Here is a 59,094-nt window from a genome sequence, read left to right as displayed (position 1 = left end):
AGAAATGATTGAGATGGCTCTGTTTTATATTGTGAGTTTCTTTCACAAAGCTTGATACCATAGGAATCCAGTGGTATTGGCCACCAAAGCCAGGAAAAGCACCAAGCCCAGCTTTGCTATCATGACCATTTCCTGCCCTGTTTCTCTTATCTTATTGTCCTTTCAGAGATAGATCAGAGAGCCAGGAAAAGGAATCCCTACATCATCACCAGAATATGGCACTGCAGCTGGAGATGATACTTTCGGAATTTTGGCAGGTGCCATGGAATTGCTGGCACGGAAAAACGTGACCCTTCACATCTAGCACCTCTCTACTTACTCATTAATAGAACTATTACCATACTGGCATCTTATAAAAGAAAATTACAAAGAAGGAGATTATATCCAAGGGTTCTTTTTGTTTTCAGAGGTAAATGTTACTGAGTTACAATGGACAGAAGTGTAGCTGGACAGGAAAATACAATCTTTATCCCTGAAAAAGAGGATATGACAGTTCAAACTAAAATATGCTCCCTTCCTCCCTCCCTCTTTCCCTTCCTTATTTCCTACTTTTCTTTTTTTTCAACAAACAAACAAACACCAAGTAATACTACCAACAAATATCTGTGAACTTGCCCTGGGCAGTCAGTCTGATTCCCAGGCCTTTAGCATCCTAATGGCGGCAGCCTCTATCAATAATGGGGCTGCTTATTTTTTTTTGCTCCTCTTATTAATAATTAATTCTCCAAATCATCTTGGTATTGGTTATTAACTCTAACAAGCATAAATATTAATAACTGCATTCAAGCCGCATGTGAACATTAGCTCTTAACTTATCTGTGCCTATTTGCACAAATTTGTCTTTATATCCTCTGGACTTTGTTATACATAATTATTTTGTAAAAGTGGAATTTGTAGCTCAATAAACTTGAGAAATTCCTTATTTTACCCTTCATTCTCCATGAAGACCATTCATTCTTACCTGTTTCATAGATAACTGAGGTCCAGACAGTTCAAGTGATTTTAGAACACAGTTCCCTTATTGGGTAAATTATGCTCCCATCCTCACCCCCTTCCATCATGAGAAGATTTCTCCATCTCACCTTTTAGAACAGTCTATACCAGCTGCTCAGTGCTGGTGGGAGAACCAGGATGATGTAATTGCTCTTAGAATACCACGGTGATGGATAGCTTAAAATCACCAATAAAAAAAAAATGGATTTCATTACCATTGCTTCTGAAATTATGTAGGGACAATTTCTAAGTAAGAGGCCCAAAGAATCTCAAGTTCAGAAAATATAATAATGAGGGAGTTTCATCTTTCAAGGAAACCAAACAGATAATAGAAAATTTACTTATAGAATAATATGAATAAGGTTCTAGCTTCCGCAACCAAAGAAAGACAACACTTTTTCATAACCCAAGATGAATTTTCACTGACACTGCAATAATAATTAGCAATGTGTTGGAACTCTCTTTCCTCCTGTGAGTAGGGCCAAGAAGCCACAGATCATCATTTGCCGTGCAGTAGATAAGCCATAGCTCAGCAAAGGGACTGAGACACATGCAGAGGAAAATGGTATTGGTAAATGTCCTCAAATCCTGTAATCTAGAATAACACAAAGTACAAATGGGGCGATTAAAGAATGAAAAATTAAACAGGAGGATTAGAGAATGAGATCAACTGAATCTCTGTCTTCCGGGAGTCCAGATCAGGTCATTTGTAATCTGGGTATTTTTTGCTCGTTGTTTGTTTTTTAATATTCCTTCCAAACAACAGCAACAAAGAAGACATAGTTTTTGAGAATTATTATGGAATTACAGTATGTAGAAAGAAAACACCCAGGAGAGTGAGGGAAATCTGGAAGACTCTGAGGAGGCCAAAGTTGCTGGTTGTCACAATTCACTTCCATGAATTTCCAGGAATTGTTTTTCACAGGAGAAATCACAGGGCAGAGAGATCCTTCCACAGAGGCAGAGACAGAAGCAGGCAGTCCAGACAGTGGAATCGGTAGAGCCCAGTTGGTCTCATTTTCTGGAGTAGAGTTAACATTGAAGTTCACACCGTCTCAACTTCTAGAGCCTTGATGATAAAAACAGCTCAAGACCAGAGGCAATAATGGCTCTATGAGCACTGATGGATGATCTCAGTGTTCAATAATGTATGGAAATTCCAGAAGAAGAGAAGCCTCTTGAAAAGAACCCCTGTCTGTTTTTCTGCCACCACTAAGTCCCCTTTCCCTGCAGGATTGCTTTCCTTGCCTCCTTTTTCCACCGTGGGGGCCCTGTACTTAGTGATTTGAGGGGTGCAGATAGTGGGGTGTGCCTAACATTTCAAAAATGTTAGAGAAAGAATAAATTCCTCTTAACGTCATGACAAAGTGAAGCACAGTTAAATGCTACTTCTCTTCAGTTCTCTCAAAGTTGGTACAAATCTCCCAATGCCAAACTTTCTCTTGGTTTTGGACATGTTCTTAAGAACTCAGGAACCAAGGTTAGGACAGTGAGAGGCAAAGGGTCAGTTGTCATGGAATTCAAGGAAGTCATAAAATGGCCACCGGACTTGGGAAAATAGCTGGCCCTCACTCTGCCACAGACTGACCTGTATGACCTGAGGTGAGTCATTCTACCTTTGGGACTCAGTTCCTCATCTACAAAATGAGAGACTAGGAATAGATATCTAAGTTATCGTCTAACTCTATGGTATTTATGACTCTTTCTTGGCCTGTAGGGAGTAGGATGCTAAACTCAGAGGTTTCCTCTAATTGAACTAATGTTAAATTCATAGAGAACCCAGACTTCACTAAGGTGGATAGAGACTCCTGGGCCCCAGCCCCTTCCCTCCCTTCCCGTCCACTGCTCCCCATTGCTCCTGCTGAGGTGGAAGAAAAAGACCAGACGCCTGTCCTGTTTGATTAAGAAAAGAAAAGAAACAGCCCCCCGGGATGATTTACCAATCTCCTGAGACGCCTCTGCATAGATTTTAAAAATTTTTTTATTTTTTTATTTTTTTTCTCCGCATCGATTATACTTCCACATGAAGGGGCCATTCGGCCTTGAGAGACCGCAAAAACATCCCATTCCCATCCCCCATCACCGTAACCATAAAAACTCACCCCTAACCCAGTCGGGTGCTCAGCCTTTGGGAAAGGATCCTGCTGAGCCTGCCAAATAAAGCTGCGTTTTCCCTGATTTCCGTGTGCCGCTTGAAATTCCTCGGTCACTTCAGATTTTCCGCAACATCATAGTTCAGACTCCCCACAACATCATAGTTCAGACTCCAGTTCCAGGTTCCTATGGGAATGGGGAAATGTACTGAATAACTTCTTTCCAGCATGGTGCTCTGCTGCAGCTGGACCCAATGGGCTCATCACCTCTAACACAGAAACCCTCATTATCTCCATAGAGCCAGACTGGAGCTTCCAAGGACATTCAGGCTGGCAAAGACTGATGGAGTCTCTCCAACAAGGCAAAACCTTGCTCTCTAACACAATTTCCTAATGTGGCAACCATAGGCATCACCTCTCTGATATCCTGAAGTTTGGACAAACTGGGCCGTCCCTGATCAGACTGAAGAGATCTTAAATGATAGCATGTTCCTTCTAGAAAGCAAAAGAGTGATTCCCCATTCCTCTAATCTATGGGTTGATACATGTGACAAAGATGCTGGGTAAAGGGATAGGGTGATTTTAAGTAGCTAAAACTGACCCTGCACAAAATTTTCTTTGGCTTTCCATCTCTTCCATAAGAACCTTTTCCTTTCTTCTGGCCCTTTTCCCTTTTCCAGCCACTTTCTCATGACCTATTCTGGCCTAGAGATGGCTACAATTGATTAGTCATAACTGATCGGCTAAAGGTGCCACGCTTTCCAAGAATATCTACAATGCAAAGGGAAATCCTTGAAGGAGAGAGGCAGGGAACAAACCACTTCTGGAAGATTGCCAATGCCTAGAAGAAGCCTCACTTTTCAAAAATGTTAGAGAAAGAATAAATTCCTCTGCAGACCTCACTGTCATGCCATTTGTCTCCTTCAGTCCTCTTTTTTGTCGTTAGCTTCTTTGTGATGAGCACTCTTTAGAGAGCCAAAGTAGTGTAGGGTAGGCAGAGGCTGGCATACTCCCAAATTTGGCAAGACCTGATCCCCAACAGCTGAAAGCCTTGATGTATGCAAAGAACCATCTGGTCATTCTGGTTCTTAATCCAAGACACTAGCTTGTAGATTAGACTCAAGTTATATAATGACTCAAACATTCATTGTATTTATACTATTTTCTGTGTAGTCTGCTAGAAACCAGGACTATAAAACCAAAAAAAAAATTTTTTTTTTTTCCCTGCACAGAAGCTCACAGACTAGTAGAGAACAGTCATATGCCCCATTCCGAAATACTGTGCATGAATAACAAATATTGGGTCCTCATGTGGGGGGGTAAGGGGTGCAGAGGGAACCAAGGAGAGATGAGTGGTGATAGTTCTTCAGTCTTTTGGAGCCTAAATTTATAAATTGTTCTTCCTCTCAAGCTCCACATGATGTGGGCAAATGCCTTATATTGACTCCGTGTCACCATGGTCAAGGGCTTTGGATACTCACAGTAAAAGCACTGCTTCTCTTGGGTACTTCTTCCCTCTCCCGCATTTTAGAAGTTTTCTAGATATTCATGGGAAGATGGCAGCATTAATTCATTTGTAAATACCACACATTCCCCGAGATAACCAAAATGAATAAGAGTAGTGAATTTATAAGAGAAAACTTCATCAAAATTGAAACTAGAGAATGGCTTTACTCTTACAGCATGAACTTTGAGTTATGCATGCCTATTTATTATACCCAACTTGGGGAAACATGGCAGGAGGAAAGATAAGGAATACACTTGTAGTCCATTGCCCATGCAAGGGTCAGCTAGCTGTCTGAGAGGCCAAAGATAGGCGACATGGCTGTGTCCTCCTAATGTGCCCCTTCTGACTCACCTAGCTTCCTAATTGGAGGAAGGAGGTTTGGAGGTGAGGGTGTATAAATGGAGAACAGAGCTGGTTTACAGAGAGGCTTAGAAATGCTTCATCTTTATCTCTGGGGAGATAAGGATGTCTGGTTTTTGACCCGCGGCCAAGATTACAGGAGTGGGATTTATGATGTGCTGTTTAAAGTCTGGAACTACTCTGGTAATCCCTAGGGTCAGTTTCTTTAATGATGGTTTCCAACTGGCCTAAGGATTGAGTAAATCCAGCTGATTACATGGCCAGCGAGGCATAAAAATCCTGGAAAATCCTGCTTTGAGCTTCCCAAAGTCAAGATTCCTCACACTGGCAGTTCAGGCAGGAGACAGTGGAGACAGAGTTGGCTGTATGAACAGATGAGAACCCTGCAGAGCGTAGTCATGAGCTCTCTCTTGGACCACCAATGTCTACGCTCTCCTTTTCTTGCTGCACTCTATCCTTGGCCTTTAAATAAAAGTGAGTGTACTCTGTGGAGTCTGGTGAGTCCTTTCAAATATAGGAACTTGGGAAATCTTTGCAGGGTGGTGTGCAAAGTGTATATGTATGTATGCATGTGTCTATAGATATTTAAGTATGGGTTTGTATACATATATGTGTATATATAAAAATTTATAAAATATAGCATTTTATACAGCATATTAGATGTACAAAGGGTATTAAATATAATATATAAAATATTATATGATATATAAGTATATGATATAAAAATTCTAGCAGTAAGTTTCACACCTGTAGAGAAAATTTATGTGCTACTTTCAAGGTACTTTGCTTAACCTGACTTCTTAACCAAAGTAGGACGTACCACGTATGACAGAGAAATAAGCCAGAACTCAAATGACACCTCCTCTCACAGACAGGAGACTGTTTGCTCCCATATTTGTGGGACTAGCCCTAAAAGCAAAAGTTTCAACCAATATAGAAGGAAAGTATCATCTACAAAATTCCCTGATTGTAATTTTCTACAGTCCCGACTTCCTAGAATCCAGGTAAAGAGCAATCAGTTAAAAGAGATTCTAACTATGCCATTTTGTGGCAATTATTTGACTCAGAGTGTTAAACTTTGTTGAAAAATGAGTACACAGAAACCTTAAAGAAAGGACCCATACAACAGGCATCCAATCACCTAGGCTTAGAAAACAGCTCACCTATAAAAGGAAGAAAAAATACACAAACACACATCCACACACAATAAAATAGCAGGGAAACATTAACTTCTTGCAACACTAAATGATAAAAAAGAGATTTCTGATAGTAAAAAAGGGTGACTCAAATATTTCCCAGACAAGATGCTATTTATGTTAAATGAGTATAGAAAGTAATAAAAAAATGTAATTCCTATTTGAGCAATGTGACTGGAAAAAGTGCTGTTAGTAAATAATTGCTAGATGCTAAAAGAAATAAACAACCCAAAACCTCAGGGAGTGTATCAGTCAAAAAGGCTTTTCAGAAGAGAAAAATCTATTTCGTGGCAGCTTCCAGCTGAGAGATAACTTAGCATTAAAAAGTTATGAATGAGGAAATTATGTCATGAACAAATTAAGCTTAATTAGCTGTGATAATTGGGAATACTATTAATTGTTGAAACAAAAGGTACAAAACAGCAACAAAAAAATTGAATGAACTTCCAAATTTCACCATGCCTATGACCTTAATTTCAAAAGGAATCAATCACTATTTTATGCCCCACAAGAGAACACACTGTCAATGAAACATATTACTTTTCATGACTTAGAATTTTTACTTTACATTTCTTTAAAGAGCTCTTAAAAACATATGTACCATTTTCTGGTTACATAAAAAGGGAAACTGTAACTTAAATAAATTAATTAAGCTATTTCTAAAACATCTTCCCATTTTGAGCCTAAAATCTTTTAGGTCACTTTCTGATGGAGAGCTACAGATGTTTGAGGTTTTCCGGAGTTCTCTGGGCCCTTGAGAGAACTGATGAAGACGTAGGATTTCTTCAGTTTCTCTGTCTCCAGAGTTTTCAAAAACTTCAAGCTATTGACACCCATTTTGTAAAATGTAATCCTGGCATGTTCCTGATCTTACCAGGAGGTCTCATTGGAAGATTTTTCAGACAACAACCAGGACTCTTATCCTCTCCTCAAATGGTTTGGCTTTTTTTTGCGGGGGGGGGGGGGAGGTGCAGAGGGAGAGAGAGAATCTTAATGAGCTCCACACCCAGCACAGAGCCCTACACCAGGCTTGCTCTCACAACACTGAGACCATGACCTTAATCAAAATCAAGTGTTGATACTAAACCGACTGAGCCACCCAGGCACCCCTCTCTTCAAATGGTTTTAAAATGACTTGTTGACTGAAACTTTGTCCAGTCACACCAAACACATGCAAGCAAAGACAATTTCATCATTAGGCCACAAGACAGTAGCTATTTTAACCTGACATTGCTTAAGGTATTCCAGTTATAGAGATGGTAATGCGAAAATATAGAGGAGTCTTAGAGTAGACAAAATACCATATAGCAGACTGGGATAAAATTCTCAAGTTTATTAGGAAAAACTGGGTGAAAGGAGTCAATGACTGTATTTTAATTTTTCCAAATTGATAAATTTATAAATAAGGTTCTAAATTTGCTTTTTTAAATGTAAAAGTAATTATTGGTGATGAAACAGATTAGAAAGGTAAGTAGAATAAGTGTCAAATATCACAAGGGACTTTCAGACTGGTTCAAAATTTCAAACCAATATCAATTTTCTCAAAAAAGTTATTGCATATTAAAGGACCAGCCAAACGACAAATTATGCAATAAAAATATGCAAACAACAGAAAGAATAAGATCTCATTTTCTAATCAGGTGTATGAAAAGCAGAAATTAACAAAAGTATGAATAAAAGCCTCAATATCACAGTCCTTGACTCAAAACAGATTATTTTAGAAAATAATGATACCATCATATTTTAAAGTCTTTGGGGATTGGCTTGACTCCAGGAAACATTTCTACTGGTTACAAAAATGTTCATTAACAAACAAGAAAGAAAACAAATGTATTTCAAGTACATAAGATGGAAAAAACATAAGACAAATCTTAGAAAAATGGAACACAAAAGGCCAATAAAATAAAAATCAGAAACTGCTTATTAACTTATTTTAAAAAGAACAATAGAGAAACCGTTCATACACAGCATTAAGAAAATACAATTATAGTAACAGAAGAAATTAAAAGAACTTTGAGAATGATTCAAAAATTCCTGTGCAAATAAATTTGAATATCTGAATGATTTTTTAGCAAAATAGAAGTGACAGAGAGGACCCAGAGGATGATGAGGAATAAGTAGAGAATGTTCTAGGGGGAAAAGGAGACTGAAAAAGTACCAAGCCTTGGTAATTTTATTGGAGAGTTCTTTCAGAACTTTAGGGAACACATAAAGCTGATGTTCTAAAAATCTTTCCCGGGCACCAAAGCCGATGGGAGTTGGCAGCTTGACCCACACCACATCCGTATGGGATCATCAGGGACGTGGGCTGATAAATCCCAGCAGGATTAAATGCATTACTAGCAATGTCAGCAAGTTTCAGTTATCTTGGCAGAGACAGGATGGTGCTTAAAGCACATAAACTAGCAAGTGAGGGCAAATGTTCTGCAGGTCTATTAAGGGATTTATTGTGATTTTATTTGAGCAAAACAACACATGCTCACTATATTCATATTTGAATCAGAAGTTAATTGCTTTTATAGCTGTATTTCTATTCTAATTTGCAAATGTGTTTTGGTTTTCATATAAAAACTATAAGCAAGGAAGCTTATACTTCATATTATGTTTGATGAGTTTAAATAACAGTGAAGGAGAAAAAGGCCAGCACTGAGATCTGTGAGGAAAACACTTTTTTTTTCCTCTTAAAGGAGGAATATATATAATTCCGTTTCATAAAGTCAGCTTTAAGTGTTAGAGAAGGAAAGCCACTGTCTTTCCTTTGAGTTTGGCTTTCTCTGTCTCTTCTCCACAGTGGAGTGGTGAGAGTTGGTGGGAAAAATCAGGACTTCCATGAAAGGGAAAGGAGCCAAGGAGGACCTGGATTGTGTCAGGTCAAGCCTGTTGGGCTGTTCGCAAAAGCGCAGGGATTCCCTGCAGCTCCACAGTCGACTCCAGCTAGATTAGACTGCAATGGGACTAACATGCAACAGAGCTTCCACAGGGGGATAGAGAGGCGAGCCTTAGAGCTGTAAACAAAGGAATCTGGCTGGGAGTCTCCTCTGCTTGTGGGCCATGAAAACCTATGGCATGAGGACACAGTTGGCCAAGGATTTGGGATCCTGGGTCTAGGCCATCTTTCCCTCTACAGGCAGCATTGACGTCCTGCTACCCCTCAGGATTAGGCACACTGCGGGACCTAAGTTTGGTCCTGGGGACAGTGACAGAGCTGGAACCAGGTCACTGGAGGCCACACTTGTGGTCCAACCAAAGGCTATTCAGAAATTATGACGCTAGCAGATTCAGCACATCAGTTGTAGGTCATAACTGCTTAGAAGAGCATTGTAAAAGAAGGGACTTCAGAAATCATTTAGGTCAGCTTCTATACCAATGAAAGAACATCTTCTAAAACATCTTGATGGTACAATCTCTCCCTGAAAACTTTGACAATCGAGAACTCACTACTATTCCCCACCACTCTTCAGGACCTTTTCTACTGTTGAAAGGATCATTTGTTAGGAGCATCTTGCTTATAAGGAAAGAATAACCGTCACCCTATTACTTTCACTGTAATTTTGTTCTTTAGAGTAGGAAAGACTACTTTTTCCACGTGACAATTACTCTTCTCCCCAGGTTATACATTTGGCGCCAAGAGCACTTGGGATGATGCTTTCTGGACCTCTCGCCTTCCAGTGATTCTCCTTTTAAAGTTCTTTTTTTTTTTTTTTTAAGATTTTATTTATTTACTTGACAGAGAGAGAGAAAGAGATCACAAGTAGGCAGAGAAGAAGGCAGAGAGAGAGGAGGAAGCAGGCTCCCTGCTGAGCAGAGAGCCCGATGCGGGCCTTGATCCCAGGACCCTGAGATCATGACCTGAGCTGAAGGCAGAGGCTTAACCCACTGAGCCACCCAGGCGCCCCTGATTCTCCTTTTAAACCATTAGTGCCCACAAAGTACTACAGTGCATCCACACCGGAACTTCACATCTTAGTTCCACACTTCTTTATCCTATTAATTGGTCAGTTAATGCAAGTAAAGCTGTAATTACAAATAAAGTTGTTGTAAGAAAGAAAATCAAGCTCCGTGAACTGGTGAAATCTCCTATTTAATGTAATGTATTTAATGTAGGCAATACCTTTGTCAATGATATTGTAATTTTTCTATTCCACAAGGTAGGTATATTTATGTATTTTCTAAAAGTGAGGTCTTTAGTTTTTCTAAGATTTTATTTAGTTATTTGACACAGAGAGAGAGAGAGAGAGAACACAAGTAGACGGAGAGGCAGGCGGTGGGGGGGAAGCAGTCTCCCCGCTGTGCAGAGAGCCTGATGTGGGGCTCGATCCCAGGACCCTAAGATCATGACCTGAGTCAAATGCAGAAGCTTAACCCACTGAGCCACCCAGATGCCCCAAAGTGAGGTCTTTCTATACCTGATTTCCTTACCTTTAAAATGAATAGCCATAATGACATAATCTCCCTTGTTCACAACATGGAGAGGTATACCTATTAAGATGAATTCTCAGTTTTGCTATTCTCAGAAGTCAAGATCTATGGAAAAAAAAAAGTTTTACAAGTTGTCTGGATTTCTTGCCTCACTCCATTTTTTGAGATGAAAATGAAAAGAACTCCGTGTCCCACCTCACATGACAGTGAAAACTCAAGGTTCAGGTTTAATAATTATTTTATTTATACATTTCCACCAATTCTTGCCTGCCATATTATTCCAGATATCACAGATGGATTATTCACAGTATTATCACATGTTCATTGCATGAAAATTAGGAGAAAGAAGAGATGTACAGACTGCATGAAAAGGACACCTTAAAGTTCACATCTACAGTGTAGTGCTCTATAAACATGTGGGCCTATGAGCTAGGCTTGTCTTATCACCATCCAGCTGCATGACCTTGGGCAAGTCACTTCTGTTTTCTCACTTTTAAATTATCTATCACCTGACTCATCTACCTCACATTTAATTAGCTGCATGCAAAAATACCTCAAAAAATATCATGCACTTTTACTGACAATATTATTACTGTAATGTACTTTATTTATTAAGATGTTTCCTTGTTTCAGAATAATACCATTCACATTTCAGTGAAAGTCATTTGTTTGCAAAGTGACCCTTTTAAAAGGAACTCTCAGGCATCAGTCTTAATGATAGTCTGTTATGATTCTGAAGCCAATGTCTCAATTCCTAGATATAGGGTATGACAGTAATAAATATGACAAGTTATATAAGTTATAATTAATAACTAATATAATGAAATGGTTCATTGGTTCTCTAAAATCTAATAATCCAAGAGTAATGAGGCCAAACCAAGGAGGAAAAAAGTCCACCATGGCTTCTTTAAAGTGATTTAAAATCCAAGTGAGAATTGTGGTAGTTGGGAACCAACTTTCATGTAAACTGAAGCTTATTTGTGTAGAAAAAGATCAAAAGATAATCACTAAATTCAAATTCCCTACGAATTTCTAAAAATAAAAATTCTAACATTTTGTTTCTGAAAAATTGCTTCTTTGGAAAAACATTTGGTACAAACCACACTGCCCTCAAATCACTGTTGGTCCAGATGGTAAGGTCCTTCCACCAAACTTTTTAGAAAGAGTCACATTGCTTTTTAACTGCAAAGTGAGTATTTCCAGGGCTTCAAAATTCAAGGGACAACCTAGGTGATATTTATAATAATACATACAGGAAGACTTTAGCATGCAGAATGGAATTACATAATTATTAATATATGGCAAACTGATCACTATTTGTGTATTTATAGGGTACAGCCAACGTGATTATTGCAAGTTTTTTGGAACCTTGGAAGACAAGGAAAATAACATGGGAATGTGTCTTGTCGACTTACCAAGTACCATTAATGCAGTCTCCATACTATTACTCCCATGTCAGTTCCTTAGAACATTTTAGCCTTTGGGTACTCTAAGCCTTGGATGGAACTGTTTAGGGAGTGGTTAGATATATGCAAAGAGTATTATGCTTTAGAAACGTTCTTGTTTATCAAAGTGAAAAGATAAATATGACACATGCTGAAAATGCGAAAATAAGGTTTTTGAGAGCTGCCAGTCATTTGGATACCAATTAGAAAGTATCTTCATCTGACTCAATATCACTTTTTGGTTTGGTAAGTCTTTCCAGTTCTTCTCCATCCTAAAAGGAAATATGAAATCAGTAATTACTTAAAATACTAGGAATGTAGCATTTGTAATGATTACTAAGAAGTTTATTTCATTAAACTATGACTATAATCTAGTCAAATGAAATTAGATAAATACTTATGTTCTTGGAAAGCTAATTTTAGACACATAATGAGATCACAAAAAATCTACCTGCATCTCAGTACTTGAATTTCAAAACAACCGGAATGCAGTATGGAGCACCCTCTGCTGGTCTTGAAGGGAAATAACTAGTGGTTGGAGAAATAAGTATGAACTAGGCCCTTACCTAAAATCGGTAAATTTTACCTAAAAAGTAAGGCAAACGGTGTTACTGGACCATTGGAAAAGAATACAGGACTTTTGAAACTGTACTCTGGCTGAGGTCAGGGCATTTGGGACCCACCCTTCTAATTTTTTCATCTTAAGAGTCTGTTATATCTTAAGAGTCTGTTATATCACTACTTCAGAGACATTATACTGATGAAAGCTCCACCACGAACTAATAGGCAAGAGATTATTTTCCTAGAGAGTAAAATGTTCATTTTGTGAAGTACTTAATATTATGTGTGTTCATAAAAACTGTAAATTTAAAGCTAGTTAGAGGAGTTTATTTCATCCTTTAAACATATACTTAACTACTGACTTGAATCTCCAAAAGACAATTAATCTGCTAATACCATGACTGACAGATCTTCCTAGAAGAATTATAAGCAACTGGAAGAATACTAAAAGATATTTTTCTCTTACTTATGAAGATCCTTTTGAAACTCACCCTAACAAGATAAGGCCTGCCCTTCTGGCACACTGAGGTTCATGAGTAATGCAGGGAAAATCAAGGAGCCAGGACTTCCACTTAGATTTAACAAGATGCAACTAATGTCAAAGACCAACTTTTCTTATGGACTAGGAGTCAGGCCTCATGGGTTTAGTATAGTTTTTTTAGGTACTATCTATAATCCACTTAGTCTGAGTCTGTTTATTCATCTGCCAACCTAGAAAGACTGGAGAAGATAACCTGTGGCACATGTCCCAGCTCTGTGGCACTAGAGCATTCTAAGATATAACTAACGCATAAAGTCCTCAAGACTGTGATTTATGCTTTTTCTTGACCCTTACAGCATTCTCACAAGCCCTTGCACACCTAAGTCCAGTGAACGTTTGTTGAATAATTTTTAAAAGTCACAGAAATCCACAACATCCCTTGAAAAATGAGCAAGTGACCAATTTCTTTTCTTGTATAACTGTGTGCTGAATTTGGGAAGAACAGGCAAAAGGCAGCATCCTGACAAACTTACCCCACTGGAGCGCTCCCAGAGACTGCCGCTTAGATCCCGGACTCTTTCTTGCCTAGGTGTGTACTCCAGACCTGGAGGCTTGCTGGCTTTGTAAATAAATATGGAGAGAAGAACTGAGGGTGCTTCTAAGAAAAACTGCAGGGAGGGCCTGAAGTCAAAGACCAGGACAGACACTGCTGTGATGATGACAGTGGTGACCTGGGCCATTAAGACGTGGAACATGTTATCCAGGAACTTGAGAATAAAAGCCACCGAGAGACCCTGGAATGCAGTCACAAAAATAAGAGCAACTGAAAACACATTGTGGCCATAGAAGACCCCGCAGTTCTTAATCTGATCACGGTTACTGCTCTGAAGGCCCAGCGTCAGTCCGTTAAAAAGAATGCCAAAGAAATAGAGTTTGCTGTTCTGTATGAAGATGCTTTCAGACAGCTGGTTCCCTTCCTTCAGTATCTTTTCATTATAGATATTGGCCATTGAAGAAATAAAACACTGGACTATAATAAGCACATGGCCCAAGCCGAGATGGATGTGACTGAAAACCATAGCTGTGGTGTTCCACTTAGCTTCGGGGAAAGTCCATGCCTTTGCTGTGCAGTTGCCTGTGCTGGGGCACTCACTTCTGAAAAGGAGGCAGGCATTGGATGGGCTGAAGAAGGCATCGTGATGAAATCCATGTCCTGGCAGGTTACGCTGTGAAGTCTCAGTCCCAGCAGTGAGGGCCACAATAGACAAGAACAGAATCAGGAGGGAAGCCCATTGTATCCAGTTTAGATGCCTCCTGTTCAGAGGAAAAACGAGATTTTACTACTGCTCCCCCCCAACACCTTTCCCACAGCGACTGTTTCTACTGAAAACGCAGATACTTGAGTACTTGGTAGAATAAACTGTGCCCAGTTTTTGCGAGCATTCCCAATTCAAGTTCAAAGGAAACCTGTTGGTGTCTCTGCATCTTAAGTGTGATATTTTTATTCACCTTTGTAATAGATTGTCCCTTAATGCCAGTCATTTCTCATGGTTAAGTTTCCTTTTAACTTTAGATTTAACTAAATCTTTTTACCTCCAGAACTGATCAGACCTTTGTAACAATGATTTTTTTACTTTGCTATGAACTAAGTATGGCAGAGTCTCAACCTGATTTCCTCAATCTGAAGCTTTAGAAATCTGTGAATCCTTGCAGTAGGAATCTTCTATATAGGTGAATTCTTGGCCCTGCCCACACCAATCACACAAGACCCTTCAAAGCTGTCAAATTTCAAAGGTGTTCATGACCCAAAAAAGATTTAAGGAGGGAGCCTGCTCCTAGATCTGTGGTCTAATCATAAAAAATTTTATAGTAAACTACTGTTTGGGACAGTAAGGAAAAAAAAATTTAGTAGTCTCAGTTTACAAAGTCTTAACAATGTTTTATTTCTTTACTTATTTTGCCTAACCACAAACTTGTATAAAAATAGAGCTACTCTATGACCTGGCAATTGCACTAGAGGGTATTTACCCCAAAAATACAAATGTAGTGATCTGAAGGGGCACGTGTTCCCCAATGTTTATAGCAGCAATGTCCACAATAGCCAAACTATGGAAAGAGCCCAGATGTCCATCAACAGATGAATGGATAAAGAAGATGTGGTGTGTATGTAGGTACACACACACACGCACGCGCGCACACACACACACACACATACACACACACAATGGAATACTATGCAGTCGTCAAAAACCACAGAATCTTCCCATTTGCAATGATGTGGATGGAATTAGAGGGTATTATGCTAAGTGAAGTAAGTCAATCAGAGAAAGACAATATCACATGATCTCACTGACATGAGGAATTTGAGAAACAAGACAGAGGAATCATAGGGGAAGGGAAGGAAAAATGAAACAAGATGAAACCAGAGAAGGAGACAAACCATAAGACATTCCTCAACTCAGGAAATAAAACTGAGGGTTGCTGGAGTGGAGGGGGGTGGGGGGATGGGATGGCTGGGTAATGGACATTGGGAAGGGTATGTGCTATGGTGAGCACTGTGAATTAAGACTGAAATCACAAATGTGTACCCCTGAAACAAATAATACATTACATGTTAATTAAAAAAAGAGAGAGAACATTAAAAAGAAAAGAAGACATGCTTTATTGTCAATCTATTTTGTGGATTCTTTCAGTTCAACAGACATTTAAATAAGCAGCTACTGTGTGCCAGGCTACTATGAGCCTGGGAGATAAGACTTGATCTCCATCTCCAAGGAATTTACACTTTAATAAGGGAAGAGCCTTGAAACTAAACAATGCAAAACATAATGTGTGACAAGTGATACACAGAACAACTGGGGCACAGTAAGGAAGGAAATCTTGAGTCTGTAAGTGGAATCAGATATTGTTTCAAAGAAAAAATAACACTCGAGGTGAAAGATGAAAAATAAACTGACATTTGCCATGTGAAATGGCATTTGCCAATATATCCAGGGAGACGGAGGAGACTATACAAAGGCAGTAAGAATGTACAATGTTGACTAAGGCGAGGGGCAGCTGATTCAGGTTGGGGTAGATACGGAGATCTGAAGGGGAACAAAATCTTCAAGTTTAAAGATCAATTAGTTAGATGAAGAGGGAACACACATGCACACACGCACACACACACAGACATATAAACAAAGAAGTGTAAAGCAACAGATAAGAAATGGAATTTACAAGAACTTTGGAGCATTTACTGGACACCTACTATGGGTCAGTTTCTCTTGTAAGGAAGGAAACAGTGCTCTGAGAGGTTAACAGACTTCCCTAAGGTCACATATTTATGAAAGAGCAAGGAAGGTGGAGAGCCCATGTGACTCAGTCGGTTAAATGGCTGCCTTAGGCTCAGGTTGTGATCTGGTCCTGGGGCCCTGGGATCTGGTCCTGCATCCGGCTCTCTGTGCAGCAGGAATCTGTTTCTCCCTCTCACTCTGTGCTCTCCCTTTCTCTCTCTCTCAAATAAATAAAATCTTGAAAGAAAGAAAGAAAGAGAGAGAGAGAGAGAAAGAAAGAAAGAAAGAAAGAAAGAAAGAAAGAAAGAAAGAAAGAAAGAAAGAGGAAGGAAGGAGAGGGAGGGAGGGGAGGGGAGGGGAGAGGAGGGGAAGAAAGGAGAAGGAAAGGAAAGGAGAAGGGAGAGGAAGGGATCTGAGCCATGGTTTGTCTCCCTTTTGGACCTATGAGCCTCTTAAGTACAATTTTCAAGTATAATGAATTCCCAAGGTGCATATATAGGAAGAGGTGTCTGATTTCACCAATGCTTCCATAGAGCTTCATTAATTGAAACTGATATGTGCACAGACCAGCCTAGATAGCAGCACACATGTGTACACTATCATGTCTTCTCATGTATGTATTTTTAAATATCCAGATCTAGCACTTAGTTATGACTCTAGCATAGCCCTAAACCACAAAGTCAGAAACTGTGTACTAATCTCATAAATTTCTAAAGGTGTAGATGGTACACAGTAAGTGGAAGAAAGTAAATTGATTGGACTCAGAAAAGACAGATGAAAAGTATATGCCCAATTTATAAAAATCATTATATAACCGATTATTGGACATCAAGGGAAATATATATTTTAATTCTATATAATATAATCTATAATTACTTTAGGAGTTTTCAATTCCAACAGCTATAGATTTTCCACTGACATTGAGAAAAAAAGAACCTAATTAAACCCTTAAACAAGTTAATTGGTACCACTGAAAATATTGCTCATTCAAGGTAATGTTCTAGAAGGTAAATGTTATTAAAGGGTTAGGCTGAAAATGGTAGATTTTCAGCAAAGAAAATAAAGCTAAATAAATTATCCCATAAAGTCAGCTGAGGATAGGTGCTTTTATAAATGACTGCATGAGTTTGCTTCTCACAGTTTCATGAATACAAAAGCCGAAACTCACCTAACTGATTTCTCCACTGCCCCAGTAAACAAATCGTTCGGATTGCTGCTCAGAGCTGAACGCTTACTGCTAGAAGGACACTCTACCTGAGGGCTTCTGTTTCCAAATGAACTCTTGCTCACAAAGAATCTCTGTTCCTAACTGTGTTTTTGCCAGATGACTTCATTATTGTAATTAGATATTTAATGATTACATAAATGACAAATTATGAGCAAAAGAAAAGGGTTGCTTTTTTATGAAAAGTTGAAAGCTCTGGAAGATTAATTAAAAGCAAATTACTCAAACTGGGTACAGAGGAGCTAATTATAAGATTAGGAAATAAATAACAAAAATCTATAATAATCTACTTTAAAAGTATTTTTAAGAACTAACTCTACTTTAAGAAACTAAAATCAGAAAGCAAGAGTGATGCATATTGAATGTAGCTTCAAGAACAAAGCCAAAAAAAAGTTCTCATCAGCAAATCCCACACATTTCAAAGGAAAGGCCTGAGCTCTTCAAAACACTGTGAATGGACATTTACACATCTTAAGCTGTTTAAAGTATGGGTTTGTTTTTTTTTTAATGATTCACCACTTTGAGTTTTCCTAGTAAAAACGAAGTCCAAATTGCGTCAGGTAAGAGCATCTCTACCTTACCTTGTGGTAGTAAAACAGAGCAGAACATGAAAATAAAATTAAGTGGAAAGAGTCACAGGACTTTAAAAAAAATTGTACATAAAACATTCTTAGTTACACAGAAAGTGACCAGTGGCATATTTATAACAGAAAATTATAAAAAAGAATTATCAAGTGAATGATTTTGAAGAAATGCTTGTACCAGTGAGGGGCACTTTTTTTCTTCTAAGACTCCCTCATGTGTCAAAAATGTTTTTCACTGATTGTTTTTTTCTCAACAGCTTCCTTTCGAAGATATCAGAGAAATTTATATACATTTTTTAGATAAAAGTGCTTGTTTGGTTATCTTTTGCCCCCAGATCTCTATGTTCAGGTTGAGACTACTATTTCCTAAAATCTAATTAAACAAGACAATACAAATTTGCCAAGCCTTAAGAGCAAACCAGTAAGGTTCTGAGGCATAATGTCTGCCACCAGTTTCCACTGTGGACCAGTGGCTACACTTCGAAAAACCAATGTACACATTCACACAGGGTTTCTCTAGAACATCCAGTAAGGCATTTGATTGGTGCTATTTTCTTTTTACCACTTTCAAATACTTCCAACTAATTCTTGCATTAGTCACTGGACTTTTTTTCCTACCTGTGTAGCTTTATACTCTTTATCTGTATGAGAAAGGTATTTGATGGCTCTGCTAGAGTCAAGTATAAGACAACAGTTTTAATATTCTAAATGTAGGGGGCTGGGGGGATGGCCTAACAGGGTAATGGACATTAAGGAGAGTACATGATATAATGAGTACTGGGTGTTATATACAACTTGAACTCTACCTCTGAAACTAATAATGCACTATATGGTTAATTAACTGAATTTAAATTTTAAAAATTCTAATGTAAAATGAGTTATTTATGGCAAACACATTAAGAATATGTAGTAAGACTCAAGCTGCTACTCCTGGGTCAAAATTTTATTGCTAACGACGGCAAAAGGACATTAAATGGTACACAAAGAGTAGACTGAATACGTTAAATGAAACAACATATGCCACCAATGACAAAAAGATCAAAATAGAACAAAATTGACTTAAAATGTAATAAATAATACACAATTTAAAAAAAGAAAAATGTAATAATACAGTACTTGGAAGACATTCTCATAAAGACAGTAGTAGATATATTCTTTTAGCAATATTAAGAGTAGCTTCAGTGCTGATTTGTGAATCAGTCAAATTAAAAGCCCCTCCAGGAGCTAAGTTAGTGCCTGCAAAAGTAATACAAGCACAGTGATTTCATTGTCTGCTTAATTAACCTTGAAGGATTCAAAACAGAGGGATACTAACAACAAAGCAAATACATGTCTAAGAATATTACTGCTCTGAATATTAAGAGGTAAAATTAGTGAAAAAGTTTTTTGGAACTTTAGTTCATAACATTAGTTATTATTAAAACTAGCAACAGCATAATGTTATAATTAATAGTATCAAAAGTAAACATTTTATGTTTACAGTGTAATTAGGTTTAGATTTGGTTATACTAAGAGCTAACTTTCTTAATACAAATAGTAAAGTGTTTAAAACTTTTAAGAGGGCCATCTCTGCCCACATGCTAGCTCTCTCTCCACCCCTGACACGGGCAGTTCACCTTGGGTTGGTCTCTCTGCCTCTAACCCTGCTGCCCCACATGCTCCCTCCCCTCTGGTCAAAGCCACCTAAATGCTGTAAAATGCCTGGTAGCTCTCTGCTGTGGGCTCAGACTCAGCTTGGGATGACTCTACTGATGAAGAGGGACAGTAACTCCTGCCTCCTGGGGTTGTTGTGGGGGTAAGCCTAGATAGGGGAAAGGCCCTCAGCTTGGCTCTTGGACCAGCCCTTGGCCCTAAGGAGTCCTTACTGGGTTATCTTCTCACTGTCCAGCTGAAAGCCTACTCGCCCTGTTGCCTACAAACCCGTCAGGCCAGTCCTGGATATGGCCTTTCTGAGTGGTCCCTCAGCTCGACCTCTGCGCCACAGCTCATGCTTTGGAGTAAATTAAAACAGATGAACAAACAAAAATAAAAAAAATACTATACACAGTTAAGGGCACAACTAGAGCTATGGGCCAATTCCAAGCCTGGCAATATATATTTTATACATTTTTGTGTTGGCAAATTCAATTTTAACTTGATGTAATTTTGACACAATACCTATGTATTGTATTATGTAAGTATAATACCATGTGTACCCATAAATGTCATTTCACAGGAAAAAAAACTTTTACTTAAATAAAAAACGTGTTTTTGAGACCCTTTGTGAGACTCCCTTATCAAATAATGAACCTTTTATTATGTGGCAGGGACAATTTTATTCCTCTGTGGACATGCACCTCCAATTTTACCCAGAAATCAATATAAAGATTACTGTTTATATATAATTTCTCAGAAGTCAATTTTTTATCCTATAAAGTAACTTTTATGTTGATTTTAAAGACTTCAAAACATTTTTGGAATTAGCATTCTTTAACTTGCTAGTTAAATTATTGTCACAATTCATAAACAAAATGAAGAACCTGATACAAAAGCAAATTTCAGTGCACTCTAACTTTTAACCTGGACGAAATGTAATGTTCATGTTCTTTTTCCTCATCTCTCACATGAACTGTTAAATTGAATGCTTTCCTCAGGGTAATAGAAAGTCTTTCAAGAACTCCATATGATTAATGTACTGAACCCAGCATGGATTCAACAAATATTTACTGAGTGCCTATGTACTAAGCCACTCACCCTGTTGTACACGTAAATTATGAAAGCACATACTATGACATGGCACATTGAGAAATAAGAAATTAAAAGGGGAAGTGAATGCAAAATAAAAAAGAAAATCACAACAAATATAATAAGAAGTTAATTTTATTTTTATCATCATCAAGTAACAAACTGGAGTTAATACCCAGATCCCATTACACCTTAGAACAGTCTGGCCTTTGCTTGGTGGCAGAGCCTGTTTACTTACAAATGTTTATTTTATTCAAAGATCTTCCTGGAGAAAGGAAACCCTGGTGACAGCATTTTTCAAAATTTAAAAATCATTCTTATTAATTGTAATTTTGACTAGATTCCACATGCAAATCCTCTGCCAATCAGAGCTTAAATCATGTACTCGTTTCAAGCAGTTTAATAAGGAATTTGCCACTCTTCATCCTCTCGAAACTACAAATAACCAATGCATTAACAATATTTAGGAACTTCTTGGTTCCCTAGTAAAGTACAGAGATTCTGGGGGAAAAAAAAAAGCTCATGAATTCTTTAATTTGGCACTAAAAATTAAAATAAGCTGGTCAATTATCTTTTTTTTTTGAGATGCTAAGAAAAAACTTTTCATATATCTAGTTGCAAAGATTTAGATGGGCCAGCAGTACTGGAGCTGCTTTTTGGATGGGTTAAACAATTTGTCCAAAACACAAAGCCAGTTAGGAATAAAATCCTGGCCCTGGGACTCAGAGGGCTCAGTGCTCTGAGTTATATCATCTGAAATAAGGCTGTGCCATTTTAAGGTATGATATATGCTTTCAGAGCAAGTTACTTACTTTAGCACTATCCTGAATAGAAGAGCTGTTGTTATAATGCTAAAATTTGAGAAGATAACAGCCATGGCCTAGAAAGAAGGAGAAGATAGAGTTACAATCCAAACAAAGTAGTGACCTCAGAAATCTCCCAGCTCACTGGTTCACCTGACAAAAAAAGCTTTTTGGTCAAAAACCTGAGGGGTTATTAGGGCAGCTATTTCACGAGAGGATTAAATTCCATTTTTATTGGTTGTTAAATGTATGCAGATATGACCAAATTATTGTATAGGCTTTGAAAACATGCTTAAATTCAGCAAATGCCTCTGTAAACAATCCGTATATGCAGATCTGGAAATGCTTAAAAACTCTAAATGTTCAGGTCTAGAAATAACAGCTACCTTGCCTATGAAGCATATTTTTTCAAGCTCTTCAAATGCTTTAGAGACCTTCCACACTATTTCCAGGGGTGGAGGGAAGGCATGTACTGTTAGGCCCCTTTATACAGTAAAAAAATTGAAGTATAGGTTTTTAAGCATCTTTACTATTCTAAGAATTCAATCAGTTCTCCCGGCTGAACTGCAGTGACTCAGGACCAGCGATTCAATATCAAACTCGTATTTGACAGTCCTTTCATTTATTCACATTGTTCTCAACACTTAGAAATGTGTTAGCCAGATTTCATAAAAGTCTCTTCTCATGAATTCAGTCATATTCACAGACAAGAATATTAATCTGAACACGTATATATTTGGCTCAGAAAGTATGAAATTTCATCATTGCTCCCCATGACTGGATCTCACCGTATTAACGACTTTTAAAAACAAATCTTACTTGTTTACTTCACTCTGCTTTTTTCCTTGCTGTCAGTTTAGGAAGACTGAACTCCAAGGAGTATTTTCCAGTAGTCTTATATAACCAGCAAACACAGCTAACATGTAGGTGAATTAAAGAAATAAGAATAAATGCAATAAAAACCAATAAAAAATTAACTTTAAAAATCTAATAAAACAAATGCAAAAATACAATATTGTTATTTTTCTACTGAATATTTTTGGGGGAAGCGCTGTTTTAAGGATTTCTCAGTGTCCTCTGGAGACGAACGTTTATGAGCCCCTGGTAGGAGAAGAGTAAGAGCTGCTGAGGAAAGTGAGTGGCTGGTAAGAGGGAATAGGCAGTGGCTCTGATTAATTACAGTTATGGTGCAGATCCCTAGCCAAGCACCTGGCTGCCCTGATGAATTCTGAAACTGCTTTCCATGCAAGAGCACAGAATAAACAAAACACCAGAGCTCTTTGCCCCAAAGCTTCCACGTATCTCTATTTAATTCTTTCCAACTAGACTTGGGGCACAGCAATATACAGAATATGCCATGTGACTGATTTTGTAATATTTGTGGTTGTGCACAATCAGGAAGGAAGAGCAAAGCAATAAACTAGAAGAACAAGGAAGCTGCAATCTTGCTTTCATACTGAGGACAGAGAAAAGGGATATAAGTTTGAAGCTAAGCTCAATAAAATACAATACTATGTACTCATTGATGCAAATAATTATGTTGCTGGGTATGAGAATTCTTAGATCTGAAAAACAAACTGGAAGAATGTAAGACAGAACACATTCTAGCATTCAAAACACTTGCTAATGACACGGATGATGGAGCTGAAAGGAATTTCAGGGGATTACCTGGCCCAGGTTCCTGCCAACCTTAGAGTTAGTATGGTAACGTTACTCTATTTCACAGATGGGCAACTGACACAGTAGCTGGGGGTTGCCTAATTAAACAGCTTCTAAATTGTGCAAAAGAATCAAATTCCTGTTTTCTACTTAGTGCTCTACTGATCTCTCCTTGTCCCACTCTCAAACTGATTTGGCTATATTTAAGAGGCTTTACACAGAGAACCAGTGCCAATAAAAATCCTATTTATCATCAAAATGCCTGAATATTTTATTTAAAGAAACTTAAAACACATTTTGGCAACAATGGCAATAGAAATCTTCATTTTATAAGATATTATGCGAAAATATACACATGTCCCAAAGTTGTTTTGTAAAAGTAAAAGCAGAAGACCAAATTTTAATCCCAATTACAAATGGATTTCTCAGTTGGGAAGGAGGATGCCAAGAGAGATGAGAAACATCCCTCGTATGATTAGTTGTAGATAGCATTTATAGCTGGGAGAATGTATTTTCTACCCTTAAAGAACTTGTTGGTTAAATGATAGGACTAATATGGAAAAAAAAAAAGATCATAAAAACAATGCATATAGTACATTAAAGCAGGTATAGGAAAGAATAGGGCTGAGTATACGATTTTCTGAGTCAGTAACAGAAATGTGTTTGGAGATAGTGAATGCTGAAGTTAACAGAGGTTGGTGACCACAGGATGGCTCAGCAAACAGGCAGACTAAGGTTACATACAGAGAGATGGCTCCACATTCACTGGCCAGGGAGCAACTCCTGCTAGTCAGCACAGCTTTCTACAGCAATCTTTAAGAGTGAGAGAATGTGGCAGGCAGATTGGTAATTCCATATTCAGATGATTTGGGTCCAATCTCAGGAAAACCACTGGGGGCAAAGAGAAACTAACACTGACAATGAAAATGATAAAAAATATTAGTTCTGGGATTCATTTCTCTGTATTTTTCCAACGCTATTTTCTATTATATTTACTTACAGGCTGAAGGTAGGAAATGACATAGAAGACGATCAAATTATCCAGGAAATAAAGAAAGGCAGGAATGGACCACTTCATGAAATTAGAGAATTCCTTCCAGGGAGCACATCTCAAGTTTCTACTTTGATGGTCTTCAAAAGAAAGAAAGACAGTAATAAACAAAGGATCTTGATGAGAATTCCTATATTTTTAGACAAAGTAAGTTGTATTTGATTACTGATACAATTATTTGAAAGAGGCTTTATGAACTTGCTTTCATCAGTGACTATTAGCCTTAAGAAATCAAAGGCAATATAGGATTTCAGCATTGTCTCTCTTTCTTCAACCCACCAACCACCATGCCTCATCACTGACAATCAGCAACACCCTTAGGAATACCTAATTCCTGTTAACTTGAAACATCTCAGGATACTTAAGGTTCCTCTGACTATTATGAGACCTAAAGTCGAGAGAGAGCAAGATGTGAGAATACAGAGAAAAAAAAATCTAGCATTTATGCTGGGATTATTTTTCCCCCGGGGGGAATCAGAAAAAAAAGACACTAGGTGAAAACTTATAATAGGGGAGTACAGAAAATTAAATTTTACTAATCCTTATATGAGTAATGATCCCATCGCCAGATCTCCAAAAACTTATTAGGAAGGTACCATAACAAGAGAATGTAAAATAACATGCAAAAATAGAAAACAATTTAAGTATAAGCCCTGTAAATAACGCATAAATTTCATGAGATTAAGAAATGTATTCCAACAACTAGAAACTCTGCACAAATGGAAACTTTTAAGAATAAAAAGAAATCTTCCTGGAAAAGACCTTTAATACTTTAAATTCTATGTTTACCTCACATGTCATGGCAGATCAAAGAACAGAGTCATAATGCTCAAGAACTGGGGAACTAAGGTGGAGAATTAACACCTAATACATACAAAGAGCCACAGAAGGCCAGTTGCTTCAGATGTGAGGAAGGGATGAATATCTCTGCTCGATAATTGATGAAACTGGAAGTCAGAGAAGTTAAAATAATCTGACCCAGAATATAGTTTCTCTGACTCAATCCACTATACCACCTCCCCTGTAGAAAATGGGGACTGTTTTGGCAATATACTTTGTACCAAATCAGACAGCAGTGATTTAGAAAACCCTGAATTTCAATAAAAACTAACTCACTGTGTGACCCAACAAAGGAACAAGTAACAAGGCAGAGTGATGGCCAAGACACAAGGCAAACATGGGCTGGAGTCCTGGCCCTGCCCCCTCCCACCTACCACGCATAACGTTTTCTCCTTGGGCCTGTTTCTTCACTTGCAAAACATGGGTAATCATACTTAAGTTTGTGTATTAGTGTCCTCATATATAAAATTAGTGGGCTAGACTAAATGACATCAAATGTTCCTTCTGGTTCTGAAGTGTTTTGATTCTGTGATTTTTAACAAGTATAGAGTACCACTTCAAGACTCACCTTTCTTTACAACCCAGAATGACACAAGCACACAGAAAACTAGCTTCACCAACTCTGAGCACACGTTCACGGTAGTTGGAAGATAATCATACTTGTTTTCTGAAATGTAACGGACATTTTTTTAACTACAAATTTTGTTCTACATAATGGTTATATACAGTTAATAATTTACAGCTATTTTTAAACTTAAAAGTTGGATTTTAATACTGGTTGTATTAAACTTCATCCAGTTGGCTTTGTTCTCTCTTGGATTTTTCAATCTGTTCACCTAATGTTATTAGCTATCCCTACTGCACTCAGTGTTTTATTATTCTTGAGTCTGATAAACAGCCTTCTGATGTTTTCATCCAAATTGCTGATAAATATGTTTAAGGCTATTGGCAAAGGTGGCTTCAGGATACGGCATTAAAGATGGGCTTCTAAACTGACCGCTAATTAGCACTCAGGGCTTGAGTCATCAAAAGCTATAGATTGATCTGGCTGAATTAGGATCCATCTATGGTTCCTCTTGTGTAACTTGTCTGCTAGAATCAAGGTACACTGTCTGTGATAATCCCTTACAGCATTCCCCTCTGTTTCGCATCATGGCACATACAGAAAACAGTATTTGTTTGCCACTCTGGGATAAACAGTACATTGGGGTAAAAGAAGGAAGCTATTAGAGCCAAGAGGCAACTGCCCAGGGCTCTGGCTACCTCTAGGGCTGGAAGGAAGTATCTAACATAATCCAAACCCACTGATGAGTTGGGAAGATGTATCTTAACTTCTAAGTCAATTTAATTAGGAAATGAGGTTAGGTCAGTATGCCTTGGTCTTAGCTGTTACCTCTATTCCAAATGCTGACAAACAACTTGATGTACAATTTTGCCAAGGACAAACATAAACTTTATTAGGTAATATTTTAAGGACTGAATTTTCCCCCCTTTTGAAACATTTGCTTGTTTGCCTTGGTCATTATATGAAAAACCAAAACTGGCCAAGTACAGAAGAAAAATGCCAGCTCAACATTCTTCCTATCCAAAACACCTTTTTGCTTTTTTCTGTGGTTTCCCTTGACTCAACCTAACCATAGTCAATTCTTTGTTCATCTCGGATCCTGCTGCACTACCTATAAACCCTCATAACAGTACTTGTTTCACAGTATTATAGTTACCTCTTCTTTGTTAAGTCTTACCTTAGAATGTAAACTTCTTATGAGAAAGGGCCCACGTTAGTCATCTTCATATAACTAGCAGGTATTCTGCACTTAATAAATGTTCACCTGAATTTAGTACTTGCCTGTTAAACTTTCTCAATCCTTCAAAGCCTAATGAAAACTTCTCCCTTTTCTGAGCTTAAAGGCTGAAATCACACTCTACTATCTGCTAACGATACTTTGCACTGATCACTATGATACACACCATCAACCTATTTGGCATCCCAAACCAGAAACCTCTGAGCTATACAGTATTTCATGTTCTTTAGTCTCCACATTCAGTACATTCTCTGAGCCCTGTCTTTTCTATGTTTAGAATATTTTTTCAATCTATCCTCTCTTTATTATTACCTCCAAAGTATTGGTTAGACTTCATCTATGGCTCGAATTTGCAATAATCCCAACTGGCTACTCTGCTTCCAGTCTCTTCCCAAGTCCATCCTCTATCCAGCTACCGTAACAGTCTCTCTCCTTTTGTTTATAATTCCTCAGGCATTCCCTATCCTCCAGACCCTCGGACCTAGAGAACAAAGTCAAAGTCCCAGCTCCTTAGCATGGCATATGAAGTCCTTAAGTATCTGATCATAACATTCCCCTTTGGTTAAGCACCCCTTGCCCCCTCCTCCAAGTCCTTAAACTTTTTGCTCAGTAATTCTGAAGTACGTGTTCTCACAATTCATCCTGCCTTTTTTTTTTAATGTGTCTATTCATTTTTATGGATTGCTGCTTCTGTTTTAAACACCCGTGTCCACCAGTCCTCTTATGGATTAAGTTCACCTTATCGGGGAGTGCTCCCTGATCCCTCTGCACTCCGTATGATCCTCTCCCAGAGAGAATATATCACTTCCTAATCTAAACTATCCCTGCATCTTTGATATAGAACTGCACATATCCTACCGTACTGTCATGATCTTGCACATGGACAGCTCTCCTAATAAACCCAGTTTTTGAGAATGTCTATGTTTTACACACTTTGAACACCGCTACTTAATACTTGGCCTAAGTGCCCAAGAGATAAATGTTAACCAAAGCAAAGACTTACATACACATCAGACTCCACAAGCAAACCATTAAGAGTCGTGATGTCATGACTTTATGCATCCTCAATAACTAGTGAAAGATTGTCAATATAGCTTTGTAGAATTAAATTGTGTATATAAATACAAATTACTACATTAAACAAACAAACAGAAGGGGCACCTGGGCGGTTCAGTTGGTTAAGTGTCTGACTCTTCATTTCAGCTCAGCTCATGATCTCGGGGTCTTGAGATCAAGCCCTGCATTGGGCTCTGCACCACACATGGAGACCACTTAAGAGTCTCTTTCCCCCCTCTCTGCCTCCTCCCCTACACTGTGCACATACAAGCTCTCTCTCAAAAAAAAAAAACAAAAACACCAAACAAACAAAAAACCCCACAAAAAAACAAAACAAAACAAAAAAACCCAGAAGACTTCTTGAGCTAAAAATTTCAAAGCTAATAATCTCTACTACCACACTGGTATAGTAATTAAGACAGTACCTCACAAATGCGAAGTGACCAAATATATGCTCCTATTTCGAACTAAGTTATAATTACACATACCGCTACAGACTCAGATATCTGTTGATTAAAGCTACAGTCAGATGTTATGATCTGTTCTCTAAAGGGTTCAACGCTATACTTGATTAATCCAAATTTCACTCAGCATCAAACATTTTTCTTGCTAAGGAATGAAAGGTTACAGAATCAAATTTAAACATACTTTATCGTTTACATGAAGCAGAATACTTGAAAGTATATGATCTCTATTTTACACACAAGGAGACCAAACACAGGAGATGTAATGTGTAATTAGCTCCAAGTGCTCCATATATTCCGAGTCTTAACTTACCTTCATTGGCTGAATATTTTACCAGCAGGATTCGACTTGAGCTTAAAGCGACGAATATGGTGCCTAGCAGGAATGTATACATGGTTGACAAGGAGCAGAACATGGGATGACCACAGCACTTGCTTTCCATTCCGCTGTTTTTTAATTGCCTTAAAGAAAAGAATATATTCGTGAGCAACGCTGCAGGCAGATAAAGCATAGCACAAATACCACTGATTAGTGAAGAACAGAAATTAGGTAGATGTCTGGCTACGGTTATATCAAAACCAAGAAAACTGAGAAGAAGAGAAACTATGCGGAAAAAATGAAAGAGTCAGAAATTGATAGGAGGGGAAATTCTAGAAGACAGAAAAGACAGGGGCGCCTGGGTGCAGTCCTTAAGCATCTGCCTTCGGCTCAGGTCATGATCCCAGAGTCCTGGGATCCAGTTCCGCAACAGGCTCCCCGCTCAGCGGGAAGCCTGCTTCTCCCTCTCCCACTCCTCTTGCTTGTGTTCCCTCTCTCACTGTCTTTCTCTCTCTCTCTCTCTGTTAAATAAATAAATAAAACCTTAAAAAAAAAAAAAGGTAGTGCCGGATTATAAATTATTATAAATGCTGCCAAAAGCAACTGACATTTTGGGACTGCAGAATTTTGCAAAAAGCAATTTAACTTCCATTCCTATTAGCAACTTTGTTCTAGAAGAAGAGAACTTCAGATTTCTATTGTTCTCCTCAGTAAGCAGCTCTTCTCTACAAAGTGGGGAAAGGGCTTGCTGAGAAATATTTCGTTTTACAATAATGAGCCAAGTGGAAATATTCGAAACAGTGCTGTGAATTTGTACTTGAACCAGTGCTAAAAGGTAAAAGAACTTAGAAATCAATGCCTCTAAGGTCGTCTTTTGATTTGTCGAGGAAACTAAACTCTAGGCTGGGTAACTTCTTCAAAGCCTCCCACCCAGGGATGGTGCACAGGGCCTAGGACATTGGGGACAGGCAGGCTTGAGACGTCAACACCGACAGCCCACCTGCGCGCAACCGTAGAGGTCAAAGAGGTACCTCCCCTACACAAGGAAGGCAGGTTTCCCTCTACAGTCGGGGAAGAGGGGTGGCGGGGTGGGGGTGGGGGGAAACCCTCCTTGTAACACATGCGCAGTAGGAATCTCGAGCGGCGCGCGCCCTCCCCTCATACGCACGCGCACTTGTTTGCCAGGTGGGCGAGGTTACCTCCGTCCGTTCGAAGGGTTTTTAGTTGAGGAGCGCACATCCTAGAGCTGAGGCAGTAAATGTGTAGCTCCGCAGAAGCAGCAGCTTTTAGGGTCCATAGTTGGGGAAGCTATAGGAAGGAAAGAGAGGAGAAAAAGCCTCTGCCCCCAAGCCTCCTATTCCGGAACCAAAAGCCCAATAACGTCCCGACTGGGAAAGAGCGGACCTCGTACCCATTGCGCAGGCGCGGTCAGTGTTACGCTTCCGGAAGGAGGGAAGGAGCTGCCTAAGCCCGCCCCAGCGCGCCCTTTCTCGCGTCACGTGTCGGGAGAGTCCTGAGTCACGTGAGGCCCAGGTGGCGGCGGTGGTACGGCGAGAGAGAGAAGGGGAAGCCGGAAGGGGCGCGAGTGAAGCTTTGGGGAGAAGACAGCTCCCGAGAAGGAGAGGGGTGCGCGTGCGCCCGCCTCTCCCCCCGCTAACTCTCGCCTGGTCCCTGCTGTCCTCTCTTACGGCCAGGTGACACCTAGGCCCGGTCCGCTGCCCACTGCCTGGGTGGCTAGCAGCGCGCGCCCTGCCCTCGCGATTGGCGCCGGCCGCCCCTCCCCCTCGTCCAGTCCATCCCGTCGCGTCCAGTCCCTTTGGGTGCCGCCGGCCGGGTGCCGATGCGCGTCGGCTGCAGCGGGGCTTTTTTCTGACTCCTGGTCCCTTCCCTGGCTGCCCGTCCCGCCCCGTCGCGGGGCCGGCCGCTTCTCCGGCCCCAGGATGCAGAATGTGATTAACACGGTGAAGGGAAAAGCACTGGAAGTGGCTGAGTACCTGACCCCGGTCCTCAAGGTAAGCCAGGCCGGGCTTGCCAGGGGCTGTCAGGTACACGCTCAACTCCGCAGGGATTAAGGACCCGGCGCCGGGAGGGACACCGTGTTTTCCGGCGGGGAAAAGTGTAGGAAGGTGGTAAGGGAGGGACACAGAAAAGGGTGCAGCCCCACTGAGGTCTTACTCAGCTGTTCTCTAGGTTTTCGGGCTCCTCAGGTAAACTTGGAGCGACGTGTGCGCATTGCTGTCGCCACTCGTCAGAACCCGGCGCATCTGGGTACATCAAGTTGGAAGGTGGTCGGCCGCTAAGTGGATTTCAGAACGTTAAATCTTAACATTGGAAAGTCTTTTAAACTTTTTAAACGAGGGTTTTGCTTACCTTTTTAAAAACGAAATCAGAATTTGGTACTAAAATGACATGTCACTATTTTCTTTCAAATTTCATAAAAATAATTATAATATTATAATAATTAGGAGTTTGAAATAGTAAGTTGTGGCTGAGGTCCCCTCTTAGATTTCAGAGGAACAAGGTGAATGGCAACATTATCTCTGTCAGTATGGTTGAACCCAGCTAACAGCAAAGCTTCCCTTTCCGAGTTTTTAAAATAGTCGAAAAACTATTAGTAAATCCTGGACTTCATAGATAATAAGCAGTGTTATCCTAGATATATTTACTCGGTTTTTTTTTTTTTTGCTTTGTCAATCATACAGCGTTTTTAAAGTAAAAGTTGTAATAGATTAGCTGTTTTAACGGTGACTTTAATTTTCAGAGATAAACTTCTAGAAGTACATTCAAGTTTTTAGTCATTGTAACTTTTTCCTTTCTGATAAGTGAGCAATGAGAATACATGAATAAGGAGTTCTTGCTTAAGTGCTTTTATTTGTTTTTTCAGCTTTCAATGAAAATTTTACAGATCTTAACTGTGGGGAAATATCCTTGGATATGGTTGGTCTTATTTATAAGAAGTATTTTAGTATGCTAAGAATAGTGAATAGTTTTACTTTGCTCCCTTTCCATGACAAAGGGAAATAATTAGTCGTGTACTTTTTTATATTTATTTCTAAGACTGATAAAATGATACCTTGTTGGGCCAAGTTTAAAACAAAAAAAGAAAAGTTTATAAATGAAAATTCCAATTCTTGCTATGCTTATATATTTTTTACTGTGAAATTCCTTGTGATTAATATTAGTCAACTTTGAAATTGAAAATAATTTTGATGTTTGAATCAAATGATTCTTTTGCATGTCATTTTTCAGAAACATGTCTACCTAGATATTCAGCATTCAAATAATACATGATTGTTAAACTTTAGTTTCAGAGAGAAGAGTAAAAAAAAGTTCCCAAATTAAATATTAAGCTAATGTTTTAGGTGCGCATGAGTGGCTCAGTCAGTTAAGTGTCTGCCTTCCCCTCAGGTCATGATCCCTGGGTCCTGGGATGGAGCCCCATGTCTGTCTCTCTGCTCAGCAGGGAGTCTGCTTCTTCCTCTCCCTCTGCCTGCTGCTCCCCCCTGCTTTTGCACACGCGCGCACGCACTGTGTGTGTGTGTGTGTGTGTGTGTGTCTGTGTCAAATAAATAAATAAAATCTTTAAAAACAAACAAACTTCTGTTTTACTAGCCAGCTGTATTTTATTGAACTTATAACAGGATTATGTTTTGAGTAATCATTTTACTTACTTTCCAAACTGAAATGTGTTAGCTTGTCAGTATATACTTATCAGTATGTATTTTCATAAATAAGGAAAGCAGAATTATTGACCCTTTCCTTGCCCATCCCTGTTTAGAGAGAGAATCCTTGTAGTTTCCTACTAGACGTAAGAAGCAAGGAGGAAAAACTAAATCCTTTGGAAAGAAACAATGACTTATCTTAGCAAGTAGAAATTTAAGAAAAGTCATGGCAAAGTAAAAACCAAAGTCCTTACATGATCTTCAAGCCTCTACTTCATTGGTAGAGGTCCTTATCTCAACTGCTACTTCATTCCTTGCTCACTTTTGCTTGAGCCAGTCTGACCTCTTTTTTACTCCATTAAATACTCTGTTGCCTCAGGTTTTTGTATTCGCTGTACCATCTGCCTAAAATGCTCTTTTACAGCCTTCTGGCTTACTCATTTTAAGGTCACCTATCAGTGAAACCTTTGTTTTCTTAACCAGCCTATTTATTTATTTGTTTAGGTTTTTTTTGTTTTGCTTTTTTTAGTTTTAGAGAGGTGGGAGGAGGGAGGGAGAAAGAAACTCAAGCAGATTCCACACCCAACGTGAAGCCCAAGGCAGGTCTTGATTTCATGATCCTGAGATCAGACCTGAGCTGAAACCAAGAGTTAGACGCTTAACCGACTGAGTCACCCAGGCACCCCTATTTTTTTTTTAAGATTATTTATTTTAGAGAGATAGTGCCTGTATGTGTGAAGAAGGGGAGCAGAAGGAGAAGAATACAGAGAATCCTTAAGCAGACTCCCCCCCCCCCCCCCCCCCCCCCCCCCCTTGAGCATGGAGCCTGCCATGCCTTGGGGCTCCATCCCAGGACCCTGAGATCATGACCTGAGCAGAAAGCAAGAGCTGACCACCTAACCAACAAGCCACCCAGGCGCCCGTCCTAATTTAAATAGCCATCTCTCTCCTCCACCCATGACTAGTTTCCTTGCTGCCTCATTTTTTTTCCTTGTGGTTTTCATTACCATTTGGCTTTCCTCACACCACTAGAGTTTAAACTCCTTATGAGGACAAGGAAGAGTTTGGTCTGTTTTATCTGCTCCTATATCCCCATTACTTCAAATAGTGTCTGGTATATAATGGTTATTGTAAATACTTGTTGAATGAATAATCATCAATGAATCCTTCCATTTTTGTAGCCTCTACTACAAAATCTTACATTTAATTTAAAAAATTAGAAACATCTGGTAAATAGCATCTTTGCTTTAGAGGAGAGAATATTGTCTCAGTATCTTGGAGATAATTTTGGGAAAGGATTTATGACTTCTAGATTTGGTTTCTAATGTTACTCAATTGAAATGAGATGTTGAAGATGTTGGCTGAATAGTAAGATGTCCCTAAACATTTTTAAAACTTTACTGTTCTGTAAAATAAAGATATTTGGTCACTTCACAAAATCATTGTATGGCTTAATGTTTTTCCAAAGAGCTTTGCTCTGTTAAAGCGATGATCAAATTGTAATTATTTTAATGTCAGTTTCTTTCGTTAGACTTGTATATTATTTGGGGTTAGGTACCAGTGATAGATTCTTTTTTTGTATGTGCTCTTTTGCCTGGAAGGGTGCCAGGCAAATACTTGTCCACAAACATTTTTAATTTGAAAGTGAAAGAATATAATATGTTGTTCTTTTTGTTTTCTTTAGGAATCAAAGTTTAAGGAAACAGGTGTTATCACCCCAGAAGAGGTAAGTGTTAAAGATTTTCTGAAGCTATTATATTTTATAATTATATTTTCCTGGGAGGTTTTTCTTCTTTATAAGAAAACATCTTAAACTTTAATCTTGATTCTTTTGGCTTTATTAGCAATTTAAAAGGGATTTCTACTTCCCATAAGAGGATGTAACTTCCCTCTCAGTTTGCCACTTCTCATATTTCTCTGTAGTTCCTCTTTATTTAGAAATGGAGGTGGGAGAGGGAATGGAAAAGATTCTGATGGTCATTTACCCTTCACTCATATTTGTGTTATATTGAGGCTATACAATGGGCTCTGGTCTTTGCTGTTGTCTTTCCTCTGTTTACATCAAACGTGAGTTTTTGTGGTTTTCATTTGTGAACTTTGGCTCATTGCTTGGGTATTAAATTTTCTTTCAGTATTTAGCTTAAATATTTTATTGCTACATACTTAATGCTGATTTTTTTCTCACAATTCTTTTACTGTTTCTACTAACCAAGTAATGTTGAATCTGCTTAATGCTGAAACTGATGTCTATTTTATAGGCGAGTTGTGTTTTATTGAACTTTTAACATAGAACTTTGTTTTGAGGAATCATTTCACTTGTTCACCAAATCTATATAATAAAAGCTTTCTTTTTCCTTTAAGTAGTTTGTTCTGTTATCCCTCAAGAAATAAATACTGTTCTAAACATCTTTTTACATTCTAGTTTCCTCAATAGTTATGGCTGCATCAGACTTATATTTTAGTCTTAATAAATAGCAAAGAATTTATTTAAGTATCACCTTTAACTTTCATTAAAAATACCACTCATTGGCAATAGAACTTTACTTACTGTTTGAAAGAAATATTTTGAATTGGGGCACATTTTACGATCTGACTGTTGCTGTAAATTCTAAGAGCTCAAGCCTAAAAATTAATGGATCTTTCAGTTTTCAATAGTGATGGAATCTCTTGAGTCCCAAATCTTTGTGAATTCTGAGAATGGCGTGCTGAATTAATCTGTTACCTAAAAATATCTTTATTTTTAGTGAAGACACGTGGTGGTATAGAAAGAACATAGGAGATCTGCTTTCTAGACCTATTTCTCTTAATTTCTTCTTTTCTGATTTGGGCAAAGCTAAGCTGTGACACAAGCCTCACGTTTGTCTGTAAAATGAGGGGTTTCGTCTAGGCATTGTCTAAAGGACCTATTCTGCCTTAGGCACAATGAGTTTAATACCTGGAATGCCACATAAAACTAAGTTGTTTTTTTTTTCTTTTTTAAAGATTTTATTTATTTGACACAGAGAGATCACAAGTAGGCAGAGAGCCAGGCAGAGAGAGAGGAGGAAGCAGGTTCCCCAGCGAGCAGAGAGCCCAATGCGGGGCTCGATCCCAGGACCCTGGGATCATGACCTGAACCGAAGGCAGAGGCTTTAACCCACTGAGCCACCCAGGCGCCCCTAAAACTAAGTTTTGATATTGTTAACTTTTCTTGCCAAACAGAGGTGTAATTTAGATTTGGCTCTTAAAACTATCTGTAATCAGGAGCAGGGATGGAAGTATGCTTTTCTTCTTGCACTCTTTGGCTTTATCTATGGGAGGATGACTAATTGGTAAATAGATGGTTGACCTTAGAGATGCAAGTCTGTGGTCATTGGATAGATTTATGCTGTTTTAAAACAGCTACTAACCATAGAATGAATAACACTTAATGTGTATCATTAAGTAGTTTATGAATTTCCTTCTTTTAAAAAAAAAATGCAAGGCAAAACTAGGTCAGCTGGGTACCCACCCCATATGCTGGCTTGAGATAGAGTACAGTTACCGCATTGAGTTAGAATGAGTCCAGAGGAAGGAAAACAAGAGATAATTTGCTTCTGATAACAGATAGAGTTGATCTATTTATTTGTTTTCTCTTACTGTTTCTGGGCTTCTGACCATTATCCTCCAGCTCTCTCTCTTTTCTTTGGAAGTACTGTGTTTAAAAAGGTGTAGGCATTATCAAATACAGAATTGCCTGACTAAAATTACTTTAATATACATATGTATGACTTAGGTAGAGTATTAGTAGTAGAATAGCTTGAAGGGTAAAGTTGCTGACCAAAATGTTATAACTGGTTTTATCTTGGAGTTATTCAGTATTGTATGGTATTTAATCACCAAGAGAAAGCTGCTGCAAGTGATACTGAGAATTGAGAAATTTGAGTCTGCCTTATGTTTTGTTTCATTTGAGCATGTGAAACCTGCAATAATGAACATTGCTAATGAGGGCAGATGTACACATGTACTAATTATCTGTGCAATTTTATGTTCTTTAGAGTTTTTCTTACCTTCTGGTGTTTTGTTATTTTTAAGGAATTTAAATTTATTTTTTAAATAATCTCTACACCCAGCATGGGACTGAAATTCACAACCCCAAGATATGAGTTAGATGCTCTGCTATCTAAGCTAGCCAGGTGCCCCTATTATTTTTTTAATAGATGTTCCTGGGGGTATTAGGGAATAAAATATTAGAGTCTTGTGACATGGCAGTATCGTTAAAGAATTTTTAAATTTTTAACTCTTTGTTTTGCTTGCATTTTGTTGAATTAAATTCTCCTTTTTTGGTGGTGACTAATAGTTCTTGGTAACCACAGAGTTGAAGGTAGCATCTGGTTACAGTGACCTAAAGTGCTTAAAACTTAGGGAGTATCGTTTTCACTTGGGTTTTTGTCTTTACCTAACTAGTTTAAATAATAATAAGATTCTTTGAAATAAAGGAACAGAAACATTCGAAAAGTTGCTGTTGAGAATATGCTGCTAGATCTTGTTAATGTATCCTCTTGAAAGAAATTACTCTTAGAAAACTTACTTTATAAAATTTTACTGTCAAATGAAAATAGAGTATTATATATAGACATTCTTTTCTGAGACAAACATTGGAAGATTAAAAATACTGTATTTTTTTTTTTTTTGCTGTGTAATTAACCACGAACAATACATGAATTTAAGTTAGAGCTATTATAAAATAGAAGTAATTGGGAAAGTATGTATGTGTATTGCCCGAATTGGGACACTGCCCTTACCCTTAAGAGACTTTCTTTCATTTTCTGCTCTCAAGAATAAGCAGGATTTCTGTCGTACAGAAATATAATGTATATCATGTATAGTGGAAATTCTCAGAAGGTTAAACTCTTTCTTCCTGAGTTTGTTTTTGATTCCTGAAGAAAAACAAAAACTTGTGCGGTGTTCAACCTGCCCAGAAAGTCTAAGGTGTTTGTTTTTGATTCCTGAAGAAAAACAAAAACTTGTGCGGTGTTCAACCTGCCCAGAAAGTCTTAGAGGATTCAGTTTGCTTCTAACTTTTCCCATTGTTTGGCATTACATTTGTCACTCTTGTTAATGTGAAAAAGCTTACAAAATGGGCTTTATCTGAACTTAAAAAAAAAAAAGAGAAATGTGCTCTATGATGTCATAAACTTATGACATCATAGGCCTGTATCATTTTCTCAAAGATCTCCATTGAGTTTTCAGCCCCTATCAGGAATCTGTCTTCATCTTATTTATCCATAAAATGGTTTTTTTGAAATTTTAAGTCCTGCAGTGTTACTTTTATTCATTTCATGATGTTGTATCCTTTTGGCCTTATTTAATCCAATTTAAAAATTGAATTTAAAATCAATAGCACTCAATGTTTTTTTTCTTCCAAAATTTAAATTTTATAGATGTAAAAAATTTTGCAGTTTTAATAATAATCAAGGGCCATCAGAGTGGTAGAGCAGGTTTGGTGCTGTTTGCATTTATATGATAATTGGGTATCAAGCTTACATGGGATGATCACTTCGGTATTTTATCATCTTATATTCAGTGATGTTCAATTTTTCTTTTTCCTTTTTCTTTTATATCCTTTTAAATCCTGAATAGTTTGTGGCAGCTGGAGATCACTTAGTCCACCACTGTCCAACATGGCAATGGTAAGTAATCTTGAGTCAGGAATATAAATTAGTAAAATGTATGACATTATAATTGCAGCAGTTTGCAAAATGGATTAGGGCATGAACTTTAGAATGACCAATTTAACTCTGTTCTAGTAGATTTTTCTGTTAAGCAGTGTGACCGTGATACTTAAAATAAAGGCGTACTTAAAATAAAATAAAGGCATACTTAAAATAAAATAAAGGCTGACTGACATATTGGCTGTTATACCTATTTTGATTTGCTCTGTTAGAGTAAAAGATAGACATTTTTAAGATAAATGCCTTTACTTCCTTTATTAGTATTCTCTTTCTCTATAGTGTCTAGGTCTGATTTTGTGGTGGATCTTTAAAAAATAATGTTTTAAGACCAGCTCATTTTTTTCAAATTAAGATGTCTGCTGAATATTTTTATAACATTAATAAATCCAGATATTTTGCAGAGCCTTAGTTTTTTTAATCATAAGACTTTCTATTAGGTTCAAAGTATGCTCCCATTTTAGGAATTGGCTGAAAAGGAAGGTTCATGATACTTATTAAAGTTTGTAACTGGAAATCTGCTTGGTAATAGATTTTTTACATTTTTTTGTTTTTTCACTAACTTTTTTAATTGTAAAAGTAACATTAAAAAAAGTAATTTAAGCAACTTACCAGATCTTATGACATATTTTAAGTATTCTGAATAATAAGAGGATGTTTTAAAACAAATGCTGTTTCATTACGTTCAAGAACTTAGGGTAAAACCACCTGACTATGGCTGAGAAAGTGATCCTAGTACTGGCAGAGCTATTTTAATTAGGCTAGAATTGTTTTGGAATTATATCTTGTTTGGATATAAATAGTTCAACTTGTTATATTCTTTTTTCTTTTCATTATAATTCCCTTAATGACACTTTTTCAGTTGTTGAAAGGTATAGTTTTAATTTGGGAACAGAGGTTCTAAACTTAATGAAGTTAGAACTGATAATGTTTTCCTTCATATTCAAAGAGCTTAAGTAGTTAAAACTATTTTAAGCCAAAGTTGGAACTCTCTTTTATCTGTGGCCTATTCTGTTCTCAGTTTTTGTATTTGACTTATAACCCAAAATAGTTTTACTGCTTTTTATCAGTTGTTCTTTATCTTTCAGAACACTGTTTCTTAATGTAACAAGAAAAGACCAAAATGTCAGTTTCATTTATTTTTATGCCCTTGTCTTCCTTACGTGCGTTTCTATTTCATATTTAAAATTGAGTTAATATCATAGCAGCTCTCTGATGATTTAGTAAGGGTGATTGATTTTTTTGGATTATAAATTATTAAAATTATATTTGGCTTCATTCTAGTCTATAATTTTTATGTGTTTCATGTCAAATAGGTATATAAAATTAAAAATAATACCTATTTAATAAAAGGAACTAATTTGGGATTTTCTTCAATATAATAAACATTTTATTCAGATTTCTTTGTGATAGTCCTTATTTGATTAGTTCAGACATACAATTTATAGTATTGTTACAGAAATATGTTATATGGACAGGATAGTTTCACTTTATGAATTGTGATAGTTGAGATAATATTTAGAACTCACCTATACCCTACTCCAGTGTCCACACTTCTGGCTAAAATGTAGGGGCCAAAGGAACATTTCATTTTAAACCTGTGCTAGTAACAGGTTATTTCCATGTTATAGTTTCATGTCTACAAGTGTCATCATGACCTTATTGTATGTTCTTCACTCAGAACTTCAGGCATCGCCATGTCATTATTGATTTTGACACTTGAGAATGGTCTAAAGAAGTCTAGAAGGCTACTAAGATAGTAGGTGTTTTTCTGGCTTTATCTTGTGCTCAGATCTATGGTTTCAACTTTAGACTGAAGCTTTGATAAGGCAGATTTTTATTCAGAAGTTTGTGACAGATAACACATGCCCCTCCGTCTCTGGCCAGTTCCATTAGGTTACCTGCAGTCTTCTGAACAAATCTTTGAACAAATTCTTAGTAAGATAATCTAGAGTAGTTATGAAAAATCAGAAATGGTGTAGCTGCTTCTGACACACAGAGACTGTAGTGTAAGAGCAGGAGCCGTGGATTCACTTGCTCTTCTATATTCTGGTTTTCTGACCTTGAGCAGTCTGACTTTTTTCAGCTAAAATGGGGACGTTAATATTATCTCTTAGGTTTCTGAGAAGTAAATAATAATGCATGTTAGAGTTCTAAGTCGTATACTTAAAAAACACTCAGTGAAAGGTGGGTTTTTTTTTTTCTGTTTTCAGTCATATTTTTTAATATTATCATGTTGTGATTCAAAGCATCTTTTTTCTCTTTGTTCCAGTTTTAATCGAGTGGCAGGAACAGGGATTTTGCCAGCCACCTACTTTGTTATGTAATGTCCTACAGATATTTTTCTGCCTCCTCTTGATCTGAAGATGAGCAGTACTTGAGAATTAAAAGTCTGAGATTATACTCCCTAGGGAACAATGTTTTCTTTTTGTTTAGAGGCAAACATAATAATTGCTTAATAGTTCTATATTATTCTGCCTTTTTTGTTTGATATTTAATCTAAATTCTAAGTCTCTCTGAGTCTCTTAGTACATTTCACTTACAGTGCTATGCTCTTCCATACCCTGACATACATCACTTAACGACATCCTTCTGAAACTAGTCCTAAAACAGTTTTCTCAAGAGTGTGGATTGTGTAGTTTTGATATTTACATGTGATATCTTCTGTCTTTGCTTTTTAAAATAGTTCTTGTATTTTGGTGCTTTTTGCTCTTTTTAAAGGGCTACCGGGGAAGAATTGAAAGTGAAGGCATACCTACCAACAGGCAAACAATTTTTGGTCACCAAAAATGGTAAGAATTATATTGCATATATTAGTAAATTTTACACAGAGTTATATTTTTAAAAAATAACAGAAGAAAGTTAGCTTTTTTTTTTTTTAAAGATTTATTTGAGAGAGACAGAGAGGGAGAGAGAACAAAAGAAACAAGAGAGAATCTCCAGCAGACTCCTGCTGAGCGGGGAGCCTGATGTGGGGCCCAATCCCAGGACCCTGAGATCATGACCTGAGCTGAAACCGAGAGTTGGATGCTTAACCAGCTGAGCCACTCAGGCACCCAAAACCTTAGTATTTACTGATCTTAACTTATGATTAAAGCCGTAGAGAAATTTGGAAATTTGATGAAACTCTGGGTTCTATTGCTAGAGTATATTTTTCCTTAATTCATTTTTACCTCCTTCCTTTTTTGCTACTTTTTGCCAAAAAAGGTCTAGTTTTAAGATGTGGAAGGAATGGACCCCAGCAAATTTGGAATTTGGAATTGCAGTTGCCTTTTTTTAAAAGTTGACTTTATAATTATAAACTTTTTTAGCTATTTGATTTTGATCTTCTTTAGACGTAAACATTTGTCATGAAAAATGAAACTGATACTATCTTTGACAGCTAAAAGTTCCAAGCTAAGGATTTATTATCCATTGTGTCTTTGAAAGATTGTCTTTAGGAACAAAAAATGTTTTTTAAACTACTAGTTTCTCATTTATGAAGTTAATTTGAAAATAGCTTGAGAAGGTTGTTATAGTCCCTATCAGATCACATAAAGTGCATTGATTTTTTTTCTAATCTATTACAGAAAGGGAAAATATGTATAACACATAAGTTTTCTTTCCTACAGCATATGTCTTATTAGAATTGATCATTTATATCCTTCTTGTTTTTTAAAAAAGTCAAGAGGTTAATAGCCATTTCTGGGCTCTACCTTATCATGGTTTTACATTATAATTGTTCAGTTTTAGACTTATATGAATAATACCTGTTAATTGACGTATATATATGAAAAACTTGGCTCCAGTATTGTATAAGATGGTAAAATGTAGCAGTTTAGTGAATTTTTACATTGGCTTATCCATTATAAATGCCTGAAACTTAAATGAATTATGAAATACATATTAAAACTTACTATAACATTGCAAACTGGAGGTCACCTCTACCACCCCTGAGAATGACAGGTAGTCCCTTCCTGTTTTGAGAGTGAAGCTATTAAAATAAGGTTTTATTATTCATTAGCCTGAAGTTGAACAGTATCATCTCTGGCTGTAGCCTGCTGTTGTTCAGAAACCATCAGGGTAAAGAATACATAGAAAATTTCCTTTCTACATGTGTTCTGACAAAGCTATTTAGGGAAAGATAAACCTGATCATTAATATGTCTGTGGGCTAAATACAACTTTTTAATCACTTTTATTAGAAGTGAAATATAATATTTCCTTAAAATGGAATAAATTATCTTTTTTCTAATAGATTTATATGAAGTAAATTATGTGCTAGTAACTGTACTTGTCTTTTTTTTTTGTAGTGCCATGCTACAAGCGGTGCAAACAGATGGAATATTCAGATGAATTGGAAGCTATCATTGAAGAAGATGATGGTGATGGGGGATGGGTAGATACTTATCATAACACAGGTAAGAGGAGAATAGAATACATAATTAGTTTAAATTGTTTTAAACATTTTCTAATCTTTTATTACAGTATTGATTTAAAAACAACAAAAACAAAGGATACATAAGGCATAGTTGTCCCAATAGACTTTTTTTTTTTACCTGAAAAGAAGCCGGAAGACAAATTGGAAAAAAAGAAAAAATGCCCTTGGAGTATACCAAATTTCTCTAGTACTGCTACTTTAGTAGCAATTTGAAAATACCTGTATCATTTTCTTTATTTCTAAAATAAGAAGGACAGAATTGCTGAGTATGCATACAGCTTGCTTTAGAATTCTTATTTACATGTCATTCCATTGCTGGATGATGAGCTTTAGGACAGGAACTATATGTGTTTATTTTACTCAGAGACCTGACATTTTAAAGTAGTTAATAATTATTTGTTGAATGACTGTAAGAGGATTGTAAGGACCACACTCCTTAGATAGAGAGTCACTGTTCTATCCTCAATATCTATCACAGTATCTGGTACAGAAGTTGTTCAGTAAATTTGTGTTAAAACAATTGACTAAATTCAAACCTTTTGTAAGTGTATGTTTGCAGAATTTGTTTGTAAGTCTGAAGATGAATTTTTATTTCAAGTCCTAAAAACCTAGTTTGCCACTATGTTTATATAACTATGTAAATGTACATTAGCATATGCTGCTATGGCTATACTAACTTAGCCATACTAACTTAGCTATACTAACTTAGCAGCATATATTAATCTGCATTTACATAGTTATATAAATATATTATATAAAGTACTATGAGTTAATGTTAGTTCATAGTTAAGTATAAGTTAATAGTTAATTTCCATAGTTATATAAATGCCATTATGACTTAGTTTTAATGAGGGAAAACGTGTCCTGAGTTTAAATTGAGAATACTAAAAAGTAAGTTTTCTCCCTCGAAGTCCTAGAAAGTATACCAGAAGTAGTGCTAGAACAAGGTTTCTCAGCCTTAGCCCTACTAACATTTTGGGCCACGTGATTCTTCGATGTAGCATTTTCTGTACATTGCAGAATGATTAGCAGCGTCTCTGGGCTCTGCCCACCAGATACCAGTAGTATCCACCCAGTTGTGATAACGCGGAATCCCTCAGACAGTGCCAGATATCCCATGAAGGGCAAAATTGCTGCCATCAGTTGAGACGCACTGCAGTAGTCAGAGGGCTAAGTAATCTGCTCAGGAAAAACTACCTTCTGAGGTCAGTTTTTCCTCTACTTTTAAAAAAGGACACTATCATGTGTTTGTGATGATACAGGCACAGATTCAGGGCTTGGGCTTCTTGATTTGAAACTTGTTTTTTTCTTGATGGTTAGTGTTAATGTCAAGGCTTTGAGAAAATAGTAGATTGAACAATTTTTTAAAATGATTTCAAAAAATCATCCTATTGCCGCCACTGAGAGACTGGTAGATGGACTTTTTATCTTTTGACCTTTCCAGAATTGTTCAGCTGCTCTGCTTTAGTTTTCCTGTGGTGGAAGATGTGGGCAGTGGACTAACTAACTAGAGCCCTCAGTTATAGCACTGTGTTTCTAGTGTCAAGTAAATGACTTATTCTGATGTCTGGTTGTATTCTATTTCTTAATCACTAGCTCAAAATCTAGGTGCATATTTACAAAGGCATTCATTACAGAAATAAGTAGGCGTCAGTGTGATTGGATTGATGAAAATCTATTACAGAAATTCAAGAATTGAAAAATGTTTGCCCTGCTGGAGAGCTATCCTTAGAATTTTAGTTTAAACTATATTGTGATTTGATTAAAACACTGCTTCCGATTAACTTAGAAGGTCATGTGCCTGGTTCCTTATTCACCTCAGTTCTTTTTGCTTCATCCTTGCTTTTCATAGGTTTCTTTCATTTCTCTTAGCCCTTGTATTGGTCATGGTTCTCTAGAGACACAGAAAAATTGGATGTGTATATAGATATAGGTATGTAGATATAGATAGATTTATTTTGAGAAATTGGCTTACATGATTGTGGGAGTTAGCAAGAATGCAGTTCACAGGATGAACTGACCAGCAGGCTGAAGATCCAGGTGAGGATTGATTGTTTCAACTCAAGTCTGAAGACAGTCTGAAAGCAGAATTCTTTCTTTTTCCTGAGCACCTCAGTGTTTCCTTATAAGGCCTTCAGCTGATTGGATGAGGCCCACCCATGTTATAGAGCGTAATCTACTTTATTGAAAGTCTATGAATTTAAATGTTAAAATCTAAAAAACACCCTGACAGCTACATCCTGACTGGCATTTAACCAAGCATTGGGACAGGATAACCTAGCCAAGGTGACATAAAATTAATCATCACCGTACTTGAGAATGTTACTCTCATTAGAGTCATTTGAGCTTATTTTTCCTTTGCCAATATGTCCTCCTACTCTTAGAAGAGTCTGGTTTAGTCGGATACTATTACATTATTATATTTGGATGGATTAAAGAGGTTTATTTTTTTTTTTATCTATGTACTAGATTCAGTGAATCATTTGTAATACCAATTCATTGTGCTAAGATTTGGGTTTTATTGTTACGAAATAATCAGATCTATTATGTAGTAATTTATAGAAAAACTGTGAAGTAAAAGCTTTATGTTAGAGCTGTGGATTTTGACATTTTCTATTAGTGAAAGTGAGTTATTCTTCAGGTTGGAGATTTTGAACAGATATATAAAGGTTTTAGAAGATTAACAAAGGGGCAAAGCTTATTTTGTATGTAGGGTTTTTTTTTTTCTCATTAATGTACTTCATCCTGTTGAATTTTCGAATTAAAAACAGCGACATGTATTTTGAGTTAGAAATATTATTTAGCTGAGTTGTGGTGCCCCCATCTGCTTAGTGCCACCTTCATTGACACAAGTAGGTTCAAGGTGGTTGCTTAATGAGGAGCAGTGAACAGAATATTGAACTAAAAGTTAGCACATGTGGATTTGAATCCTGAGTTCTTCACTAACTATGAGACTCAAGTAAGTTATTTCCTCTCTGGAGACTTCGTTTCTTCACAGGGAGAAATGATTGACTAATTACCTCAAAAGATAGTGTTTGTAAGGCTGAAATAAGCTATGGAAACAGTAAAATAGAAAACCCCATATAAATGTGATATGATATTATTACTTCTGGATGTCCTAGATTTCTGAAACAAATTACATTAGTATCTCCTTGAGAAAATTTTGATGTGTTTTTGAATAAAAATAAATATGAGTCCTATAGTCTAATGTGTTCACTTTGAGAATGAATATGTATTGGATAGAGACTCATACTGGGAAAGTAAATGAGGAATAATAAATGAGTGATAGAGTAGAATATAATTCATAGTAAAATATCACATTGCTGTTTTTTTATTTCAATTTAAAAAGTGCTTTTGGTTTTACTCCTTTTAGAGTTCATTTATAAAATGCTACTAACATTGCCTCCTCTTTTCAGAGCAGTTGTGAGAATTTAGGTAATTTTAAGCACTTATATATTTCTCGAATCTGGTAAATGAAAGATGTTTACAATTTTATTTCAGTTTTTTTGAATTTTAAACAGGTATTGCAGGAATAACCGAAGCAGTTAAGGAGATTACATTGGAAAGCAAGGTACTGGTTAATTAGTTACATTTGTAAATTCAGTGACATAATTATTTGTGTATATATATATATATATATATATATATTCTTATTCAAACTGATTATTTTCAAGCTTTTTAAAATTCCAGTTGTTTTTTTCTTCTCTCACTTTCCTATATCAAAACTGCTGTTTCCCAGCGCTTATTTTTTTAGTCTGTTGTTTGATTAAAAAAATTTTTTTGAGATTGTAACTGGTAAAAACTACTAATTTTCACCAATTGGGAAGGCTCCTAGGCTAGTTTAAAAGAAATAGCTTTTTATTTTTAATTACAAGTACCAAATGTTCTGTAAATGGAGGCTTTTGAGGTTTACGTACTACGGTTTCTTAATTTACTGCTATTTTGAATGGATGATTCTGTTTTTGAAAATTTTAAGGTAAATCTTTAACATCATCCAAAAAATAATGTGTTTTGACTGAGTGAAAGCTAAATCAGTTAGGTTTTATTGTATGGTTTATTACGGGGAGGGGAGTAAAAATCTGTAACTGGGTGAAATTTTTCTCCTTGAAAATTTTCTATTCATACTAGAAAATGATTGCAGTTGTTTTTATATATTTATATTTGTTTGAAGTGATTTGAAAATAATACAAAATGCCTTTACCCTTATCTTTGCTTAATTATTTTGTTAACAGATCTCTTTGAGGATAGAATATTTGGACAGAGTAATTGACTTTCTTTTGTCCTTATGAAACATTTACTACAAGAGTTACTAGTTTTAGATACTCTCTTTTGTGTGTTTTTGTCATTTGGAACTTTTGGGATTCATAACTGGGTCCTAACAGGAAGTGTTAGAAACTAAAACAGGTGTTTTTCATTTTTTTCAATGTACAATTTTATGCTTGCTAGGGATTAAGTTTCAGTTCATTGGCCTGAAAATTCATCTTTCTGAAATTCTTCTTTTTGGAGAATTTGAACAACTAAAGAGAAATCACCAAAATGGCTCTTGCTCCTTCAGAAAATCTTATTTACTCCAGCCATTAATTGTATATACTTCAGACTTTGGGAATGATAAATGGCAGAGTAGTGTGGATAGCATTTGTTGATAGGTTTATGGTAATTCAAGAACTTCTTAAAAATGCAATAATGGTTAATATGGTACTTGGTATCCCACTTAACATTCATATATCATACTAAAGGCTGACTGCTTAGAATAATGTACAATTTGAATGTCTTTCCTGTCATTTCCTATTTAATATAAAATTTACATTATTTTTTATAATTTCTTAAGATACTTGTTCAGACCCAAGTATTAATCTTTCTTGTTGGTTTCTACTGTATTCTTCTGTTTCAAGTGTGATCACCATAACATCAACATGATTAAAATTTCCCTAAGTGATTAGTTTGTTAGATACTGGCTCATCTAATAATTATCCAGATACTATCATCTATGGTTTCACATTTTGGGTGTGGTAATGATAACAGACAACTTAAGTTTCTATTGGCAAATGGAGTCTTCTCTAAGTAAAATTGTACATTAGGTGAAACTAATGTGCAATTTTTTTACTTTACTACATTGACTTCAGATTTTTAGAATAATTGATTTTGTGAAATGATAATTATGTATTAGGCTTGTCTTTGGTATTATTCTTTTATTGTAGTGCAAATATAGTTTAAAAAATCAACTGAAATCTTACATGTTATAATAACTAAAGTCTGATAGTTTTACTTAATTCAGCCTAAAATATTGTTCACAAATTAGCATATGTTTCACTTATAATAGTTTAACTATTTACTAATAATTTGTAAGTTTAACTTACAAATGTATTGTGATTTACAAATATGTATCTTTTTTCTCCTTTAAATAAATTATGTATGTAAATTATAACTCTGAACCAGTTTCCAAATATTAATGAATTGGTTAAACAAAAATACTATTTTTTGGAAGTGCAAAAATCGTTAAATTGTTAGCTTAGGTGATTCTTGGTGCTTCTATGATATTTTTTATATTTTTTAGTGACAGCACTTAGCACATCACTTTTCATATTTGGTTTATGGGTTTGTCATCTCCACTGGAATAGGAGTTTCTTGACGATAAGAACTGTCTTTACCACTCTTATTTTCTCAGTGGTTTACACGTGGTGACACATGAGTGTTTGGTGTTTGAACTAATGGACATACTTAAGTGACTTTAAATATAATTTATTTCAAAGGACAGTATAAAACTTCAAGATTGCACAGCAATATGTGAGGAGGAGGAAGAAGAAGATGAAGGAGAAGCTGCAGATATGGAAGGTATTTATGTTCTAGATTTTCTTTAATCACACTAGAATGTTGATTTTGGAATATTTATAATTGAAGTGGACAAGAATTGTACTCCATTGAGTTCTAGATTTTAACATTAAACAGAGAGAGAATTTTCTTTAGTTTAAATTTAGTTAGTGCGGAGCAGTCTTGGACTGTTGTACTTTACCTAGGACATAGCCTTGAAAGCATTCTTTCCAGTGGGATACATCGTAGGCATAAATCTTTAATGCAGTTAAAAGTTTGAAGATGCAGATTCTTAAGCTAATTCTTAAAAACTATTTCAGAGCAGAACAAAGTTTGCTCATTTATTGTGTATTTTATTTTCTTTTTTCTTTTTCTTTTTTTCCTTTTTTTTTTTAACCAAATACATAGAATTTATGGTGAGATAGAAATGTTCTCTAGCATGCAGAAGTGGAAGATGGTGCCAAGTATAGTTGAAGCACCAAAACAGCAAGTAGTGTTTGTGGATGAGGAGGTGACACATAGCCAAATTGCCAGAGTAGCCTTGACTCAAAGTACCTTTTCTTCTGTTTGTGTGTTTGTTTGTTAGAGAGGGAGAGAGAATACAAGCAAGGGGGAGAGGCTGAGGGAAAGGGAGAAGCAGGCTCCCAGCTGAGCAGGGAGCCTGACTGGGACTCCGGGCTCAATCATATCCTAGAAGCCCGGGATCATGACCAGAGCCAAAGGCAGACACTCAACCAACTGAGCCACCTAGGTGCACCTTAAAGTACTTTTAAGTTTTGTTTCTTAAATTACTTTTAAGTTCTCATGAAACCTAGGTGTAGATCTGTTCCTGAATTCTAGTAAGAGTTTTGTCCTTATTTTTATGGTAAACTCCCCATCCTTTGAAGAAATAAAACGAATTACTTGTAACCCAAATTGCTCACAGCAACCTCACATACCATCTCTATGATCAGCTTCATATCTAAGCCTCCAGTCCAGATCTCCTGAACTTCAAATGTACATGTTTTTATTTTCACTTGCACCTGAATGTCTTATAATTGTCAGCACCACCTTCTTATACAAATAGTTTCTGGGTTCCATCAGTCTGAATTGTGTACAGTTATCTGAGCTGGGGTGAAGGGTAGGCAGAATACTATGAGTAAAGCATTCTTTTTAGAGTACAAGCTATGGGACTGCCTTAAATACCTGACAGCCTTTTAGTGTGTTTTGTTACATTTCTCTTGGACAGAGCTAAAGAAAAAAATTGCTTTATATGGGATATTGTTTAAAAAACAGTGTTGATGGTATAGCAGGTGATATAACAACAATTACTATAACAGGCAGTTTTCATTCCCTGTTCAATAAACACTGGGCAGGATAGTTATCTATATATCAGGTACTGTTCTTGGTGCTAGAAATAAAACAGTAGATGTGATCTTATGGAGATTATATTCTAGTTATGGGAGACATAGAAAAAATAATAGATAAGCAATGCAGATGCTATATTAGATGGTTATAAGAGTTAGGGAGAAAAATGAAGGAGGGGAATGGGACAGAAAGACTTGGGAAAGGATGAGTGTTATTTTAATAGGTTGGTCAAGAAGAACCCAATTGAGAACATGAGTTTTAAGTAAAGCCTGGCAAGAAGTGAGTAAACAGGCTATTTGGATATCTAAGGAATTACGCAAAGGCCCTGAGGTAGGAGCTTGTGTGGTGTATACAAAATACCATAAGCAGGAGCATCTGACTGTTTCAGTCTGTAGAGTGTGTGACTCTTGATCTCAGGGTCATGATTTCAGGCCCCACATTGGGTGTAGAACTTACTTTAAAAAAATAAATATGCTGTGTTCAGAGAGGAGCAAGGGCAGAAGCAGAGAAGTAAGGCATGGAGTCAGTGAGATAACCTTGGGCCCTGGCTTTAATGAAGTGAAATGAGAAGCCATTAGAGGGTTTTTCTAAGTAGAAAAGGAACTTAGAATGCCATACAACATTTTAACAGAATCACGGTGAATGCTGTATTGAGAACAGATTGAAGAGGTTTAGGGACAATAGTTAGGCTGTTTTGATAATCTAGGCAAGAAATGATAACTTAGGCTCAAGTGGTAATTTTGAAAGTGATGAGAAACAAAATTCTGGACATATTTTGAGGATAGATTCAAAAGGATTTGCTGCTGAGGGGGAGTAACATGAGAGAGACAGAGTAGTCAAGTCTGACTCTAAGGATATGTGACAGTGTCTGGAAAGGTGTCTTAACTGAGATAAGGAAAATTATAGGGCTAGAATAGCTTTGGATGGAGAGTTTGGGAGTTCAGTTTTGGATATGTGCTATTTGCGACATATGTTAGTCATTCCAGTAGAGCTCTAAGTAAATAAATATCCAAGTGTGTAGCCAGTGATAAATTTGGGAATTACTAGCATTTAAAGCCATTGAGACTAGATGAAATCATCAAAGGAGTAAGTGGATAGAGAAAAGACAAGGTCCAGAAACTGAGCCCTTGGCTACTGTAGAGTTTTAAAAAGTTGAGCTAAGGAAGAACCGAGCATAGAAGATAGTAAAGGAGAAGAAGCCTGTGAGGTGAGAGACACAGCCAGAAAATATAATATTTTAACATCCAAGGAAAGTGTCAAAGAAGGTGGGACAAAATCATCCAGATGGCCCTGTGAGACATCAGTTAAGATGAAAACTGAGAATTTACCCCTGGATTCAGCAACATGGAAGCCTATGATGATTTTAATCAGCACATTTTATGCAATTATGTAAATAGCCTTGTGTATGCGATGGAGTCACTGAGTGTCTGCAGTATCAGGATGCTGTTCGGTATTGCTAATAGGCTGTAGCTTGGATCAGGCGTTGGCAAGCTAACTTTCTCTGGCTGTGTCAGTTAAAGAATCTGCTGCTTTGGAAGTGTAAAATCAGGTCCCTCATACCTTTTCGATACCTTCAGTTAAAAACAAAAGCAAAAGCCCAGATTTTGAATGATACTCTGAAGTAATATATAGCTTGGTTTAGGAAATTTTCTTGAACTTGATTAATCTTTTGTTGCTTTTTAAACAGAATATGAAGAAAGTGGATTGTTGGAAACAGATGAGGTTTGTAAATTGAGTTTTTAGTTAACATTTAGTGAATAAGCTTGGGAATTAGTATTCCTAATAGTATCTTGATCTTTCTAATAAACTTTTATTTATATGTTTGTATTGGTTATAGTATATAATGTTTTAGCTTTGGCTTTATTTTCTGTTTGTTTTTGAAAAAAATATATAGGGTGGGAAAAATATTTTCTTAATTATCACATTCATACTGATTTTAATGGGTTTAAATTTCTTCCTATATTGCCAGGCTACCCTAGACACAAGGAAAATAGTAGAAGCTTGTAAAACTAAAACTGATGCTGGAGGTGAAGATGCTATTTTGCAAACAAGAACTTATGACCTTTATATCACTTATGATAAATATTACCAGACACCACGATTATGGTTGTTTGGCTATGATGAGGTAAAAACAGAAAATATATTTTAATGTAAATGTTTCAAATTGTTGGATTTAATTTCTTTATCATTAGGTCTGTGGGTATATATTGTTGCCTTTTAAATTTTAGAAGTCATTTGTTTTACAGTTTCATGATTAATATTGAATTTGATTCTTACTTTGAAGAAACTGTGAATTATTCTGTGTGACAATAACACTACTAAGAATCAAACAGAAATAATCTGTTAAGTGTTTATTGCTTGGTCCCTGAGGGTTACTCCTTCAAAATATAAGGGAAATTGAACTTAATTTATTATATTAAATTTGTTGGGTATTAAATTTGATGGATGTATAAAGCATTTACAGAATGATCATATTGGCATGTGTTTTTTTTCTTTAAGACAGAAAACCGTTTTTTAACTAATCTATTAATTGAATTAAAGGATAACTGAAATAAAATTAACTTGCTTTAACCGTCATTCTTACGACTATGAATGAGAAGCAAAAAAGTAAAGCGAAATACACCCAAAAGATGAAATAGAAAGTTATAAAATGTTTGACAGCCATGAACTTGTTTTTTTGTGGGATCTTTATTGCATTAGGTGGTGGCTGAAGTCACATAGCGTTGATGTACAGATCCCTCCACTCTCCTCCTTTCACTGGTCTAAATGTATTATAAACTCTCCCCCCAAAAGTCTGGTAGTTCTAAATAGTCTGGAATTCTGTATTACAGGTGAGGTGGAGATAAATATATTTTAAACATGGAAGTCTAGGTCTAAAATTTTTTAAACAGTGATTTCAAAGCATTTTTTTATTGTTTCAGCAAAGGCAGCCTTTAACAGTTGAACACATGTATGAAGACATCAGTCAAGATCATGTGAAGAAAACAGTGACCATTGAAAATCACCCTCATCTCCCACCACCTCCTATGTGTTCAGTTCACCCATGCAGGTGTGTATGTGTGTTGTGTGTTGTGTGTACTTCATGGATTTATTACCTGGGAATCCAAAGTGCCCTGACAGAAGAAATGTAATAAGCAAGTATAGTTCTCTTTTGTCTTTTGTAGAAATGTTCTTATGCTAAAACATAAAAGAAAAAGGAAAAAGTCACCAATTTAAGTTAAATTCATTAAGAATTTTTTTTGCTCTCTCTGTGTTTAATTATAGTTTAGATCTTTGTGATTTTACTACTATTTTTAGCTCTGAAAATAATTTAGAAGATGTTTTTTAGATTAAAAAATACCCATCATTTAGACTTGGTTTGCCCTATTGTGATGTAGCCACCTATGAATGTGGAGTATGAAGTTATCTTTGTGTTTTTCTCCATGACCTATTTATCTCTTTATTGGTTAGCGAAGGGAGATGTATGCAGAGTTCTCTTTTCCTTTACTCTTCAGTTGAGAGATGTTCAGCCCTACTAAGTCAAGTGCATTTTATAATTTGGGATTTTCTTTTTATCATTGTGTTTTTTCAGGGCCAAATGAGTAAATGGAGTCTGTATCCATGATTTGTTCAGTTATTTCTAATGGGTAGCTTTTGCAAAACATTGAGAAATTCTGGTAACAATATTTTTGAGATGAAAAATTTGGTATTCCGTTGACTAATTTGATGCAACATTCTAGTTTTTAAAAATTCTTTAATATTTTCTCATTTTTTGCAGCTTCTTGATTCTCAAATTTTATCATATAGAAAGCCTTGTTCATTTTTCTAGCTTTTTTTATGTCAAGAGTTGTTAATATTGCTAACTGAAAAGTAATTCAAGAGTCATTAGTTTTAGTTTTTTATTATCTAGAAGGTTTTTATTTTACTCTACCTGCTCCTTTAGTGGTTTGAGGTTTTAGGGCATGCCTCAAAATGAGGCATGTCTCTCTCAGGTGTAAATTTTAGTCCAGAAAAGAAAGAAGAGGTTTAACTGGTAATTAATATTAAACATGTTAATAAATGACTGTGTTATGCAATGTAATGCAATAGGGCCAAAAAGCTGGGGGTCTGTAAGGTGAGATTTCAAGTACATTTTAGGCCTTGCCATCAGATTATGTTTTTGGATTCTTGGAGCTGATACATTTACTCTCATCTTCTAAGTTGCCTGCCTCTGTCATGAAGTTTATACTCATAAAAGTTGAAGCAGCATTATTTAAGCCAGACTATATCTAAAAGATCATTCTTTTGTGCACTGCCTTTTTCTCAGTTGATATACTTAGGCAATTACTTTGATATATCATTTTTCTGTAGCAAAGGAAAGACACTGGTTGACTGTGAAGAGATTTGTGGATTGGGCAAAAACTTCAGATAAACATATTTCTTTTTATAAAGCCAAGAAATTATTTCTAAATAGAATCAGATGGTGCCTGGGTGGCTCAGTCGGTTAAGCGTCTACCTTCGGGTCAGGTCTACCTTCGTCTCAGGTCATGATCTCGGGGTCCTGGGATCAAACCCTGTGTTAGGCTCCCTGCTCATTGGGAAACTGCTTTTCATCTCCTTCACTGCTCCACCCCGTGCTTTTCGTGCGCTCTTTGTCTCAAATTAAAAAAAAAAAAAGGAAAAGAAAATCAGATAAATTTTATAATATGCGTTAAGACAAAGACAAAATATATGAACTTCTTAACTCTAACCAAGTTAAATTTTTTAAAACCCAATTTTGGCTTATTCTCTGCTAAATATTTGAATAGTCAAAATGATAGCATTTTAAGTATGTCCTTGTTTTATTGATTAGCTGTCACCATGTAGCTTTTTTGAATTTTCCTGGTCTGATTCTTGTTTGTTTCTTAGAGCAGACAGTCCTTGCTCTGCAATTATACCCTGGCATGATTTCTCTTTCTCTGGTTTTCTGCTGTGCTACCCCTTCCCCCCACTCCTCCCACTCCTGTTATAGGAAAACCAGTGCTGTTGTGTTTTGACTATGATTAGACTTTAAAAATTTAGCCTGTGTTCCAATAAAACATTGTATATGACTCTCAACAACCTGACTTGTTGGGAGAAAAATATTTTATAATATAACTATTATGTTAAAATTAAATCACTGACACTAATAAGGTAGATTTCTTCACAAACAAAAACTTGCTTTTCCTATTTTGATCTAATTGATCTATGCTAATAATATTTATTTGTTCTTTTGCTTTTAGGCATGCTGAGGTGATGAAGAAAATCATTGAGACTGTTGCAGAAGGAGGAGGAGAACTTGGTGTTCATATGTATCCTTACCTATATTTGGTTCCTAGGATTTTTTTTTCCTCTTTGGGAAATACTGGTACAGTGTTAGTGCCACAGTACCTATAACTTGTTTTAGCCCCTTGTAATGGAAGTCTTAGTACAAGTCTTTATTTGGGAAATGTTACATTGTGATAGTTCTGCTTTGTTAGTTGGTTAGCACATGTCCCTGTGTGCACCAGTCAGCTCTGCCTTGTTACAGAGCCTCAGGTCAGTATGTGCTTTTCTAGGCAGCAGCTTGCCAGTTCTTTTGTTTGTCCAAGAGACACTGGCTAAGAGCATTTGAATATAAAACCTTTGCTCTTGATGGAAAAGAAACTCAGTGGGCATAATTTATTGATGAAAGAAGAGTAACCTACTAATTTAGAAGATAACACATGAGTATCTTTTCCCTAAGTATATTTCCAATTTAACTGTTAACAAAAAATGTGCTTCCCTCAGGTAAAAGTAAACTTAGGTTGTGTCATTCTAAGGTCTCTGAAGCAAAGAATTCAGTTTAACAGATAGGTTAATTAAAAAGTAAAACACACAAAGTGTATTTCAGATATTCTTAAAATACAGTTTTCTCCAGATAAAAGCACCCTTCGCACATCTTCCTATGATTTTCCTACTTTCTCTGTGGTTGACAAGAGGAAACTAAGTCAACTGTTGGATACCGAAGTACATATACCTATAGCATGGATTCATCAAAAGCAACCAAAATCGGTGATTTAGATGCCAAATAATTTGAATTAATTTGGTGCTAGATTGATGTTACATTTGATTGTTCATGCCACTCAGTGTTAGATGTAGACTGTGAGGGGTCACCCCTCTCTTGGAATTACAGATAAACTAAATTGCTAATAAAGGGTATTCCTCAGAGGACATATTTGACATTGAAAGAAACCAGGAACTTTTGGTCCAAACCAGATTTACTCCTGAAACTGTGTGATGCATAACTTGAGCATTCATTTCTGTATTGGAGGCTAGGTAGCAACTTGGAAGATACTGTAGCTACAATGGACTCTTTCAAATAAAATCCTGATTTTTTTTCCGTGTTCCACAGTACTTGGAAATATTAAGAGTTTAATGTTTATTGGGGGCATTGATGAGTCATTATTAAACACAGAGTCTTCCAAGTTATTTACATAAACTGACTTAGAATCAGTCCTTACAGATGGTTTCCACTTTATTTTTTTCTCTTTTGCTTCAGTGCTTTTATATTCTTTACCCTGCCTTTTTTTCTTTCTTTTTTTAAATTTTTTAAAAAATTTTACTTTATTTTTTCAGTGTTCCAAGATTCATTGTTTAGAATGTAGTGCTAATAATGCAAAAGTTGCCTTGTTTCTAACATAACCTAGCAGACTAACAGTAAAGGAACCATTTCCCACTCACTTAAATATGAACACCCCTGTCCTTATTTTTATATCAAAATAATTGGGCTCCTGTGAACTCATTAGGAAGTTTCACATTCAAATGTTAAATGGGAGTGGGTCAAGCAGTCTTAAAGTTATAGAGAACCTCATGTTGAATAGACACAAACTTGCATGAGTGAATTTTTTTAATATACTTGATTTAAGGTTTTATCTTACATATTTTTTCTGAGAAATAGGATAACTACAATGTTAGTTTAAATCATAGTACCATTTACCAATCTGTTTTCCTTAGCTAAAGACCTTTAGGTATCTTCTAATTTTCTTGAAGTTTGTACAAGCTGTCATTCCAACAATAGAATATGACTACACAAGACACTTCACAATGTAACGGAGAGAGCATAGAATCTATCCTAATTATTGTTTCTGATTTTTAAACAATTAACCCATAGATGTGACCATTGACCATACTCACCAATATGTACAATTTCTCTAACAAAGGGACTTATATGTTTATGCATTAAATAAAAAGAGTTCCACTACCAGACTTATTTGTTTAATAAAAATGAGTGTAAAGAGACTGTTTTTCTTTCTTCTTATCAAAAGGTGGTAACAGTATTTTCTTTAAATAAGAACTCTGGAAATGAAGAAGCATCTCCTACAGGATAAGAGTGTTTTTGGTTCACATATATGAGGAGGGCATTAAATATGTTGTGATAGTGCGAACCAGGACTAAAAAATACTGCACGCTAGACATACCTTCCCTTTCTCTTCCTCTTTGTTCTTTTTATTTTCCGTCTCCTCCCTTCTTCCCCAAGTCTCCTACCTGCTAATAGCTAATACTTATGAAGCACTCACTGTGTGGCAGGAAATGTGCTAATACTTACCTTGTTTCCTGATTGTTTTATTAGTAAGTTGATACCACCAAAATTACTTTATATTAAAGATTCAGGAATATTTTTCCTATTGTGATTGCATGGTAGACTATTAGCCTTTAAATGGATCTCTGTTGTATCGCATCAATGTGTAGATTTGGGTGTAGGAGTTCAGAAAGGCCAAATGCATTCTGTTGTGGAACAGCCAAGGAGTAGGGCCAGAATGCCCATTAGGACATTCTCTTTATTCATTGCCTCTTGTCCCTGTTCTTTCCAATCTGTACATAATGGAGTGGCTAACCTTGCCTTTAAGGAACCTTAGTTTTTTTTTTTCTTCTCTTCTCGTCATTCAAGAATACTCTCCTTACTTTCAGTGCCCCTTTACTTTTCTCCTTTTTCCAATTGTCACTCAGTTCTTGTGTTGCAAGGATGTCTCCATAGTAGAAATAATGACTTGGTAGTGTTAAGGTGCTGTCTGATACGGTGTAATATGGAGATACAAACATGGGCATCATCCTCTAATATCCTTCAGGTATCCTGCTTGCTCATAAAGCCAGCAAGCTCTTTTCCTTTCTTTAATTTAGTCTTCCAAACTAATTTTAGTGATATATTTTTTAATACCTTCAGTCTAAATGATATCCATTATTAGATATTATCACATTGTCCACATTTTTTCCCAGTCAAAGCTAACTTATCAAAAGTACAGATAACCTCAAATCTTTTTAAGTTATCAGTCATATTTATCTCAGTCATTACTGGGTAGTATAAAAATTTTGGTGGTCAGACCTTGTTAGTTTCATGTTTTTTCCAATTGAAATCATTGTAGGGATCTTTAATATGTACAACAAAAATGGATTTGTTAAGGATATAAATGTGTTTTTATAAGTTCATAGGAGTTTTATGACAACAGTGAGTAGTTTTGATGAAATTGAAATTAGATTATGGATGACAATCTTACAAGCTTTTGCAGCCAGTTTACTTTTTATATTAACTTCATGGTATTCTTTATTGTCTGATTTGTATAAATAGTAGCAAATGGTAATAGTCTTTTTCCTCTTTTTAACTTTTTCTTTTGAAATAATTGTGTATTTACAGAAGTATCATAAGTCCTGTATACCCTTCCTTCAGCTTCCTCTAATGTTAATATTTTACATAACCATGATATGTTTATCAAAACTATTGAAATTGGGGTGCCTGCGTGGCTCAGTGTGTTAAACCTCTGTCTTCCGCTCAGGTCATGATCCCAGGGTCCTGGGATCGAGCCCCGGAACGGGCTCTCTGCTCAGCAGGGAGCCTGCTTCCCCCTCTCTCTCTCTGCCTGCCTCTCATATCTCTCTGTCAAATAAATAAATAAAATCTTTTTTAAAAAAACTAAGAAATTAACATTGATACCATACTATTAACCAAACTGCATATTCACATTCCCTCAGTTTTCCCACTTAATGTGTTTTTTCTGTTCTGGACAGTTTCTGTCTTTGTCTTTCATGACCTTGATACTTTTGAAGAGTAATGGCCAGAAATTTTGTACAGTGTCCCCCAATTTGGATTTACCTGATGTTTTCTCATGATTGGACTAAGGTTAAAATTTTGAGGAAAGGGATGCCTGGGTGGCTCAGTCGGGTAAGCATCTGCCTCCAGCTCAGGTCACGATCCCGGCGTCCTAGTATCAAGTCCCACATTGGGCTTCTTGCTTACGGGAGCTTGCTTTTCCCTCTGCCTGCTCTTCCTCCTGCTTGCGCACACATTCTCTCTTTCTCTCTGACAAATAAAATCTTCAAAA

At 36.6% G+C, this 59,094-nt stretch overlaps 2 protein-coding genes across 3 annotated transcripts; one reads left to right on the top strand and one right to left on the bottom strand.

Annotated features, from left to right (window-relative positions):
* Nucleotides 1-10,788: 10,788 nt before the first annotated feature.
* On the bottom strand, nucleotides 10,789-30,295 carry SLC35A5 (solute carrier family 35 member A5). 2 transcript variants are annotated; one of them, XM_032852205.1, is made up of 7 exons: nucleotides 30,262-30,295; nucleotides 28,852-29,000; nucleotides 25,785-25,883; nucleotides 24,326-24,456; nucleotides 21,676-21,743; nucleotides 13,589-14,369; nucleotides 10,789-12,285 (listed from the first exon to the last, which is right to left on the bottom strand). In XM_032852205.1, exons 1-7 carry the CDS (start codon nucleotides 30,270-30,272, stop codon nucleotides 12,217-12,219), a joined length of 1,308 nt encoding a protein of 435 aa, XP_032708096.1. In that variant the 5' UTR covers nucleotides 30,273-30,295; the 3' UTR covers nucleotides 10,789-12,216. The 2 variants fall into 2 exon arrangements, with proteins under 2 accessions (XP_032708096.1, XP_032708097.1); XM_032852206.1 differs by having other exon boundaries at nucleotides 30,057-30,270.
* A 100-nt stretch (nucleotides 30,296-30,395) lies between these two features.
* On the top strand, nucleotides 30,396-57,017 carry ATG3 (autophagy related 3). The gene is made up of 12 exons (XM_032852207.1): nucleotides 30,396-30,869; nucleotides 34,204-34,245; nucleotides 38,121-38,170; nucleotides 40,931-41,001; nucleotides 42,501-42,608; nucleotides 46,150-46,199; nucleotides 48,379-48,460; nucleotides 51,471-51,505; nucleotides 51,753-51,908; nucleotides 52,705-52,832; nucleotides 55,003-55,071; nucleotides 56,749-57,017. Exons 1-12 carry the CDS (start codon nucleotides 30,798-30,800, stop codon nucleotides 56,828-56,830), a joined length of 945 nt encoding a protein of 314 aa, XP_032708098.1. The 5' UTR covers nucleotides 30,396-30,797; the 3' UTR covers nucleotides 56,831-57,017.
* The last annotated feature ends 2,077 nt before the right edge of the window (nucleotides 57,018-59,094 follow it).

This window comes from Lontra canadensis, unplaced genomic scaffold (genome assembly GCF_010015895.1).
Source record: "Lontra canadensis isolate GAN:19392208 unplaced genomic scaffold, GSC_riverotter_1.0 scaffold6, whole genome shotgun sequence".
Taxonomy (NCBI): Eukaryota; Metazoa; Chordata; class Mammalia; order Carnivora; family Mustelidae; genus Lontra; species Lontra canadensis.
This window is presented reverse-complemented; position numbering and strand designations above follow the sequence as displayed.

What these genes read in the sequence shown, in the direction of transcription:
- SLC35A5 (XM_032852205.1), bottom strand. An exon ending in AAAATATTCAGCCAATGAAG is followed by an intron (nt 25,884 to 28,851) that starts GTAAGTTAAGAC and finishes GTTACATTTCAG; the next exon opens with AAAACAAGTATGATTATCTT. An exon ending in ATTCTGGGTTGTAAAGAAAG is followed by an intron (nt 24,457 to 25,784) that starts GTGAGTCTTGAA and finishes TTTCTTTTGAAG; the next exon opens with ACCATCAAAGTAGAAACTTG.
- ATG3 (XM_032852207.1), top strand. Translation starts at nt 30,798, where the DNA reads ATGCAGAATGTGATTAACACGGTGAAGGGAAAAGCACTGGAAGTGGCT. An exon ending in AGAAGCTGCAGATATGGAAG is followed by an intron (nt 48,461 to 51,470) that starts GTATTTATGTTC and finishes CTTTTTAAACAG; the next exon opens with AATATGAAGAAAGTGGATTG. An exon ending in TGTTCAGTTCACCCATGCAG is followed by an intron (nt 52,833 to 55,002) that starts GTGTGTATGTGT and finishes TTTTGCTTTTAG; the next exon opens with GCATGCTGAGGTGATGAAGA.